Source organism: Cheilinus undulatus, linkage group 1 (assembly GCF_018320785.1).
Source record: "Cheilinus undulatus linkage group 1, ASM1832078v1, whole genome shotgun sequence".
In the NCBI taxonomy this organism is placed as follows: Eukaryota; Metazoa; Chordata; class Actinopteri; order Labriformes; family Labridae; genus Cheilinus; species Cheilinus undulatus.
The window spans coordinates 4,584,995-4,657,083 of record NC_054865.1 but is presented as its reverse complement, the minus strand read 5'-3'; the positions used below and the strand labels follow the sequence as shown (position 1 = coordinate 4,657,083).

The 72,089-nt window shown below is 41.4% G+C and overlaps 3 protein-coding genes and 1 long non-coding RNA gene across 4 annotated transcripts; 1 reads left to right on the top strand and 3 right to left on the bottom strand.

The window, feature by feature from the left end:
• Positions 1 to 27,128: 27,128 nt before the first annotated feature.
• Positions 27,129 to 29,474, bottom strand: LOC121511343 (basic proline-rich protein-like). The gene is made up of 4 exons (XM_041789992.1): positions 29,451 to 29,474; positions 28,487 to 29,251; positions 27,277 to 28,342; positions 27,129 to 27,133 (listed from the first exon to the last, which is right to left on the bottom strand). Exons 1-4 carry the CDS (start codon positions 29,472 to 29,474, stop codon positions 27,129 to 27,131), a joined length of 1,860 nt encoding a protein of 619 aa, XP_041645926.1.
• A 3,266-nt stretch (positions 29,475 to 32,740) lies between these two features.
• LOC121519657 (histone H4-like) lies at positions 32,741 to 33,171 on the top strand. The gene has a single exon (XM_041802500.1). It carries the CDS (start codon positions 32,860 to 32,862, stop codon positions 33,169 to 33,171), a length of 312 nt encoding a protein of 103 aa, XP_041658434.1. The 5' UTR covers positions 32,741 to 32,859.
• An 896-nt stretch (positions 33,172 to 34,067) lies between these two features.
• On the bottom strand, positions 34,068 to 34,436 carry LOC121519261 (histone H2B type 1-O-like). Its single transcript, XM_041802150.1, has one exon. It carries the CDS (start codon positions 34,434 to 34,436, stop codon positions 34,068 to 34,070), a length of 369 nt encoding a protein of 122 aa, XP_041658084.1.
• A 13,457-nt stretch (positions 34,437 to 47,893) lies between these two features.
• Positions 47,894 to 51,418, bottom strand: LOC121520141. The gene is made up of 3 exons (XR_005992767.1): positions 51,304 to 51,418; positions 50,892 to 51,078; positions 47,894 to 48,123 (listed from the first exon to the last, which is right to left on the bottom strand). It is a non-coding gene; the product is annotated as an uncharacterized LOC121520141 (long non-coding RNA).
• Between the last annotated feature and the right edge of the window lie 20,671 nt (positions 51,419 to 72,089).

Below are 72,089 nucleotides of genomic sequence, written 5' to 3'. Positions count from 1 at the left end.
CAACGACATGAGCCACTATTGTTCTTCCGTGTGTTTCTTTCTTCCTTTTTTTTTTTTTTTTAGGGGCTCGGGGCCACGTCACGAGCCAAGAGCCACTATTGTTCTTCCGTCTGTTTCTTCTTTTTAGGGGCTCGGGGCAACGACACGAGCCAAGAGCCACTATTGTTCTTCTGTCTGTTTCTTCTTTTTAGGGGCTCGGGGCAACGTCACGAGCCATGAGCCACTATTGTTCTTCCGCTCGTTTCTTTTTTTTCTTTATCTTACAGACAAAATTTCACCATGCTACTCCTCCTAGGGCTTTGAGAAAACCCCTGCAAATTATACATCAAAACATGTGGTTTGTTCCCGATCGGTGTGCTATGACTTTTCTAAGAGATTCGCCAATTTTTCAAAAAAGTTATTCGCAAAAAACTGCAAAAAAAGCCCCATCTGAAATGAATGGGGAGAGGGACAATGAAGACACAAAAATAGGGTTTTTTACCACCCCTACTGTTTTGCCATACTTTCACCTACAGAGATCATTCAAACTTTAAAACGCAGGTATTTTTGTCCTGTCTTCAGGAATGTCTTTGTTATAATGATGGGGTTTACGGTTTTCCATAGGCAAGTCTTCAAATCTCCTGTGGGTTGAGTGAAAACTATGAAAAATCACCCTGCTAGAGTTGGTGATGTCATCAGCCTAGAGGCTGAGAGAGCCAACACATCAACTGAGACTTTTGAGAACAACTAGTGACTACGGCCACAAATCTAACACCACACACATAAAAAATATATCAAAACGGAGGAAATCTTGTCCCGCTACAGTGGAACCAAGAACCAAAGCCATATCATGTGCAGTTTTGGCGTGAGAGGACCAACTGTCCCAAGTACGCTGACACCTCTCTGATCTCCTGCAATGTTACCAAATCTGATAAATTTGCCTAAAGAGTCTGAAAGTTGCCCATTTTTAGCTTGCCCTCATGGCCTCATTTCTCACACAATCAACACCAAAATTACATCACTGCTAGTTCCAAGCCTGCAGATCCTCATGCCAAAATCCATTTGATGATAGATTTATGGTTTTCACACACGGAGAGGAGAAAGAGACTGTGTTTACAAGCAAAAATCACCCAAAACTACTCTCTGCTGTCTCAGGTGTAACTGATCTGTGATCAGTGATGCATAACCGTGCAGCCATTAATTACCATGGCAACAGCAGCTCTGGTGCTTTGATGATGTCATCATTGACTGACACACATACAGCCCTCAATGGGCTCTGATCACGCACACACATGGAGCTGTTCCAATAAAGCAGCCCATTTAAACAATGCTTTAACAGGATGGTGGGTGGCTTCTCATCCACATACAGTCCCCCATAAAGTCTTTGGCCACGTCAGTCGCCAAAGACAGCCACACATATATCCCATATGAAGTGAATGGGAGAGATTGTGCATTTGTGTGTGTGTTAGCACGCGAAGCGCGCATTGGTGTGTGTTTCTGTGTTCTCTTGACTTTGGTGATGTCAATCAAAATAACAACACACAATCCTTTCTCAGTAAAAATTTTTAATGTGTTCAGATGGAGCTGGAAATAATAAAATTCATCTCTTCTCCACCTGTTCTCATCAACCCCTTGACAGGAACTGCATGTCTGTATAAAATTCAAATAAAGGACTCTATTTCATAGGGAGGGTCAACACCACCAGGTATGTCAAGAAAGCAGCTGAGGCTCAGTTGCCAGGTGATCAGCATCAGCTAATCAGGCCACATGACTAAAACACATGAATAAAGTCTCCTGTCATGTACAGTGTTTCTCAACCATTTCACCGTGTCATTGTCCAGCTACATGCTGCTTCAGCTTGGACTTGGACATGACCTTGTAATGACAAGTCGGGCTATTGTCATAAACGGCCTTGCGATGAAACCGGTACCGCCCCCCGAGCCCCTCTTGCGATTTCTGCTTGAGGAAATTGTCTAGTGTTTATTCTGAATCTTCCGCTTGCTTTTTCGCCACAGTACTTCTCCCGCAAATTTCAACCAATTTTCACCGTTCACACTTCAAAACATTCAGCCTAATTAGGACACGACTGCTATGACTTTTCTAGGACCTATTCCTCATACTTTCAGAGATATTCAGTGATTTCCAAAAAAGTTGGGACCATCTGAAATGAATGGGTAGAATGTTCAGAACGGCTTCAACTGCCACATTTCACACATCTTCTAGCCTCCATTCAAAATCCTATAACTCATTCATACTTTCACTTACAGACTTCATTCAACCTCTAAAATATTCACAAGACATTCAGCTATTTCAGAATCATTCAGCTCCTTCATATCTTTCATCGTTTCTTCACAGCGATCCTTCAAAGTCACTTAACCATTTTTCTCCGGTCACTTCTCACCCCATTCATTTCAATGGGACAGAACTTCTGGCAGTTAATTAAGCTAGAGTGGCACACTCTAACTTTCTAAAGAATTTTCTGTCCCCGAACAACTAGTGACTACAGCCACAAATCTAACACCACACACATAAAATATATATCAAAACAGAGGAAATCTTGTCCTGCTTCTGTTAAACCAAGACCCAAAGCCATATCATGCACAGTTTTGGCGTGAGAGGACCAAATGTGCCACAAAGTCTGGAATCTCGGTCATCTGCTGCAATGTTAAGGAATCTGACATTTTCATTTTCAAACTCAGAAGGATGCCCAAATTACCTTTATGTTCTTTCTCAGATTTTTCAAACTCACCATTAGCAGGTTGGCATTAGCCATTCAAGATAGTATTTAGCTTCTTTCAGGGAATACTGAAATCCCTGCATTAGCATTTTGGCTTTAGCTATTCAATATTACATTGAGCTTCATTCTAAGATTATTCATACCCACCATAAGTAGTTCAGGTTTCAGCCATTCAAGATAACCTTTAGGTTCTTTCTCAGATTTTTCAACCCACCATTAGCAGGTCGGTGTCAGCCATTCAAGAATTTATTTAGCTTCATTCAGGGACCAGTCTACATCAGCATTAACAGTTCGGCGCAGCCATTCAGCAAATCAGCATTCACAGCGCAATTTCTTCTGAAATTGCATTCTCTAGTTCTGAGCTGAGATCCAAAGAAACAACAGACCAGGAAGACCAGACCAGTTGTTGGGTTGAAGTTGAAGTAACTTTCCAAATGTGGATCAGTCATATCCACTTTAGAGCTTCTGAAACCTAGACCATGGTTTACATCAGGAAGGATGTGTAAAAATTCTTCATCATTGTGAGAACGTGGACTGATGGTTCCATTTATTAGGGCTCTGTTTGGTGTAATCAAGCTAAAAACAGCTTGTTTAGAGCAGGGATGGACAACTTTGGTCACCAAGAGGGCCGCATTCATTTTAAAGTCAATGACAAAGAGCCAGATTGTTCCAGATTGTTGGATTTATTATCAATCTAAGCCCTGTGATTCCTAAACATTCAACAACAGGAAGAAGATGTAGCTTTCCTGATGATTTATTATACCAACATTCATGTTTTTAAACTCAAGTGCAAATAGAAATAGTTTTTCCATGAGATAAACACAGAACTAGATCAATTTCCAGCTGCTTTTTCAGTGCAGTGAACATGATCCTGACTTGGTATTTTACTCACACAGTTTCTACAAGTGCATTTAGTGATGCAGATAAAAGCTTTACAGCAACAATTGCAGCCAATGGAATCTATGAAAAAGCAACAAGAAGAAATATTAAAGTCAATCAAATTATTGAAAAATAAAAACAAAATATCAAAAATATAATTAGGATAAAATGAAAATTATAATTCAAAAGAAATATTAAAAAATATGTCAAAATTTGAGGATTTCCAAATATTTAAACAAATAATTACCTAAAAGTAACCAAATAAAACATTAGATAAAAAAGGATTAAATAAATTGTTTTCCTAAGGTTAATTATTTATTGGTTATTGATATTGATTTCAGGGCCACATTTAATGAGGTGGAGGGCCGCCTGTGGCCCCCCAGCCACCAGTTGTCCAACCCTGCTTTAGAGTCAGATTTAGTTTTTGTGTGTAGTTGGAGCTAGAAGTCATCAGCATTACAGTGGTAAAGATATTGTGTGTGTGGATTATTGAAGTTGATGTGAAAATGTAAAGCTGAGAAGAGAACGGGGCTGAGCTTTGAGTTCTGAGGGACTCCACAACTTACTGTAGATTTGCTGGAGAAGAGGTGAAGTAGACCCCCTTTGTCTTTTCTCAACTATTTCCTTGTCTTTGGTCAGATCCTGATGAAGTCCGGTTGGTGGGAGGATCCAGCACCTGCTCTGGTAGACTAGAGTGGAAACACCATGGAGAGTGGAGACCAGTGGTTCATTGGTACTCTTTCTGGTCTCTAAAGGATACATCTGTGATTTGTAGAAGACTCGACTGTGGCTCTGCTGTTTCATCTAGACTGATAGATGAATCCTCTGACAGACCTGTGTGGTGGATTGACCCAGGTTGTGTAGAGTCTAAATCTACATTAAAGGAATGTGTGACAACAGGGGATTGGTCCGACTCTTCTGTGCTGGAAATCACCTGCTCAGGTATCAGTATTAACACATTAGTCTCTGAATGTTTCTGAATGTTGTTCATTCACATCACTATGTGGAGCTGAAACAGCTTTTTTAAGGAAACAAAACACATTTAAAGAAAATTGTTTCGAATTGATTTTAAATAAAGTTGAAAGTTAGGCAGCTTTGAAACAGCTGTTTTTAGGAAACTAAACACATTTTTAAAAAAGAGTTTTTAATTTTTTAGATAAAGCTTGAAATGTAGGCAGCTGTACTCACTAGTACATTTGGATAACTTCCTCCTACCATTTGCTCTGTTGTTATTCTTGTTCAGTGAAGAACAGGATCCTTGTCTGAGCCTGTTACCATCCTCCTACAGCTGAGCTTGGACAGGAACCAGTGAGGAGAAAGGACTGGTTTTAGATTGTGATCAAGTTCTCTGTCTCTCTCCTAAATCTCCACAGACTCTGTCAGACTGGTGAATGGGACTGGTCTGTGTTCAGGCAGACTGGAGGTGAAGTCTGACCAGCGCTGGTCCCCAGTGTGTGAGGAGGACTTGGACCTGCAGGGTGCCCAGGTGGTCTGCAGGGAGCTGGGCTGTGGGGCTCCTTCAGTCTTCAAGGGGGGAATGTTTGGAGAAGTGGAGGCTCCGTTCTGGACCAGAGACTTCCAGTGTGAAGGTAACGAGTCTGCTCTCCTGGACTGTGGAGGATCTGGCTCAGGTAGAAACACCTGCTCACCTGGTAAAGCTGTTGGACTCTCCTGTGAAAGTAAGAGAGCAGACGTAGCTTTGATTTGACTCACTAGTTCACTTCCTTTAATAATTCTGTTCTTGTCTGTTTAGATCCAGATTATATCAGGTTGGTGGGAGAGCCCAGCCGGTGTGCAGGAACACTGGAGATGAAACACAAGGAAGAGTGGAAACCTTTGGAAGAGTGGCGTTCTGTCAGGGACCAGAGTTGTGCAGCTGTAGTGTGTACACTTCTGAAATGTGGTTCTGCTGTTTCAACAAAAGTAGTGAAACATGAGAACAGAAGACCGGTGTGGAGGATCAGAGCTTCCTGTATCCAGACAACGTCTTCTCTGTTGGAGTGTGTAGATCATGGATATGATTACAGCACCGAGGGCCTTGAGGTGATCTGCTCAGGTAATAGTAAACATCACATCTGAATTTGGTATCCTGAGTCCTACTATGAATGAATGATTTCAGTTTCTACAACTGCATAGAAAACAACTTCCTGTTTGATTTTCAGTTCAGTTTTATGTTTTCACCATTAAAAGGAGATGCATAGATAAATATGATGTGCAGGAAGAGCTTCAAATAAATAATGCAAAAATATTATTGAACCACCAAAACACAGAAAAACCCTGAACACATAATCATGTAGATGTAATACAGTTTTTCTCAGTCGCTTTGGTACATTTCTCTGATCAAAACTACTTGTTCAATCTTCACATCATTGTGTCACTTGTGCACATCAAAAAAAGCAGTTTCTCATTTCTTTGAACAAGTTGCAAATACTTTGGTACATCCATGCAAATGTAAATGTACAATTGTCTGCTGTTTTCTACATTATCAGTTGCTTATGTCATGTTGATCAAAATGTATTATAAATGGTCTCTGTTGAATAGTCTCACCCCCCACAACATTTAGGCATTAGATCATCACATAAGTTTTTACATGCAAAATGGTTCAACAAGTTGTCATAATACGTCAAGCATATTTCTACACATTTCCATTAGACTTTTTTCTAAATCTGTCCTGAATTGATAAATTGCTTCCAGGTGAATACCTTTCTCTAACGAAGGGAAATGTGTGAAGCAGAGGCTGGATAAGACACTCTAAAAGATTCTTTCAACACTGCATTGACAGTGAAGATATTCATTGTGATGTGGATAAGAATTTGTGGCCCAACAGACAGGAACATCAGGAGGTGTAGGAAGACTGCACTGTAATTCCTACAGCACTGCATGTACAGTTTTTCCAAAGAAGATTGTCCTATATTCACATTTCTACTTTTGTTTTTTGTGTTTTTTTTCTTTGCGCTATGCAGTGCTGTCTTCTCCTTTCTGTATCACAATGACATGGTCTGTCAACAAATTACAGTTAAAAACAGTAAAAGCGTAAATGTGAATCTTGTCCAGTCTCTTGCAATCAATCTCCCACATACACTAAGGTGTAACTTACAGTTTACAATAATTGTCATCAAAACTTGAGCCATAGTTTACATCAGAACATCCCTCCAGAGTACACATTATATTGACAACATGACTAAGTAATCTGACTGTCTTATCCGTACACAATGACACAAGGACTTGTCATTCTGATGGCACTGACATGTTCATTGACACAGATATTTACTTTTGAGAGATGAACTAAGGATTCTGAGCAAGAGACTGGCTTTTGCAGGTAATCCATGGTGTTTTGCTATTTGTACAAATTGTTTTGAGAAATGCTCGTACTATTTTGCAAATGTCGAGGATGATTTGAGAAATGTATCAAAGTGACTGAAAAAAACTGTAATAAGAAGCAGACATGCAGTATCAAACACAATTAAAGCAGAGTAACAGGAAGAAAAAACCCTCAATGCATGAGGATTATGGCTACCTGTATGTGGATGTTTCAGTGTGCAACACCAACCATCACTTCAGAGCTTCGGCATTCCCATCCAGCATAACTTGTACTGTGACTGTCCATGCAGGGCTGGTTCTGGGTATAGACGATAGGCTATAGGCGGTTGCCTAGGTTGCCACATTGAGGGGGGCACCGTCATGAGCCCTGAACATTTTGAATAGGTACACCAATACAACAGATCATCAACTCCTGTGCTCCTCTAACCTCTGCGCCCCTCTTTTGCGAACAGTCCAGGCTCACTTTGCCTCTATCTCACTCTCTCTCTCTCTCCATGCGCGGCACACGCTCACTGGGAGCCCAGCAGGATGTTTAGAGGAAACACATTTTCTTTTTCCTCGTTCACACAGCGCTTAGTGGCCTGGACTAATTTAGCCCCTGGTTACATTGATGAGAGTAATGTCAGGATCATATTTACAGACTTTATGTACGCATCCTTTGTATTTTAAGCTATAGGTGGAATTTTTTCCTGATCATTGTTTGCAAGTGCCAAAAGCTCAGCGCACTCCAGTCAGCTCTTTCTCTCCCCCTCTCTGTCCCTGTCCTTTTGTCCATAAACGCTTTATGAAAAGAGGCCAGTTTTTATGGATAGAAGGGATTTCCCCTCAAATAACAGAATGTTGGCTCAGTATCTCTGTGCCAGTGTCTCTTCCTGTGCGTCATGACGCGCATCAGAGCAGTGGAGACACTCACAGGTCTGCAGCGCTATGAGGAGCATTAAAGCTTCTGTGCGCATTTAAAGAATTAGACTGTTCCTTGTTTACTAACTTAAACAGTTTTAGTGCAAGCAAAAATTAAATTCAGACCTGATCCCAACGCAGCCCTCTAACTTTGTTCTTTTAGTAAAGCTAACAGGACAATTCTGGTTAAAAACTGCCGCAGCTGCTCTTGAAACATGTCAGTAATTAATTATTTCCTATGTGTTATAACCCTACGTTTCTGACACTGTGCTGATTTGATGTGTAAATCCTGTGTGGTGGGTAAGTTCATCAGTCAGAGGTGGAGCCATGGGGGGGCTTGCAGGGGTCTATGCCCCTAACGTTTTCTCCAAAGCCCTGAATCTTCAACTCTGGTAAATGTACGTAATCTCTGATAATTGATGAATGTAAAAAGAAATATCTTGGATTTTGATAAACAGACTGACCCTGCTGATCACAACATGAATATTTCATTCTTGTTGCCAAACTGAAAAAAAAAAACAAATCTGTTTTTTTTTCTTCTTTAAAAAGCTTAAAAGCACATGCTACAGAATAAATAAAAATATTACTATTAATAGTTCTGCATTTTTTAACAAATATGCATCTTTAACTACACATTTGGGTGGGGGTACTAAATTGTAAGTTCCCCTAGGGCACCAAAATGGCTAGAACCAGCCCTGGGTATGTCTGAAATGTCTGCATTTCTACAAAGGAAAATAACAAAAGTTATTAACTTTTCCGTTTTAAACAACCTGCCAATCATTCAAGTATAAGTTAGATTTCTGACTTGCACTTAAAGGCACCATGACATCTCACAGGCAAAGTGTTTTTATGAGGTCCACCTGACCTCATGCCCATTCCCCTGGGGGTGGTGGGGGGGGGGGTTAACAAGGTGCATCCCCCTTGTTGAAAAAAAAAAAAAACAAATCGCCTACTGTCTGAGAGCATCGGTCTGTGGAGTCTTGGAGCTGTAATAAAGTAACATGTACTCTTATGTCCTCCCATTATGTCCGTTTGTTTCTCCAGATTTGCTTGAAAAGCCAAACATCACCTTCTCCTTCTCCACTGACGGGGTCTCTCAGGCCACGGCACACGGCTTCCAGGCCCTCATTGGCACTAGCTTTAACATCACATGCTCCATCACACCTCAGTATGAAGGAGGAGATTTCCAGCTCATCTTCTCTGACTTCGTCACAACACAGAGCTACACCCTGACAGCTGTCAACCATTCTGCCCATTTCCTGTTTCCTCCTGCAACCCAGAGCCATGGAGGGCAGTACAGCTGTGTTTATCACCTCCATGTTCTCTCCCATAACTTCTCCTCAGAGAGCCAGACTCTCTCTCTCACTGTCGGAGGTAACTTCTCTGATTATCTGGCTCAAACAGTGACTGTCATTCTCCACCGGTACACTGGAGATCAAAATTAGAGAACGATTTATGAACGAGAATAATTTATTCCGAAATAATGTAATCTTCATCGCTCAACATTTGAAGGGTTTTTTGTTGTGGCAATACCATGCTACTGGAACATTGTTTTAAAACAGAGAAAGGAACTTCAACAAAAAAATAATTATTTTGTGGAAAACACAGTGATCAAAATTAAAGAACAGCAATGCCTGTAGAACAAAGAAAGATTATAGCAAAATTTTCTGAAGGTTACAGCAGTCAAAAATTAGTAGGAAGTGTACAGGCCTTTGCTTTGAATGACTTGAGCACATCTACAGCCACAGGACGTCACCAGTCTCTCACACTTTTTTGGTGTGATTTTGGTCCACTCTTCTTCCAGTCTCTTCCACAGTTCAGTGACTGTAGTGGGTTTATTGGCCATAACTTTGTTGCCAAGGATTTTCCAGAGGTTTTCTCTAGCGTTTAGATTAGGACTCTGGGCCGGCCATTTCAATATTTCAGTGTTTTCAGTTTCAAAGAACTGTTTCACACATTTTGCCGGTTGACATTGGGCATTGTCCTGCATGAAAATTACTGTCTGATTAGGTTATGAACGCAGGGAAGGAATCACATGTTGTCACAGAAGGTTCTGATAAACATTTGCATTCATTCAGCCATGTAGCTGTACAAGAGGCCCAACTCCTGCTGCAGAAAACATTCCCCAAACCATGACACTTCCTCCTCAACTTTTCACTGACTTCTTTATTCACTTTGGGTTCAGTCTTTCCCCAGTTTGACGATTTACAGAGTGTTTTCCATTGGATCCAAATAAATTAAACTTGCTTTCATCACTGAAGTAAACTTTGGACCAGTTTTCTTCTGTCCACACAACATATCCCTCAGCAAAGGTTAGTCTAGCTGTTTGATTCTTTCTGCTAATGAGAGGTTTGGTCACTGCTGAGTGGGCTTTCAGTCCAGATGTTCTTAAATGTCAAGACACTGTTTGATGAGACAGAGTCCCTGTTCAGTGATGAACTGGCGAGCAATTCCAGGTGCAGTGTTAAACCAATTGTCCATTGAGGTTCTCCATATTATTCTGTCCTCTCTTTTAGTTGTCTTTTGTGGACGACCGGCCTTCTTGGTGGACTTGAATGAGTTTGTGACTTTCTAAAGATGTAATATTCTGGAAATCACAGATTTAGAACAGCCAACTTCTCTTGCTATGGTTGACAGGGTCATCCCTTTGGCCTTCATCTGGACAACCTGCTGCCGGAGGGTTTCGGTCACTTTAGAATGGCTCACTATCTTGTGAAGTCAGTGAAAACTGGAAGTTAGACTGCAAGTTAAATAGGGTTTGTCAGATCAGTAAGGAAATTAGCACCAGGTGCCAGGCTATCACCGATTACTGGGGGGTATCTGAAAGTGTTCTCTAATTTTGATCAGTGTTCTTTTTAAATATTTCATCTAAGTTTTTTATACTGTGCTTCACATTATATGTAACACATGCAATATGCTTAAAATTCTGCTCTTTTACTCGTGTCTGGATCATTTTAAAACAGGGCAATTCAGAGAACTTGAAATGTAGGAAATTGTGGATTGTTCTCTAATTTTGATCTCCAGTGTATATTCACATTCACTCCTGTCAGACTCTTTTATCTGAGCAGGTGTTCACTCATTTCTGCTCACGTTACTAAATATTTCATCATCAGCTCAGAAAAGAAAGGCTCATTATTATCTTAGTCTCATTAAAACTTCCTCCATACTGCTGACAGGTTAGCCATGGGATTGCTAATGCTGCTACGTTACTGGTGTGTTGACGTTCTGCTCCAGTGTTCCCAGTTAGTGACAGCTGATATAAATGATCGGGGTGGAGAAATCAGCTCAGGTTGCTGATCCTGGATCAGTTAAAATGCCAAAATCAGCTCTGATCTGATACTGAGGTCCTGATCAAGACGTCCCTGATGAAGATGTTTCCTAAATCCCTGTCAGATTTCAGAAATGTTCCTGTTTTCATGACTTCAGGGCCCTGTTCCTCGTACATGGTTTAAATAATCAGAGCTAATGTCCTTTTAGCCTGATTCAATTAACGGGATGATTGAAGGCTGGCTAAGTCCGTTCCTCCACGGTTGAATCGCACTGAATCAGTGACGTTAACCAGACATGAGTGATCAGGATACTTGCGCATGCCCAGTCTACATAAAAAGGGAGCAGTGTAGATCACAGAAATCACAATCGTCTGTCATAATTCATGGCCAATAATAAGGACAGTGCAACATTTTTCACACAAACAGAGCAGCAAACAATCATGGAGGAGTTTGAAAATTACAAAAACATTGTAACTGTGAAATCCAACACCTCGGCTGCAGCGAAGGCGAGACAAGCAGCTTGGCAAAGGATTGTGGTCAAGTCAAATGCACAAGTAAGGAATATGTAGGCCTAGTTATGCATTGCTGTATAAGGCTATAGCCTAGACTATTAATTTAAATGTATGTTTGCCGTAACCTTGTAGCCTAATGACCTAGATTAATTACTTTCTATCATTAATGCACCTTGTGTATTTTCTAAAGGTACTAGTAAGTATACTAATTTGAGACAATATGTTTTATATAGCCTATAGGTCCAGCTATCTGTTTTCATGTTTATATAGTGTGCACTTTTTCTCCTCTTATGGCTTTGTATAGAACAAACCCAAAGTAAAACGCAAGAACATTATTTAGTGTGGTAAGGGAATACCATTTGTTCCATGATGTTGAACTAGAAATGTTCCTTGTACAATCGCTAGAAAAAGTATGTGAATCCTTTGAAATTTCTTGGATTTCTGCATATATTGGTCATCAAATGTTTTCCGATCTTCATCTAATTTACAACAATAGACAAACACAATCTGCTTAAACTAATACTGCACAAAAAATGATATGTTTACATGTTTTTATTGAACACACCATGTAAACATTCACAGTGCAGGGTGGAAAAAGTATGTGAACCCCTAGGCTAATGACTGGTTGACCCTCCTTTGGCAGCAATAACCTCAACCAAACGTTTCCTGTAGTTGCAGATCAGACCTGCACAATGGTCAGGAGGAATTTTGGACCATTCCCCTTTACAAAACTGTTTCAGTTCAGCAATATTATTCAGATGTCTGGTGTGCATCGCTCTCTTGAGGTCATGCCACAGCATCTCAATCAAGTTGAGGTCAGGACTCTGACTGGGCCACTCCAGAAGGCATATTTTCCTCTGTTGAAGCCATTCTGTTGTTGATTTACTTCTATGCTTTGGGTCGTTGTCCTGTTCCATCACCCATCCTCTGTTGAGCTTCAGTTGGCAGACAGATGGTCTCAAGTTTTCCTGTGAAATGCCTTGATAAAATTGGGAATTCATTTTTCCATCAATGACAGCAATCCGTCCAGGCCCTGAGGCAGCAAAGCAGCCCCAAACCATGATGGCCCCTCCACCATATTTCACAGTTGGGATGAGGTTTTGATGTTGGTGTGCTGTGCCTTTTTTTCTCCACACATAGCGTTGTGTGTTCCTTCCAAACAACTCAATTTTGGTTTCATCTATGGACAGAATATTTTGCCAGTAGTGCTGTGGAACATCCAGGTGCTCTTTTGTAAACTTCAAACATGCAGCAATGTGTTTTTTGGACAGCAGTGGCTTCCTCAGTGGTGTCCTCCCATGAACTCCATTCTTGTTTAATGTTTTACTTATTGTAGATTCGTCAACACAAATGTTAGCATGTACCAGAGACTTCTGTAAGTCTTTAGCTGACACTCTAGGATTCTTCTTCACCTCATTGAGCGTTCTGTGCTGTGCTCTTGCAGTCATCTTTACAGGACGACCACGCCTAGGGAGAGTAGCAACAGTGCTGAACTTTCTCCATTTGTAGACAGTCTGTCTTACCATGGACACATGAACATCAAGGCTTTTAGAGATACTTTTGTAACCCTTTCCAGCTTCAGGCAAGTCAACAATTCTTGATCGTAGGTCTTCTGAGAGCTCTTTTGTGCCAGACATGGTTCACATCAGGCAATGCTTCTTGAGAACAGCAAATTCAACACTGGTGTGTGTTTTTTATAGGGCAGGGCAGCTGTAACCAACACATCCAATCTCATCACGTTGATTGGACTCCAGGTTGGCTGATTCCTGGCTCCAGTTAGCTCTTGGAGAAGTCATTAGCCTAGGGGTTCACATACTTTTTCCACCTTGCACTGTGAATGTACCCGTACCCCACCTGTACCCGCAACATGCACATCCAATCCGTCCCGGCACCAAATTGTAAGTTCGCCTAGGGCACCAAAATGGCTAGAAACGGCCCTGGTTGTTACAACTAAATAATGCCTTGGCGACTGAAACAGTAAAACTCATACAAAAAATCATCAGAAAATGATAAAGGATCTTGGCGATCTCGGATCAGTCTTTCTTTATGAAATGCAGCACAGATTGTTATTGCTCCTATCGACTTGGTCACTCAGGAAGAGAGCTTCCTCTTTTTTTTCTTTTGGGGGTGTGTCTTAAGATCCAGCTTCTTGAAATAAACCTGCCCTGGAGCAGATTTAAGTTTATTGATCTGTTGCTATAGTGATTTAGCTTAACCTGCTTCAAGGCATGGAACAAGCCTGACATGACATCAAGTTAGCCTGAAATTATCCAACTAACTGAGTTAGCCAGGTATGAGGAACGGGGCCCAGGGCTGCTGAGATAAATGAAGGGCTCTTCTAGATCTAAAAGCTTCATAAACATTAACTTGACTCTGGTTCAGTGGTCTGAAGGTATTGAGCTGACTTTGTCATGTGATCAAATGTGATGATGTCAAATCTGTTTCAGACCCTCTGAGAGACCTGATCATCAGAAGTGTGGTCCTGCTTTGTGGTCTGCTGATAATCATCACTGCCCTCTACTGCTACTATAAGGTACTGCACACATCTTTATTTAGTGGAGGATTCAGACTGTTTGGCAGGATGTCATTAGGAAAAAGCTCTCAGTGATTTTACTGATTTAAAGAGAGTTTTTTTATTTCTCTCCAGGTTAAAACCAAGCGGCAACCTCCGGTCCTGAACAATGAAATCAACATGGAAATGCAAATAATTGCAACACCGCAAGTGTCACCTTGAGGCTGGCTGCTGAAACAGTCCAGTCTGGACACCTGTTCTGGAGCTCTTTTCAGCATTTATCTGAGTAGCTGAAGAAGAAAACTGTCCTGAAGCAGCTGAAGAGAGGGATATGAGAGCCTGTTACTCCCAGCACAGGCAGCTATGATCACATGTGACTCACAGGCTACACCTGTGACACTTTTATACCTATATTTTACCCATTTTGGCACTTTTTTGCAACTTTTTACCCATTTTTTAAAATCAATTTCATCCCATTATTGCCCTTTTAAGTTTTATCTTCCTATTTTCACCCACCTAATTTACATTTTGTCATTAAATACCACTTTATACCTATTTTTTGCCCATTTTTGCCACTCTTGACTGCTTTTTGCCTATTTTAATCACTTTTGCTACCTGTAACTGATTTTTTTTGTCCCTTCTTACCTATTTTAGCTACTTTCTGACCCTTGTCCTTCCCATTTTCACCCATTTTACTTATAGTTATTGGTACTTCAAGCTGTTTTTGCTGATTTTCACCTCTAAAATTGTGGCTCATGTAAAGGTATTTTTCAACAATTTGGCTCTTTCGTTGAGTAACACTGCTTTTACAGAATGAAGGGACATGTGGGTGGCTTCTCATCCACATACAGTCCCCCATAAAGACAGCCACACATATATCCCATATGAAGTGAATGGGAGAGATTGTGTGTTTGTGCGTGTGTTGGCGTGCATGTGTGTGTGTTCATGCGTGTGTGCAAAAGTTACATGCATGTGTGAATCTGCACAAACTTCTCAGCCTCACGTTCCAGTAACTGTTATTAAACTATGACCAGGCCACGTGAGTAAAAGAGACAGACACACTGTTTCATTCGATTGATTTCATTGTTTCTTTGTATCACAGCCACGTCCATTTGTAGTCATAATGTTACCTCAGCTCATAGGGAGGGCCAACACCACCAGGTATATCAAGAAGACAGCTGAAGCTCAGGCGCCAGGTGATCAGCATCAGCTAATCAGGCCACACATGACTAAAACACATGAATAAAGTCTCCTGTACAGTGTTTCTCAACCATTTCACCATGTCATTGTCCAGCTACATGCTGCTTCAGCCTGGACTTGGACATGACTTTGTAATGACAAGTCAGATCTATTGTCATAAATGACCCTGCAATGAAACCGACACCGCCCCCCAAGCCCCTCTCGTGATTTCCGCTCATGGAAATTGTCTAGTTTTTACTTTGCGGTTCCTCAGAGAGGAACAAGTTTGTGCAGAAATGTCTTCTTCACTATTTTTGTACCGTGTATAAAACATAAATATCTTTAAGTTTTTATTTCTGTTTAGTTCTTTCTCTTGTCTTTAGTCCCAGAAGTTTAACATTCATGTGACATTATTGCAGCACACATATTCTTAAAGCCCAGGTTGTCCTGAAGAAAGGATGTTCAGAGCTTGGCTGTGCACCACAGGGCTGATGTTTTACAAGTTTTTTTAAGACAAAAAGTCCAGGAGAGACCAAACGCTTCAGCGCTCAGAGGGTTAATTATTACCTGGTGATGTAAACAATGATCACCTGCAGTTGTCTTTTAGATTTGAAGGATCTGTAAGCTATGTGCAGCTGCTGTATCTGTTTGGTATTTTCCTCTGTCTTGTGTAATCTTCTGCCTCTTTTATTTGAGATATGTATCATTCATTTAACAATTATTACTGTTCATTTACCGTACTGTTCATTTAAAGAGTAACTAAACCCTCAGACCACTGTAGTCAGATAGAAACATGTATATGGGTAGTAGTGCTGTTGATCAGTTAGGGTCCACATGTTGACTCTTTAGCACAAAGTTTAAATTCTACTTTTGTGTTAAAAATGAGCAAAGAGACTGCCCTCTACAGGCTGAAACACTGCCACTATTTTTGAAACATTTCTACTGGCTGATCTGGTGCCGTCAGTCATCACCACAGAGATCAACGGTAACCGCCCACTTTTCCCCCGACTGCCACTTCACTGATAGAAGCCACAGACAAAATATGAAGCTCCAGCAATCAGAGATGTTACTGTGGCACCGTAGGATTGTGGGTAATGTAGTGCTGTTGCCATGAAACTAGGTTGATAATGTCCCTGCTTTTGTCTTCCAGATAACCTGATATCTGTATTTCCCCATTGAAACCATCTTTAGTTGAAAAAAAAACAAACAAACAAAAAATCCCTTAAATTCATTAGTAGAGGCCGATCTGGACAGATAGTGAAAGTTTGGTGCAAAAAGCCGGCATCAGCCAATCAGAGACGTTTCTGTGACACTGTAGGATTGTGGGAAATGTAGTGGTGTTGACTGGAATTATCTAAAAACATGTTTTTCCTAAAACAGGGTGGATAACATACAAAACTGTGTGGTCTACATCAGTGCTTCTCAACTGTTCGAGCCTCAGGACCCACCATCAACTCCTCAACCAGAAACTTCTGATATTTTTCAACTAATCAGATTTATCTAATAGGAGCTCTGATAGATTAGACCTCATAGAGTACAAAACATGAAAAATAAAAGAGGGAGGTTAAAAAAGCATGTTTTGACCCATTTACACTGATGCAACCTCCTGGTGTATCTTTGAGACCTGATGTGACGTCAGCTCATTGTGGATGATCTCATTGTTCTGAAGACATGTAAACATCAACTGCATCATGATTTGATAAAATCCACATTTAGAAGAAAGATGGATAAAAAAAAAATCTGTTTGGTTTTATCCTCTTTAGGCACCAGAGAAACTGATGGATGGAAATGTTCTTTAAGTTCAGCAGTGAAAAAGGATTGGTCAGCTTATCTTTGTTTTCCCCCTCTCTCCAAATGTCAGTGATGTTTTAAAGGCATTTTTGAAATTTCAGGTTTGATGAATTTCAGCTGAAACTCTGGGGTTTAGTTACTCTTAAATATTGTAAGTTTTTATATATTTTTGTAGATTAAAAGTTAAGTTTTCTTTAATGTGATAGATATGACAAATGCATCAGTATATTCAGTGTAATTTTGTTTATTGTGAGGCCTTCTCTGCTCTGCCACGTCTTCTGCTGCACCTTCATCTGTGACTTTACACATTAGTTTTAAAGTGAATGTGTAAAGTCACCTTTGGAAATAGACCTGGGGCTTCAAACTGATAACAGACATGGACACCAACTAGAAAAACTCCACTGATGGTTCTTGATGTCTGTGGGTGCATGGTGGGACTGGGGTCATAGTTCATCTTGTTGAAAGGTGACTGAGCCTTGGCCACTAAAAATGAGGTGCTGGCTTAAACAGCTGTGATGTGTCATTTAGAGAAAACCTGGGTTGCAGCATTTACCAAAGTAAACCAAACCACCAAAAAGAGGATTTGGCTGAGCAGAGAATGGTCATGGTTTTATCACTTGTGTCCTGATTTTGATCATTTTTAGTTTGGCTTCAGTAAAGATTTAAACTGTAGTGTAACACTGGTGGTTCATTTTCTCACAAGAGTTTTCACATAGAAGGACACCGTATCACCCAGCAGAAGCTGGTCATACCCTATTATAACCAGTTTGGGCCACTGTTCAGTAGAAGGTGATGAATAGGGGAGAGCTGGGGGATTTGTGCCAGGGGGAAGTAGTGCCACCCCTTGTTTAAAGAAAACCATAGAAGAAATTGGTCATGTGACCACATATTTTTGAAGAGCCATCCATTTTACTCATCCTGCATAAAAGAGAGACATGGCATGAGAGGTAAGCACATTTTAGCTCAAAAAACTGTTTTTTGCCTTTCAAAGTAAAATTTCTATGATCAGGGTTTTTCGATTGTTGTGTCTGAACAATTATCGATAAGTTTGAAAACATTTCACACATGTTTTAGTGCTTTAGTAGGCTACACAATGAGTCTATACAGTTGGCATGATGTTAGCTCTGAACTACTGGATCATTCTAGTTTGTCAAAATGGTGGGGCTGGGGTGATTTGTGCCAAAGGGCCTGGGTTAAGTTGTGCCAGTGGCACATCCACAAACCCAGACCCACAGACACACCCAAACCCTGGCACCCCCACAACCAGACCCAAATACCCACAAATCCATTTGTTTAATTTAGCTGACAGTGATTTCAGTTTTGAGTTTGCACTATGTTATTTAAAAGCAGTTTAATTCTGTTTTTAAGTGGCCTAAGTCACAATGGGATGTTCGGAGATTGGCCTAAATCACTTTATTTGTATATGTTGCATAATTGACAGTGTATGTATGTCAACAGTCATCTATTGCCAATGCCTTTTTGCCTGAAATGATTCACAAATATCAATATTGTGTATTTAAGTTTTTTTGTTTTTTCCCCAAAACTAGAAAATATGACTTATGCCATTAGTTTAGTAGGGTGACAATATCTAAATAAACCCTAAATTAGTAATTTTGTATTGAATTTGTCTTGCTTTTATATAGCATTACAGTTTATGAGATTAAAATTTTCTGTTTCACTTCAATAATCTTCAATAATCACTGGCACAATTTACCTCAATGTATTCTCCCCAAAGGCACAACTTGATCTTGCATTATTGCTTTAGAAGTAAGTTGGGCCAAATACTTTTGTAGTCAATATTTGCAATGTGTTTATTTGTAATTTTGTCATACATACACAGATAGCAGATAAAGCGGCTACTGAAGTGAACTGAACTATACTTTAGTTTTAAAACAGAAAACTGCTGAATTGTGTTCTGTGTTTAACTAAACAGCACTTCAGTAAAGCACAAACTGCCATCCTAATTTCTGCATGCCTCACAAGGATCACAGTCTGTTTGTGCTCCTTGCACACAGGCCTGGTGCTCTGTGAACACCACATCCCAGTGCACCAGGCACATCGAAATACATGCACCTATATAGTTTAACTGGATGACTTGTGTAAGATAGCTTAGCTAAATACTTGAGTATATAGATTAGCTGTTTGGCTGAAATAGTTTAGCTAATCTATCACTTAACTAAGATAGATTAGCACACCGATCAGCTAAAATAGCTTAGCTAACTACAGTACTTTTCTAAGCAGCCAAGCAATCAACATACTAAGTAGATAGCTAACTACAACCATTAGCAACTAAATTAAAATTAGCTAACTAAAATGGATTAACTAACTATCTGACTAAAGTAGCTTAGCTTGCCACTTTACAAAGGTTATCAACTAAATAATAAAATAAAATTAAATATAAATAAAATGGATTATGTCAACAGTAAGCTAGCTAACTAAGCAACTAAATTAAAATTAGCTAACTAAAATGGATTAACTAACTATCTGACTAAAGTAGCTTAGCTTGCCACTTTACAAAGGTTATCAACTAAATAATAAAATAAAATTAAATATAAATAAAATGGATTATGTCAACAGTAAGCTAGCTAACTAGCTAAGAGTTATTACTGTCACTCTCTGACAAGGAATGTATTCTCTCTCTCAAGGTAACCTAAAATTAACCACATTATTTACAGTAATCTTTCAGAATTGTCATTTTATTTTTTCAGGGGTAAGGTTGTAACAATTGTAAACAACAACAACAAAAAACGAATACCGTAAAATACCAAATAATCGCCGGGTCCCAAATAACCGCCGGGTGTGGCAGTATATTTTGACAAATAGACGCCTGTTCCAAATAAATGCCGGGTGTAATTTATTTACTGCTCCGATATGTGACTGAGATGAGATGAGAACCGTATAGAATCAACTCACAACTCCTCCTCCCTTCCTGTTCTTCTCCCTGTTTGAGCTCCGTAGCTCCGCCCCTCTCTTTACATACCTCCTCGCAGATGAGAATGTCCGCTGAATTGAATAAGCACGGTGGCAAAGCGCTCGTGGAGTGATTTTGCTCTGCTTTTCCACTGAAAACACTTCTTCTCATCATGAACAAATTCTACACAGGATCGAACACCGCTGTAACTCCGCCATTGAATTAACGTCTCACTGAGCTGAGATACGGAAGCTACAACGGCCAATAAAAACGGTCCCACTGACCTGAGCCTGATTGGCTGCGAGTACTAGCCTCCTCATTGGTTGGGGCATCCCCGTCCCTTGCTCGTTTTCTCAAGTGAGATAGCAGCGCCATGCCCTGGTGCAGCCAAAAAATAAAAAGTATGACATTAACTTTAAACTGTCTGTCGTCAACTTTGTGTTTGTTTAGTTCCTTACCAGTATTTAAAGTGTTTAGAGAGTGTTGAGTTGACAGAAGGAGACAAAAGTATAACTATGGTACTGTAATCTTATCTTAAAAATGTAAAAGTGATATTCATACTGGTGTAAATAAATAGTTTGATTAAATTTACCATATTTTTCCAATTTTTGCTGAGCAAGATTTTTGTGAGAAAGGAATTAAACACCTGTTCAATAGTTGCCTGGCCCAAATAAACCCCTGGTCTGCTCAGTAGGGCTGACAGCTTCAAGTCGATTGGTCGATTAATTGATCGGAAAGCTTTAAGTCGACCAAGATCACCCTGGTCGGCGAATCGCCCCCCCGCCCCTAGACGCTGGTCTGGGGGCAAAAGCGTCTGAGCAGCTGAGAGAGAGACCTGCTGCTGGGAACAGGAGCAATGCAGCTCCTGGAATTACAGGTAGAGAAGGACACAAAGCTAGCAGAGTGAGATATTTTCTGATATTTTACAGCATTAACGCTCAGAAACAACACATCAACTCGTCACAAAGTTGCAGGCTGTTTGTACTGAAGTGGCGCTGCTGAGTCTAATGTTGTTATAATATCTCCTTAAAGTGTTCATGTTAGCTTTAGCTTCTCTTACAATCACACAGAAAGGAGAGGTGATAAAAGGCGATGTCAGCTGGTCATTAAGTCCCGACAAGTGAACTTTTTTCCTCTTACCTACATAAATAAATGCTGCCTGCTGCCTGCTTTATGCTCGTAAATGACACAGCGCGGGCTGGATCAAGTGAACCTGTTATTAGTTACCGTTACAAACGAATGAAAAACGATGATCTGAGGTTATTTTGTAGGCCGAATGAGTTTAAAGAGTTACCGCCGGGATCACGGAGATCAAAGGCAGGTGCGCGCTGATCGTCTCTCAATTAATTATATTATATAGTGAGACGTGATGAGCTGAAAAGATATATTAATGCTTCCAAAGGCTTGTTACGTTCATTTTAGGATCATTTAGAGTACCAAGCAGGTGCAGTGAGGAGCCTGGATGGACTGAATTAGTCCCCAACAAAGTAACTTTTTATAATGACTTTTACCTGAACGACCAATCGATTAATTGGTGCCTGGGTGCGATTTTGGTCGACCAAGTTTTTCTTTGATTGACTACAGCCTTACTGCTCAGGGATTGAGACAACTAAACGGCCGGGCTATTAGTTGGTATTTTACGGTACATCTACCAGATGTGTAAGGGCAGCTGTGTTGAGCTGTGAGGTGTCTGAAACATATTACAGTATCCCACAAAGTACTTTAATGTGTGCGGGTCATTTCTGACCCATGTGTGTAAACTTGATGTAGAAATGCAAAAGGTCTGATTGTTCATAAACTGAGGAAAGAAAAATAAAAATGATTATTTGTACATGACAAAAACAAGATATTTACTGCCTAATTGGAATAGTTATTGATAAATAAAAAAAAAATCTTTAAAGAAATATCGTAGAAATTCTCAGCCATATACATGAAATAACACAGGAAATGGATACGGGTCATTTTTGACCCATGTTGCGCGTTAGAGGGGTAGTGATGAAAGAAGTGGTTTAACTCAAAAAGAAAGGAAATTAAAAATTAAATAAGTATGCTTGATGATTAAAAACAAGTTAATTGAATAATACCTGGAGGACTGAATGATGAAATATAGAAGATATATATATACAAAGATATAGAAAATAGAAACTCATCCAGGTCACTTTGACCCATGTTGCGCATCAAAGGGTTGAAATAATGTCAACAACATTTAATATAATCCACATAGCACCATAATAGGGGTACACCTTATCTGCATTTCCTAAAAATCACCACTAGATGGCAGAATGTGTCAATGGTTTGAAGTGGACCAGGCTCCTCAGGAGGAGAAGCTGCTCCTGGAGGCTCCAACCTCAACTCAGCTCTTAAAAAAAAGTAAAAATGTTTAACAAAAATCCAGTTTATAATCCATAAATCACAATAATCCAGTTGAATAGCATTTGATCCTGCATTTCTTAGGTTTGAAGCTTCTAGTATTAGAGTGATTTAGTTTCTTTTAACCTTAGATAATGTGTTCATCCCTTCTTTGGGTTACTGTAAATATTGTTTTACAAGTGATTAACTCTGAAAATATTTCCTGGACTGTGCCAATTCAAGATCCTGCCTTAGAGCATGCAATATGTACAATTTTTGTCTGAAATTCATGTAAAATGGTTAAATTTGAACTCAGCGCGTAATTTCCCTCACAGTCATGCATTAATCCTGGGATTTGATCTGTGCTGTGGCTGAGATTTCACTGCGATTTTAGAAAAAGAGAGGTAAGTAGAAAGAAGTGAGGGAGGAGGGGGATGGGTGAAGAAGGAGGGCGACTCCAGTGCTGCAGTTTTACTACATCAGAGAACCAGGTGTTAGTCTGGCTCTAAAGCAGGAAGTGGACTCTGGACACATTAAGGCTTAGATGTGGATGTTACACAGTGGAAGTGAAAAGAGCTCAGAGTTAGTTTATGACTCACAGGGGTCTCTCATTTCCTGTTCTCACTGATCACAAGGGGAAAGAGGATATGAGCACGAAAAAGTCTGACCTCTTGGTAAAAGGGAGGACTAAAATGAGTTTCTAATGAGCACAACGTGGACCCCATTTAGTTCACAGTAACCACAGTGAGTGAACCAAACATTTGGTAGCATCTCTTTTCAACTAACAAAACCAGAGAACACAGGGTGTACCTTTTCCAGACTTATAAACTCATTTCATTTAAATCCTTTTAAGTCCTGGACACCCAATACTGGACATTTTTTTCATTTTTAATTAACAGAAATCACAGGAAATATAGTTTTAATTGTTCAAAAGTATTTCCCTTTATTGAAGTTATCCACATTTTTTTAACTTCTAAAAAACTTGTTTTGAAAGGATCAAATCTACATTATTTTAACAATCAGTGGCATAAATAAGTATTGAAATGTAATGCTCGTCCACATATTTTTGACCATCACAGACGGCATTGTCTAAATTGCACAAAAATTTGACAATATTTGGAAAAATGCATGGAAGTGGATAAGAGTGAGGAAAGTCTTGCCAAATATTTACAACATACAGCTGAAAGTGAAAGTTTAAAAGACTGTATAAAAGACACATAACCCTTTATCTCCCAGTCTGACATTAAATCAGACTCATCTTTCCCTGTTTTAGGCCACTTAGGATTACTAAAATTATATTGATTTGCTAAATGCCAGAATATTAAGAGAGAGATGTTTAGATATTCTTATTCCTGACTTCACAGTAAGAAGTTTACATGCATTTCTTCAGTATTTGGTAGCATTGCCTTTAAACTGTCTGACTTGGGTCAAACTTTTGGGTTTCCTTCCACAATCTGTCCCATTCCTTCTGACAGAACTGCTGTAACTGAGTCTGGTTTGGAGGCCGCCTTGCTCGCGCTTGTGTCTTCAGCTCTACCCACAAATGTTCTAAAGGACTGAGATCAGGGCTTTGTGAGGGTCCCAGGAAAATAGCTGAATTGTTAAAGAGAAGACGTGTGCTGGGTGAGCAGAGGAAGAATCAAATATCAGCATTATGTTTTAACATCTATAGTGTCATGTTTGAACACAAGCTATGTCTTGACCATTTACTCTTATTGTAACTTACAACAAATGGTACTTTGTGTTGAATGTATCCATGGTATTCATGAATATATACTGTATAACTCTCTGATTGCATTGATGAGTGAGAAGCAACAAGCCAAACATGCAAACAACCATCTGATGAGGCTATAATAATTAGAAAATTGAAAGAACATGTATAACATATAAAATTAAATATATTTTAAAAAAATTAAAGTCTTCTGAGCTGGTTTATAATGGTGGCCAGGGAGGAGCAAATAAGCCACCATTATAAACGGCCCCAAATATGGGAATTTTAAAGAAACTAGGGGCAGGAGCTCTGCCCCTCTGAGAGGTGGGCCTAGGAGACCCAAAGAGTATAAAAGGCGATGCACAAAGACAATTCTTCAGTTGGATGGTGCCTCCACTCAGAGTTTATTGCTTGTACTCACCTGAGACTTTAATAAACTCTTTTGCATCAGAAACCCTTGCCTGCTGAGCAGTTCTTTGCCTGATTTTTGACTCCAACATTTTTGGACAACTTTTCTACTGAATCCAGCCTGGCCTACCTGATTAATTCACCACACTTAGAAACTAATTCAGCGGTGTGCTTAGCGTCATTGTCCATTTGGAAGACCCATGTGTGCCCAAGCTTTAACTTCCTGGCTGATGTTTTGAGATGCTGCTTCAATATTTCTACATATCGTTCTTTCCTCATGATGCCAACTATGTTGTGAAGTGCACCAGTCCCTCCTGCAGCAAAACACCCCTACAACATGATGCTGCCTCCCTCATACTTCACAGTTGGGATGGTGTTCTCAGGCTCCCAAGCTTCCCCCTTTTTCCTCCAAATGTAACGATGGTCATTATGGTAAAACTGTTCAGTTTTAGTTTCATCAAACCACCAGACATGCCTCCAGAAATTAAGCTCTTTGTCCCTCTGTGCATTTGCAAACTGTGATCTGGCTTTTTTATGTTGCTTTAATGGCTTCTTCCTTCCTGAGTGGCCTTTCAGCCCATGTGGGTCCAGGACTGGTTTCTCTGTGGATAATGACTCTCTCTGACCAGCTTCAGCCAACATCTTCACAAGCTTTTTAGTTGTCAGTTAACCTATCAGAAGCTTCCAACGCCATGACATCATCATCTGGGCTTTCATGGTAATCTTAGTATGTAACCCTCTGACTCCCAACAGTGAGAAAAAAAGGTTCCAACTTTATTTGTGCAATTTTTAGTGTGTTTTGGAGTTAAAAACAATAAATTTTCCTGTATTTTGTCCAGAAATATATTGATATATCTTAAAAACTTGATGTTTGCCCAACCCTGTCTTTAATAGTTATAGCTTGAGGCCCCTTTGAGCACGATCCCCTTTGCCTATTGCCTAATGGTAAAAGCACCAACCCTCTATGTCCTCTCTGGGTCAAAATGTTCAGAGTGATGTGTTCAGATCTCCTGAACTGGCACGGCCGGCTCTAAGCCACTGACAAATAACAGGAGGAGGAACTGAGTCGTTTGAAAACAAAACATAAATTTATTACAACAAATAAATCAATATGACAATATTTAATTCACCCGCCAGACCACACCCCCTGGTTCCTGAAAACAAAAACCACACCACAGCCAGCAAACAGGCAACCAGTAGGATCGTCACATGAACCAACAAAATCTTTTTGGCTCAGGCGGATAAAAAGGCTGTTACATAATCTAGGCATGAGGATATAAACGTATGTCAAAGTGTTTCTGTGTCTTTAGAATTTTAGAATTTAGAATTTTTTATAAATATCTTACATGATAGAAAAGATTGCACAAGTATCTATCAAACACTATCAAACAACACTCCTAGATTTTTTCAACAGGCTTCATGTTATTATAAAGGGAACCAGCAGATGGCGGCAGGATCTCTGTGATGAGCTGGGACCCACTGACATGTATGTCTGTTAAGTCATCATAGAAAGTGACCTGACACCCAGCTCTTCACATCATCCAAACAACTTTTCAGGGAGCTCAGTTTACCCAGGTCTGAAGGACTTACAGCAGTGTTTACCTTAGTATCATCTGCAAAGAAGAGAAAGGAAATGTCTTCAATAAACTTCCTTAAACCTTCTAAAATGAAGGTTAGTAATAGACTTGCTTGTGTCTTCATACCTTTGTTACCCAATTTAAACCATATTTTAGTCAGAAACCACCATTAAATTCACTGTGAGCAGCAGTACTGGGTTGTCTATGGAAGTTTCAGAAAGAGTTTCAGAGAGAGAGAGAGAGAGAGAGAGAGAGAGAGAGAGAGAGAGAGAGAGAGAGAGAGAGAGAGAGAGAGAGAGAGAGAGAGAGAGAGAGAGAGAGAGAGAGAGAGAGAAACGCTCCAGTAAAAGGGTTCTCTGGAAGAAAAAGGGCAGGTGCTCAAGCCCCTTTTTGACGTCTATGTGTGCACTGTCACGGGTTACGGGGAAAAAACTCAAAAGGGAGGACCCAAATGCAGATAACACAAAAGATTGATTTAATGAAACAAACAAAAGAACTACTTACAACTTAAAACACCGGAATCAAAATCAAAGAAACAAAACAAAATCCAAAGGAGCACGAGGAAGCACGAGGAGCTGACACGAGGAAGACATTTGCAATAAACCGACACAGACACAGGGAGACACAGAGCTTAAATACACAGGGAGTGATTAACAATGGCAGACAGGTGTGGACAATCAGACACAGGTGAAACTGGTGAAGGATAATCAAAGTGGAGGGAAACTCAGGCAGGAAGCAAAACTGGAATAACACACAAGGGAAGGCAACTACAAAATAAAACAGGAAACATGGGACCTAACACAAGAAGCACACAAGGACTGAAAACTGAACACAAGAAGCAAAACTACAGAAACACTGAAAACACAGGAGGATACAAAGAACCAAGGAGTGAACTCAAACACAGGGAGTAAAACTAAACATGAGACATAGGAATTAACCAAACATGAAACACAGGGAATAACTAGACATAAAATACAAGGAGTAACTAAACATAAAACACAGGGAGTAACTAAATACTAGAAACAGGAAAATACTACACAAGAAACACGAGGGCTAAAGAAAACTCCTAATAAACTCCAAACCTAAAACAAGATCAAACTAGAAAACAAGAATTCACAAAGATAACCATATGAAAACTCAGAAACATAATAAATCAAAACCTGGATCATGACAGAGCCCCTCCCTCAAGGAACGGATTCCAGACGTCCCAAACCAAAAAAAATCCAAAAACAGTTCAAGACCAGCAGGGTGGGTGGGAGGGGGGCCTGGAGGAGGGCCAAAGAGTCCATGTGGGCTGTCAGGGGGCAGCCCAGACGGGCACGAGAGTTCAGGTGGGCGGCCCAGAGGCGGCCCAGAGGGGCACGAGAGATCAGGTGGGCGGCCCGGAGGCGGCCCAGAGGGGCACAAGAGATCAGGTGGGCGGCCTGGAGGCGGCCCAGAGAGGCACGAGAGTTCTGGTGGGCGGCCGGGGGGCAGCCCAGGAGGACACGACGATTCAGGAGGGCGACCCAGGGGCAGCCCAGAGGGACACGAGGATTCAGGAGGGCGGCCAGGGGGCAGCCCAGGAGGACACGAGGACTCAGGAGGGCGGCCAGGGGGCAGCCCAGGAGGACACGAGGACTCAGGAGGGCGGCCAGGGGGCAGCCCAGGAGGACACGAGGATTCAGGAGGGCGGCCAGGGGGCAGCCCAGGAGGACACGAGGATTCAGGAGGGCGGCCAGGGGGCAGCCCAGGAGGACACGAGGATTCAGGAGGGCGGCCCAGGGGCATCCCAGGAACACAGTTGGGGGTCAGAACCACCGACGGGGAGCCAGGAGCCGAGGGCTCTGTCAGGACCTCCGACAGGGAGCCAGGAACAGAGGTCTCCCTCAGGACCTCTGACAGGGAGCCAGGAACAGAGGTCTGGACAGCCACAGATGAGGAATAAGGAGCTTGGGTCTGGACGGCCACCGACGAGGAACCAGGAGTCCGGTTCTGGACGGCCACAGACAAGGAACCAGGAGCTTTGGTCTGGACGGCCACAGACGAGGAACCAGGAGCTTTGGTCTGGATGGCGACAGACGAGGAACCAGGAGCTCTGGTCTGGATGGCCCCCGGCAAAGAGTCAGGATCTGGGGTCCGGACGGCCTCTGGCAGGTAGTCAGGATCTGGGGTCTGGATGGCCGCCAGCAGAGAATCAGGATCTGCGGTCCGGACCGCCTCCAGGGAAGAGTCAGGATCTGGGGTCTGGACGGCTTCCAGGGAAGAGTCAGGATCTGGGGTCTGGACAGCCTCCAGGGAAGAGTCAGGATTTGGGGTCTGGACGGCCTCCAGCGAAGAATCAGGATCTGGGGTCTGGACGGCCTCCAGGGAAGAGTCAGGATCTGGGGTCTGGACGGCCTCCAGCGAAGAATCAGGATCTGGGGTCTGGACGGCCTCCAGCGAAGAATCAGGATCTGGGGTCCGGATGGCCTCCAGCAAAGAGTCAGGGGTCTGGACGGCCTCGGACAACGGGGTACCAGGCACAGGCCTCCAGACCGCCTCGGACAACGGGGAACCAGGAACAGGGCTCTGGACAGCCTCAGACGACAGGGAACCAGGAACTGGGGCCGGGATGGCCTCAGGCAGGACAGGAAGCAGACAACACTCAGCCGGGAATAGTGGCTGACGGCGCTCTGCCGAAACAGGAACCAGAAGGCGCTTGGCAGGAACAGGAGGCAGACGGCGCTCAGCCGGGACTGGTGGCTGACGGCGCTCTGCCAGAACAGGAGCCAGATGGCGCTTAGCAGGAACAAGAGGCAGACGATGCTCAGCAGGCTCAGGAACCAGACGACGCTCAGCAGGCTCAGGAACCAGACGACGCTCAGCAGGCTCAGGAACCAGACGACGCTCAGCAGGCTCAGGAACCAGACGACGCTCAGCGGGCTCAGGAACCAGACGACGCTCAGCGGGCTCAGGAACCAGACGACGCTCAGCGGGCTCAGGAACCAGACGACGCTCAGCGGGCACAGGAACCAGACGACGCTCAGCGGGAACAGGAAACAGACGGCGCCCAACCAGAACAGGTGGCTGAGGCTCTGCGGCTCTGGAGCCACGTGGCTGAGGCTCTGCGGCTCTGGAGACACGTGGCTGAGGCTCTGCGGCTCTGGAGACACGTGGCTGAGGCTCTGGGGCACTGGAAGCTGGAATCTCAGGGGTACTGGAAGCTGGACTCTCTGGGGCACTGGAAGCTGGACTCTCTGGGGCACTGGAAGCTGGACTCTCTGGGGCACTGGAAGCTGGACTCTCTGGGGCACTGGAAGCTGGACTCTCTGGGGCACTGGAAGCTGGACTCTCTGGGGCACTGGAAGCTGGACTCTCTGGGGCACTGGAAGCTGGCTGAGGCTCAGGGAGTGGTGGCTCTGGCTCAGAGGAGTTTATAAAAGCCAGCAGCCACCCAGGCAGCGAAAACTTTAGCCATGGTTTTACAGCTTTCTTTTGGCTATCTTTAAAGCTGCCTCTCTAACAGAAGCATGAGCTGCTTTGTCCTTCCAAAGTCCATAGAAGGGAACTAAAATGTCAATTAGTTCAAAAAGCTCATCTTCAAGGTGAGGATCTGCTGGGTCCATTTCTGGTCGGTTTATTCTGTCACGGGTTACGGGGAAAAAACTCAAAAGGGAGGACCCAAATGCAGATAACACAAAAGATTGATTTAATGAAACAAACAAAAGAACTACTTACAACTTAAAACACCGGAATCAAAATCAAAGAAACAAAACAAAATCCAAAGGAGCACGAGGAAGCACGAGGAGCTGACACGAGGAAGACATTTGCAATAAACCGACACAGACACAGGGAGACACAGAGCTTAAATACACAGGGAGTGATTAACAATGGCAGACAGGTGTGGACAATCAGACACAGGTGAAACTGGTAAAGGATAATCAAAGTGGAGGGAAACTCAGGCAGGAAGCAAAACTGGAATAACACACAAGGGAAGGCAACTACAAAATAAAACAGGAAACATGGGACCTAACACAAGAAGCACACAAGGACTGAAAACTGAACACAAGAAGCAAAACTACAGAAACACTGAAAACACAGGAGGATACAAAGAACCAAGGAGTGAACTCAAACACAGGGAGTAAAACTAAACATGAGACATAGGAATTAACCAAACATGAAACACAGGGAATAACTAGACATAAAATACAAGGAGTAACTAAACATAAAACACAGGGAGTAACTAAATACTAGAAACAGGAAAATACTACACAAGAAACACGAGGGCTAAAGAAAACTCCTAATAAACTCCAAACCTAAAACAAGATCAAACTAGAAAACAAGAATTCACAAAGATAACCATATGAAAACTCAGAAACATAATAAATCAAAACCTGGATCATGACATGCACGTGCCTGGACCTCACGTAGGTGGGGTACAAATACCTAACGAGGTGAGGAGGTGGGGGGTTTCTGGAAACACAACACATTTCTACTAATAATGGCAGGCGTCCATTATTTTCCACTATATATGAAAGCTCTAATTCACTAAAAATGTGAATTTTCAACTAAGAAAATGATGTTGATGAAGTCAAAAAGGTTTGAACCCTTTCAGGCTGTTCAGAGAAGTCACTGATTGTGCTGCCTGCATACAGCAACCTTCAGACACGTTATTTACTGCAAAAGCTCATTTTCAAAAATCCCAGATAAAAGTACGATGATAAACGATGTAGCCAAAGTCTTAGAGTTTGGTTAGGTCAGGGAACAGAAAAGCCCTGCAGCGAGAACCAGTACGCTCCTGTCCTGAGGGTGAGAGGTCAGGCTGGGGGAGTTTTGTGTACATAAGAAGAGCTAAGTTGTCCAAGATTTGCTTTTGAACAACAAGAGGGGAGAAAGGAAACGTAGATGCTCACATTGGATGAGTTTTAGGCTCTATTACCGGTGCGTTAAGAAGACCAAAGTTGTGTCAGCAGAGAGGATGATGGAGATAACGTCGACTACAGTATGGATAGCTAAGACTAAGAAACTGTTAGTAGCATCACACAAGTAAAGGCAGAGGGAAAGGAGGCAAAAGGATCGTCAGTAATGGGCTGCAGGGGCCAGAAGAACAGGAAAGATCACATTTTATTGTTACTCTCAGCTGTGCTGTGACGTCAGAATAATTCATTCGAAGATTGACGAGTTTAATGGTGAAAAAGTGACTTAAGTGATCCTACTACGTCTGTAGGTAGATGTATTGTTGTTCAAAGATTTAAATATGATGTCAATATTTGGGCTGAATGAGTGTAGATGTGGAGCTGTCCTTGGTGCTGAAGACTGATCCTGACAGCAGTCAGAGAGAGAGGCAGAGATAGGCTCACTGTGATCAGCTGATTCTGAGCTAACCTCCTGTATGTTCTGACTGATTGTTGACTTGATATTCTATTTCTTTGGACAGTTGTTGTAAGGTTTTCTGTGGATAAAACTTAAGCAGAAAAGAAAAGAATGGAGCTATTTTTCTTGTATGTGTAATGTTGCCGTGCTGTAATAAACACGTTGTTTGGTTGATCTGTTGCTCATTCATCCACCAACTCAGTCTCCAAGGTTTCAGTCAAAAGTTTACAGTCTGAAAATGATTCTATCTATCTATCTATCTATCTATCTATCTATCTATTCCATTGATGACGTTAAGGACTTGACATAATGTTAAAACTAATGAACATATAAGTTTCACAAAGAAGTAAATACCCGTTGGACAGGAGAACAATTAATGTAAGGATACAAAGTAGAATAAGAAAAATAAATATAAATATATAATAAATATTACAGTAGTATTAAATGTGATAATATTAAAGGTGCCATGAAGGAGCTGTATAGATGTTTGAGAGCTGGTAAAGATTGAGTCAAAACATCTGAAATAATAAAATAAAATAAAAATATGGAGTGTAAACAGGATAAACCCATGTCATCGAGAAACAAAAATGAGTTTCTATCATACCTCCTAGAGAGGAAAACACAGTTATTCCTGTTCCTGAGCTTTAAAGCTGTCATGGATCAACATGTTTGACTGATTTCAGCTCTCAGCAGCTAAACCACCAGCAGAGGGCGCTACAGCTCTGTGAATGGCAGCCTTGGTCAGAGTCTTTGTCCATGCTGCTAACAACTAACCTTGCAAAGCAGATGGATACGCCCATTTCCTTGTTTTTCACTGGTGAATCCATCTTGTTAAGCACCCATCTGAAACGTTTGGGCCCGATTAGAAAGTGACAGGACCAATCAACGACAAGGGGCAGCACTTTCAGGCGCAGCAGAGTCGTGACGTTAACAAGCAGCAGCAAGAGCTGGTGCAGTTATGGAGGGAGAGATTAGCGTGGATGCTGCGAAAGCGCCAGTTTTATCAGAACTTGACCACATTTCTTCGTTAAAAGAAGAACAAAGAACAGCAGTGGGTTGTTTTCTTTTCAAAAACGACAAAAGTCGAGTACTTAGATGTCTTTAGTCCCCATGTTTCCCGTTATTCCTTAGTGGCTGCGCACCCGCAGCTCGATAACTGCTACGTCACATGTTTGTTGCTCTTAATGGCCCGTAGAGATGTGATAGAACATTCATCCAATCACACTCCGAGTTTTTTTTCAAAGCCTCTGCCTTTTCTCAAACGTTTCCTATTGAAGCGTGTGCGTGTCAGGTTAGCTAACAACGGTCCCCATGCAGGATCAGAGGACTACAGTAGATGGAGCTAGAGCACCAAGAGGGTTGGAGGAAAGTTACAATCCACAGAAGAAGAACATGCCAGTCTTCAGCCTCCAACACGTCCTCAAACACTCTTCATAATGACGTGATCTGAGACGCTGAGGTACTTCGGTTATTCCATCTGAATAGTGAAAATGTCTGGAAGAGGAAAGGGAGGAAAAGGACTCGGTAAAGGAGGCGCCAAGCGTCACCGTAAAGTTCTCCGTGATAACATCCAGGGAATCACCAAGCCCGCTATCCGCCGTCTGGCTCGCCGCGGTGGAGTCAAGCGGATCTCCGGTCTCATCTACGAGGAGACCCACGGTGTGTTGAAGGTCTTCCTGGAGAACGTCATCCATGATGCCGTCACCTACACTGAGCACGCCAAGAGGAAGACTGTCACCGCCATGGATGTGGTCTACGCTCTCAGGAGACAGGGACGCACTCTCTACGGATTCGGAGGTTAAACTCACATCCTCACAACTAAACAACCCAACGGCTCTTCTAAGAGCCACACACGTCAACTTGAGAGCATATTCCCGTGTTTTGCTGATAATTCAAATGTGTGTGTATGTCGGAGACCATAATATGCTCCATATAGAGTGGTAACAATCTAACTCACGTCACACACTGCTCCAAACATGGATCAGCTTACACTCAACCGGTTCACCCTTTCTGTCAACAAGGCCTCTAATTCCATGCTAAAACACCTGGATGTTGGACTCAAAGTCAACAGCTTAAGGACAACGCTAGCAGACACAACAATCAGCTGATCAAGGAGGAGCTGTCATTACTCTGTGCTGCTCACATCACTCATTGTTAATACACACAAAGCAGCACGTGCACACTTGAGAAAAAAAGTGACGATTTAGAGATCCTTGTAGATTCTTCTTTGTGTCAGAATGACGTCTCTTAGTGTGCTGTGCAAGTGTATTTACCCAACAATCATCAGTACATGAGAAGATGAACAAAAAACACAGCAAACAAAGAAAAACTTTGAATGGAGTTATTCTCGGTGGTTTGGATTTATTTGTCAAAGTCAGCATTGGCAGAGATTATTTGCTGCGTTTGAGGCCATTTCTCCCAGATTATTCCCACTCACTTTTAGAAGTGAAGAATCTTGAAATAAAACACTCTATCCCCTTAATGTTGGTGAAGTGTTCTTTCCATCTGAAATAGGAATGCGCTAAAAATAAAAACACCGAACTACAATACTGGTAAAAGAAAAAAAAAAAAAAAAAAGAAAATAATATTAATAATTAACATCCTTCATCAGCTAATGCAGTTAGAGGGATTGAGCTCTTGTAAATGGTGGGTGGTCCTGAAAAGGACCTTTGGTTCGGTTTCCAGACTAAGAGCAGGTTTACTTGGAGCTGGTGTACTTGGTGACGGCCTTGGTGCCCTCAGACACGGCGTGCTTGGCCAGCTCTCCGGGCAACAGCAGGCGGACGGCGGTCTGGATCTCCCTGGAGGTGATGGTGGAGCGCTTGTTGTAGTGAGCCAGACGGGAGGCCTCCCCGGCGATGCGCTCAAAGATGTCACTCACAAACGAGTTCATGATGCCCATGGCCTTAGAGGAGATCCCGGTGTCAGGGTGGACCTGCTTCAGGACCTTGTACACGTAGATGGCGTGGCTCTCCTTCCTCTTAGTCTTCCTCTTTTTGCCACTCTTGGTGGCCTTAGAGACGGCTTTCTTGGAGCCCTTCTTCGGTGCTTTCACTGTATCAGGCATGGTGCTGGTCTAACAGATGGATGAGTTCCACCTGATGCAGTGATGTCCGCTGAATAATTCCAGCTTCAGGCGGAAACGTGGCACTCCGCTCTGCACGCAGGTTCGTCTTTTAGCCTTACATCCTCAAAGGAAATCGGCACTAATGCTATGATATTTTCCAAGGTATAACACTATTTCCTCTGTCTCTGTTTAAATGAGCCGGCTGTTTTCTACTGGCATCTAGCTCGCTTCCTGTTGACATGCCCCAAAGGACCCTGGGATCTGGAGTCCAGTCTAACCAGGGGGTCTCTGTTTTTAGCTGCTGCTGCACTATCCTTGGTAAACTATTTCAGTTTTTCTTCACTCTAAAAAATGAGTATAAAAATTAAAAGAAAAGCAAATGATAACATGATGATGAAATCAAATGATAAATTATTAATAATCAATCCAGGCTCAGGGCCAGGATTAAATCTTTGGATAGGCCCACCAGTTCTGGATTGATCTGTTGATTTAAATCTTAAACTGCCCCCCTTTCTGATAGAAAAGTCCTATAACCTACTATTGAGAAATTGATGGAGATATTGAATCATTTAACCTATGATAGAGACAGCGATCTCATGTGACATCTAAAGAATCATTATTGGTGCAAGTAAGCAGGTAGTTTTGTAACCTATATATTTCATTTTTCTGCTAAGCTAAAGGCATAACTAAAATTGTCAGATGACTGTTCTCTGACTTCTCTGTTAGAAAAATTCTGCTTTTTGATGATTAAGAGACTAAAAACAAAACAAAACAAAAACAAAACAAAAAAAGCAGGGTCTTAAAACCTTAGGACATTTTCTGACTTTAATCTGCTAGACTTAAATTCCTCTCCTTTACATGCTTGTCTCTCTGCCCCTAATGGATCATCTGATGATCTGAGACATGCGTGCGCATGAGCGCACAGTTTTTCAGTCCTGCTATGTTTAGTTATGGCTTCACACCTGACATCATAAATCTGCAGGCTTTAAAAAGAAACTGTTTAGGTTTAAATGGCATTAATGTTTGTATTAGATAAGGTATAAACAAGCAAAGCATATCATTTTCAAAACTAAAGTGGGCCAATGAACAAGTGGGTGATCACAAGCCCATAAGGCCCACCCATAACACCGCAGCTGAATGAAAGAATGAAAGTAATGTCAAGGCTCAAATTAGTAGCTTTCAGTCATTGAAAGCATTTAGATGATTTGAGGTATAAAAAATTAAAATATACTATAAATAAATTAAAATTAATAGAATAAATAAGTAAATAGATATTAATAAATTAATAATAATAAATAATATATTTGAAATAAATAGAATTAAAATAATTCCAGCATGACTGATGTTGAATGTTAAAAGACCAATCAATGACAATGAGAGCATAATCATATGAATGTTATTATATCATCAAACTAAATGGTAAATGCTGAATTACCCCTGCATGTATATTGTGTCAACCCCCATTTTCAGTGTGCTTGTAGCTACCAGTGTCCAGAGAAGTAAAACTAGTATTCCTTAAACCGATTCATATATTCAAGCTCTAAAATCTCCATCAACCTACTAAATATGATCATACACCCGTTGATGGCTCAGTGCAAAGGTGATCAGGTTTATCTGTTTTATCAGATCATTAAAAGATAACTGGGATCAGCAGTAATGATGTGATCACGGCAAACAAGTATAATTCCCAAAGAAATTGTACCGTGAAGGCTGCAAGCTGAATGAGATGGTGCTTTACTAATCGTTAGTCAAAGTTAAAAGTAAATTATCATGACAGATGAGTAGAATTCATAAGAATGAGGTCTTATTAGATTCAGGTTAAAGACAAAGCAAGAACATTCACAGAGTAGAATTGGGTTAAATGTGAGTCTGTTGTTTAAAAACACAAAAACTGCCTGGTGCGCTGACAAGGCTAACTAAAATAAGAGTGAAGACAGGATGTCCTTGGTTCTAGTCTTGACACAACCATGCTGACTGGCACCTACACAAAGTCTGGGGAGTGTGGGATTGTCTGATCTGGTTGGTTGGGATTTTGCATAGTGGTGGTTTTATGCCTGCAGTTGTATCCAAATATCATCCCCGGGTAAATGGAGTGATGGGTGAAGAGTGGCCTGATTTAATGTTCAAAGACGAGTGACACTCACTCAGCCCTGACATTTATCCATAAGGAGCTGGGACTAGCACTAAAGCTAATAAGAGATAAACTAAAACAAAACATTTTGGAAAATAAAGACTTGGCTAGAAAACCAGCGGAAAAAACTAATGGAAGCTGGACTGAGGTCAATCACGGAGGGTGAAGACGAAATGGAGAATGGGAACTAATGAAAAATCCAAAACTATTATAACCTTGGTAAAAGCTCACTATAATCTGTTATGCCAGAGTCAATCCGCTCAAATAATCTTCAGAAATGCTGATCATATGATAGAAATGGTGTAGCTAATGGGTACCGCTAATTCTGAAGGAAGAAGGTAACGACTGAGACGGTGCTTCCAGGGTGTGGGCCGTGGGAGTCCTTGTGCTTTATAAACCCATTGATATAATTTTGCAAAATAGAATTAGGTTTAAATTATCTTAAGATACCTAACATGTCAAATGCTTCTTTAAAGTCATTTAAGTTACAAACAAGCAAGTATAATTAACTTGCATGTCCCATTTGAATATTGTCCAGGATGGGCTCATGGTTTAACTGGTGCTGAACTAACTGGTGACACCCTGGGGCATTAAACCTTGCCGCATTAATCACTACTAGGAAGGGGTTTTTATTATCAAACTACATTTTAAAGATACATTTAAGAGTATATGTGACTTGCAGATGCCTGTCTAAGTATAGCAGGTATTCAGTTCCACTTGAGATGTTTAAAACCAGCAGTATGTAACCTGTACAGGAACCCCTCCATTCATATTCTGTTCAATGGTCTTAAAAAGGAGCGCCCAGACAGCAAGGATAAGCGCCTTCCATTTATTTTATCATTAGTTAACAAGCTGGTGTCTCACCTAAGACAAGGGTGTTTTGGGGCATATGTAGATCTTTTACTTGAAACAGTTTTCCTCACAGCTTTTTACAGGTTTCTTAGGTGTGGTGAATACACATCCAGCTCCGAACGCTTTCCCCTTTGCACGACTTCACTGTTTCTGATATTTCTGTAGATCATCACTCTTACTCAGTTTATCTTAAACATTCTAAAAAAGATAGAGATCATAAAGGTTCAATTATCGTCATCTCAGAAACTAATACTCTCTTCTGTTCCCTATCATCCATGACCTGGTACCTGCAATGCCGTCCATCTGCAAAACCAGACGAGCCCTTATTCATGGCCAACAAAAGAAAAGTCATGTGAAGATCCTGGTTCACCTCACGACTCCATCTGCTCTGCCAAAGATGTGGTCTCCCTCCTCAGCTCTACACCCCACACTCTTTCTGCACTGGAGCAGCTACCACCGCTGCAGAACTGGTTCCTGCTTCTACTTTGAAAATTCTGGGATGCTGGTTTCATCAACTTATGGGTGTAAAGGAGATCATTATGGCTAAAGAAAGCAATGAGCAAAAAGTCACGATTTGACACGTTCAATGCACTAAAATCCTTGAATCAGGAGAGGTTGGCTGGGTTTGTTCAGTAGTTTCACCAAGAACCTTAGGATGCACACCTGCATCTTAGTCACAAAAGGTGTACAGCATGCTTGTGTATCACAATTTTTTTTATATTTCACTTAACTCTAGTATGACCCAGTTAGGATGCATGCTTGCATCATTATTTCTCTCTGGCGTCAACAGCATACTGCTGTATCACATAGAAGTTTTATTTACATATCATATAACAGTAGTATGACCCGTTTAGGATGCATGCTTGCATCATTATTTCTTTTGGGTCTACAGCATGCTTGCTGTATCACATAGTTTTATTTACATTTCACTTAATTCTAGTATGACCCATTTAGAATGCATGCTTGTATCATAATATCTTTTTGGGTCTACAGCATGCTTGCTGTGTCACATAGTTTTATTTACATTTCACTTAACTCTAGTGCGACCCGTTTAGGACGCATGCTTGCATCATTATTTCTTTCTGGGTCTACAGCATGCTTGCTGTAACACATAGGAGTTTTATTCATATCACCTAGCTCTAGTGTGACCCGTCTAGGATACATGCTTGCATCATAGGTTCTTTCAGGGGTCGACAGCATGCTGCTGTATCACATAGAAGTTTTATTTACATTTCACTTAATTCTCGTATGACCCGTTTAGGATGCATGCTTGCATCATTATTTCTTTCTGGGTCTTCAGCATGCTTGCTGTAACACATAGGAGTTTTATTCACATATTGCTTAACTCTAGTATGACCCGTCTAGGATTCATGCTTGCATGATAGGATATTTCAGAGGTCTACAGCATGCTTGCTGTAACACAGAAGTTATTCACATATCAGATAACTCTAGTATGACCCATTGAGGATGCATGCTTGCATCATTATTTTTTTCTGGGTCTTCAGCATGCTTGCTGTCACACATAGGAGTTTTATTCACATATCACTTTACTCTAGTGCGACCTGTCTAGGATGCATGCTTGCATCATAGGATCTTTCTGAGGTCTTCAGCATGCTTGCTGTAACACATAAGTATTCACATATCAGATAACTCTAGTATGACCCGTTGAGGATGCATGCTTGCATCATAGGATTTTTGGGGGTCTACAGCATGCTTACTGCAACACAGGTTTTTAAGTTATACATCACTTAATTTGGCATGACCCCTTTAGGATGCATGCTGGCATCTTAGTTTATGCAGCAGTCTGCGGCAGTAACGCTATAACGCCAACTCTAACTGTATTCCATTTGGCAATAAATGGTTCAAATCTATGACGAGGGTGTTCCTGACTGAAATGAAGTTTACGTAAGTTCATGCAGGACACAGAAGTCATACGCCCAGCTGACAGGCTGATGCTCGAATCACTATTCCCAACCCCACTCAACCAATCACAGCGCGTGTTTAGCAATAAGGCAGTGTATTTAAATTACGTCTCCACTCTCACTTATCCCTGCCACTCCTATGCTACCCCGTCGCTGCTGTCTGAAATATTGCCTCCTCCACCCCAGCCTCCTCCATTAAGTCTGCAAGTTGTATCCTATCAAATTTCTATGTATGTATTTACCCAAATGGGGGATTTTGCATGCATTCCCTGGAAAGCCTAAGCAGGCTGCTTGGCTAACCCAGGGAGTACTCTGAAAAGCAGAGCTATAACGCCAACTCTAACTGTATTCCATTTGGCAATAAATGGTTTAAATCTATGACGAGTGTTCCTGACTGAACTGTATTTTCTCCTATGAACACAGGTATGGAGATATTTTTTTTCTGTGTGATTTAATATGAAGTTTAGCTGCTTCGTTTCCTGTGTGGTTACTAAACAAGTGCAGAACACAACGCAGAGGACGAGCACTCACGCATGGGTTACATTGGTGCCGTGACCCTTCAGGATTCTGCAAGCATCGATGTCGTCTCGATCACCGAGGGGTGCTCATCTGGACTATCCTTTATTTCAAGTTGGTTACTTTAAGGGCATGTCATAAAAAAAGTGAACACCTTGATTGTCACTTAAGTCACTCAAAGTGACAAGAGCACTTAACTATTTCTGCATACTGTGTGAACGTAGGTTGCTTGTATAAATTTTTTCTCTCTGTTTTATTGTGTTGCATGATGGAGCCTTTACCCAGTTTTGATGTTTCTGAGGGGGGGCTAATCCTAATTTGGGATTTGGGAGGGGTTGGTTCCTCAAAGGTGATGTTCAAACTCCCAGAGTGGTTGGGTTGAGAACACCTAGGTTTCGCTCTACTCATATGCAGGTTCCTTCTTGTGAATTGGGATCTCCTCAGACTGCACCACGTAACGAGATGAGTACTCTCATCTCAGAGTTGACCAATCAGATTGGTCAGTCTATAGTTTCACAGCTGAGGAATGACAAAAAGATAGTGAGTCCATTTCTGCAGAATCTCTTAAATCAGAGCAGAAACCTTCTGAGTTTAACTTATCTGGTGTTAAACTTGTCATGCAATCAGATGTTAAAGAACCACCAAGTTTTAGAGGTGATGGTGGTGACATGTGCTCACTTCATGAGTGGGTAGAAATGATGGAGTTGTATCTAGTGAAAAGGAACATACCAACTCACCAGCAGTCACAGGAGATATTAGCTAGGCTTATGGGGAGAACTAAGGATGTAGTTAAGGTATCATTACGCCACAACCCTTCAGTTGACCACATTCAGACTCCTGACCTGGTCTTTGACATCTTGAAACAACACTTCAGTGAGCTGACTTACTCTTCCATGCTGATGGCTGACTTCTATAACACTAAGCTACAGCAGAATGAGGGTGTGATGGAATACTGGATAAGACTGAACAATGCTATCGACTTTGCAGATGAGTGTTTACGAAGGCAGGGACACAGTGTTGAAGATCCAGGACGAGAAAAGTGTCAATGATGTTCATCAAGTATTGTCCAGACCCTGTTCTCTACAACAGGCTTAGCTTTAAAGCAGCTAAGGAGTGGACTACCAGTGAGGTGCAGGAACACATCGACAGCTTCCAGCGCAAGTTCAAAATATGCTCTTGGACCCCACAGAGGCATGTGGCTTGCCACACCCAGGCAACTTCAGGGAATGGTGAGGAGGCATCACTGCTGCCCCAGGTCAGTTCTACCCCACAGTGCCCCTTATCCCAAGGTGTTTATTCACAGCCTTCACCTGTAACTACCTTTAGCCCAGTTCCAGCTCCTGTTGTCCCTTCTGGGTTGCTGACACCAACAGCCCAGTTTGTTCCAGCTCCGGTCTCTACTGTTACTCCACACCGTTCTGAGGTATCAGTGTCCCCCCATCCCGACCCAATACTCGCCTCCCAACCCCTGCAGTCTCCAGTGTCTCTCCCGGCTGTCCAGTCTCGTTCTTTTGGCAGCCAACCTGTCCCAACCCCTAACCCAGCCATTGATGTCGGTAGCATGCACGCTTTGATCAGTCTTTTGGATCGCATGATGGCACATCAGAATGTGCAGCACGCAGCACCTGCACCAACACCAGCGAAGCGGTTTGCTTCAGGCCCTTCTCAGAGGAGAAGCTGCCAAGTCTGTGGTGATACGAGCCATTCTACACTTATGCACTGCAGGAGGAATAATCTGTGTCTCTCATGTTTCACCACTGGCCATTGGAAAAGGGACTGCACTAAAACTAGCCAGACAAGCAAAGGTAAGACTGATCCTGGCCACAGCCAACCTTGGGGAAACTAGCACACCCACACTCAGAGAGGGTCCGTGTGGGTGGTGAACGAAAAGCCCTCAGTGATGACGCATCAGATCTTAAGCTCCTTTATGTCAACACCTGTTCAGCCTTACCAGAGGGTTACCAAGTTGTGGTTTAAGGAACGACAGAGGTGCCAGCTTTCAGTGAACTGTTCTACACAAAGGTTGCAGTGAATGACAAGGTTGCACTGAAGGACATGATTGATTCAGGGTCCATGGCTTGCACTCTAAGTGAGGAAGCAGAATGTCTGCTCAGAGCAGCTGGAGCCCTTGAAGGAGAATCTCAATCAGCGGAGAAGGTTGTGCTCGTTGGCTGTGGAGGTAAACAGACACACCCCAAATTTATATATGACCTGAAATTGACCGTCTATGGAGTGAAATGCATTGTCCCTGTCTTAGTGGTTTCAGGCCAGCGTGATGACATCATAATCGGCTCTAATGTCCTAAAGCTTCTGATGCGCTGCATGAAAACTGATGGTGACTACTGGAAGCTTGTGTCAGCTGGGTGTGAGCATTCGCTTTCTGAATATGAACATTTCTTGGATATGATCTCATGCACCACCAGATGGAGGGGAGATGAAGTGCCTGACAAAATTGGCACCGTCAAGCTACCCAATGCGGTTACATTACAACCTCAGTGTGAACATCTGGTGTGAGGAAGGCTGCCCAGCTGTGTGCCAGTTTCTCCAGGCAGCACCATCATCGTGGAGCCTTGCACCTCAAAGTCCAGACCAAGGGACGTTCTTGTCGGGTGAGTTGTCACGCCAATGTGGGGAGATCGGTGGGTACCCTTGAAAATCACCAACCTCTCGTCCAAACCTGTCACTCTGAAACGAAACTCCAAGGTTGCAGATGTTTCACCCTGTATTGCAGTGGAAGACTTGGCTTTTCAGCAGGGCTCCTGTAAGCTGGGGGGCAGAGAGAAGAAGGAAGTGGTCAATACACTTGACTCTGATGTTGATCTCAAAGAGAGGCTCTCAAATCTGGATTTGGGCGACCTTGATGTTGAGTCATGTTATGCCAGTCCCCGCCCAAAGAGAGAGCTTGCTGAGCTTGTTGAGGAATATGAAGATATTTTCACCAGACATTCACTTGACTGTGGTGAGGCCATAGGGTTCGAGCACCGTATTCACCTGACAGATGACCGACCGTTCCGCATGCCCTACAGGAGAGTGCCTCCTGCTCACTACCAGAAGCTCAGGCAGGTGCTCACTGACATGGAAGAAAAGGGGATTATTCGAAGGTCCATCAGTGAGTACGCCTCTCCCCGGTATTGGTTTGGAAAAAGGATGGCGGACTGAGGATCTGTACGGACTTCGGATGGCTGAATGCGCGAACCCTGAAGGATGCTCATCCACTTCCTCACCAAGCAGACTGTCTTGCAGCACTTGGCGGCAATGCTCTCTTTAGCACTATGAACCTAACCTCCGGGTTTTACAACATCCCCATGTGTGAAGAGGACAAGAAGTACACTGCCTTCACGACACCTGTTGGCCTGTACGAGTACAACAGAATGCCGCAAGGGCTCTGCAACAGTCCAGCTTCATTCATGCGCATGATGTTGAACATATTTGGAGACCTCAACTTCACAAGTCTGCTCTGTTATTTGGACGACCTTTTCGTTTTCGCTCCAACTGAAGAGGAAGCTCTAAGCAGACTCAGGGTGATTTTCCAGAAGCTGAGGAACAACAATCTCAAGCTGAGTCCCAAGAAATGTTACTTCTTACGGCGATCAGTTAAGTTTTTGGGTCATGTCATTGACAGGAATGGTGTTGCAGTGGATCCAGCTAAGGTTGATGTGATCTCAAAGTTGCCAAAAGAAGCCCTGATTGCTCAGCTGTTGCCAAGCCTCTGTTCGCTCTGACAGCCGGTCAGAAGAGAAGAGGTCAGACTGGCAGGGCTGGTAAAGGTACCGGCATGTTCAGGAAGTTAACTGCTGCAGACTGGACCCCTGCATGTGATGAAGCCTTCTTACGGTTTAAGACTGAGCTTCTGAACTGTGCTGTTTTGGCTCATCCTGATTTTTCAAGACCCTTTCTCTTATCTGTTGATGCGTCTTTGGACGGTCTGGGCGCAGTGCTATCTCAACTGCCAACTGGAGAACAGAAGGAACGCTCCATTGCCTTCGCTAGTAAAGCCCTCAGCAAGTCACAACAGAAATATCCTGCCCATCGTCTTGAGTTCTTGGCTTTGAAGTGGAGCATCTCGGAGAAGTTTTGTCACTGGTTGAAAGGACATGAGTTTACAGTGTGGACCGACAACAATCCGCTCACTCACATACTGACCAAACCCAGGCTTGATGCTTACGAACAAAGATGGATGGCCAAGTTGTCGTCCTTCAACTTTGACCTGAAGTACATACCAGGTCCAAAGAATGTTGTAGCAGATGCCCTCAGTCGTGTCCCCTTTACTTCTCCCATCAGCATGCGCCTCATTCAAGAGCCCTACAGCACTTTAGTGCATGAGGCAGAAGGTGCTGAGGCTGACGAGGTGCAAGATGCTTTGAGACTCAGTGCCCAAAATCTTCAGGTGGTCCAGTGTTCTGAGTCGACCCTGGCACACACAGGTTCCTGCAGCCCTTCTGAAGTGCGAGCCTCTTTGTTGTATCACAGCAACTGGGAGAGCAGTACTGAGGTCAGGGCTGTCCACCTAGCCCATCATGTTCAACAGCTGCAGACAGTTGGTCAAGACACCTTACCTTCGCTTACCTTGCATGAGCTGGAGGATCACCAGCTGCAAGATCTTTCAATCTCTGGTGTGCTGCCATTTGTTGTCCACAAGAGACGTCCCTCCAGACGAGAGAGACATGGCATGACGGCTGGGTCATTGGCCTTGCTGAAGCATTGGGACAAGCTTAAGATTCAGGATGGAATTCTGCACAGAGAAAAAAAAGACCCTGTGAGCAAAGCAAAGAGGTTGCAGATGGTGTTGCCGGTGAGTTTGAGAGACATGGCATTGGAAGGAGTGCATGATTTGGCCGGACATCGGGGTCAGGTCAGAACGCTCCACCTGGCAAGGCAACGTTTTTTCTGGTCCAGTATGGAGAGAGATGTGAGGGAGTACGTTAGGTGTTGTGAGAGGTGCGTGTTAGCCAAAACTCCAGAGCCTGCTGCACGAGCCCCATTAGAGAGCATCAAGACCTCAGCTCCCATGGAGCTCGTCTGCATTGACTTTTGGTCAGCAGAAGACAAGAACAAAAAAATCTGTTGATGTCCTTGTGGCAACCGACCACAAAAATGGCTTATGCCTTTCCATGCCGGAACCAGACCACTAAGCAGGTTGCAAGGAAGCTGTGGGACTGTGTTTTTGTGTATATGGTTTCCCTGAGTGTATACACTCTGATCAGGGCCCGAGCTTTGAGAGTGAGCTGCTGTCTGAGTTGCTGCAGCTGTCGGGTGTTGCCAGGTCTCATACAACCGCCTATCACCCCATGGGCAACGGTGGCACAGAACATTTCAATCGCACTCTTGGCGACATGCTACGTGCCCTTCCCCTGAGATCCAAATAAGACTGGCCACAACAGATTCAGACATTGTCCTTCGCCTACAATGCAACTGTTCATGAGACCACTGGCTACGCACCGTTTCACCTGATGTTTGGCCGTGTCCCCAGGCTTCCAGTAGACAATGTTTTCAAGTCTGTCCTGCATGATCCAATTGTAACAGATTTCAGCAGTTATTCCAGGACCCTTGTAACCTGTAGTCTGAAGCAGCCAAGGTCGCTCAGCAGCATGCCACAAAGGAGCAGGAGCACCAGGCTCGCCAGTATAACAAGAGGGTCAGAGGTGTCTCTTTGCATGTTGGAGATCGCATGCTCCTGGCTAACAAAGGTGAGCGAGGCAAGAAGAAACTGGCTGACAAATGGGAACCTGTGGTATACGTTGTTGAAAAGAACCCTAAGACTCATATCTACAGGATCAGCGATGCCTCAGGCCAGTGCAAAGTTGTGCACAGGAACCTTCTTCTGGATGTTAACTTTCTCTCCTTCAAGGATAAGCTGGAGAGTCAGACCTTGGATAGCTTTTCTGATGTTGAAGATTCCAGTGATTGTGGAGAGTTAGATGGACTCAGTAGCCTTGGAGTGGAACCTTCTCAGGTACGGACATCTTTATGGGTCCAGTCTGACTCAGATGATGCTGATGGGTCCAGTGCAGCTGCTGGACTTGTTTCAGGGCTTTCTGAAGTGGCTGGCTCCCAGTATGAGACTGTTACCAGGATGAACACTGACCATGTTTCCCCTGACTCTTTTGCTGACTTTGGAGTGACTCAGACTGATGTGCTGCATGTCTCTGCTGTCACCCCTGTTGACTCTGCTGAGACTTTGACCAACACATGTCCAGTTCCAGCTGACTCCCCTGTTTTCCCTACAGAGACTGGGATGCTCAGTGTTTCAGTTCCTGTCAGTTTTCCTGCCAACTCCTCTGTAGAGCAGATTGTTGCTGATCCCCACATGGACCTTGACTTACCTCCTCTGTTGACATCCAAGCACAACCTCATTCATTTTCCTCCGGGAATGCAGACCGGGTCACAGCTAGTGGGAGGGTTGTCAAGTCAGTTAACAGGCTCATAAAGAGTATGGTACAGAGACCTGTCACTTGGGGTCTGTTACTGCCGCATAAAGCTCGCTCTGTTGCTTAAGTTGATATGTATTTTTTTTAATGTATTTTTTTGAGTGTGTGTGTACTCTGTGAATGTGTTTGTCACTTTGAACACTGGGTTGGAATAGGGTACCCAGGTAGACCAGATTTTGTGAGGTGTAGGCCGCACCTCTTCATTCCTTAAGGGTTGGAGGCCTGATCAACCTTCCTGACTCCTTTTGATCTGTTCACGGATAGTTTTGAACTGAATCCCAAGGATGTATTCTTTGTGTAATGGTTTAGTGTGGTGACTGTACTCAGCGTTATTGTTCTTTTATGGTTTTGGATGATGATTTTGGTGAAATTCAGGGGAGGTGAATGTAGCAGATGATAAGGTTGCAACCAGTGAATTTCACCAAAACACTCATTTCTGGTCCTATTTTATGTTCAGAGTCTTTTCCTCCCCTCTCCTGCCTGTGTTTTTGGAGCCTCAGTGTGCGTGTGAATACGTAGCAACATTGGTACATGCGTGCACAGCACCCGCTCTGATCAAAGCTTTTACCAGCATGGTCAGAGGTAGGTCGATTCTCAGCAAAACTCAACCGATAAACTGTTTTAAAAGTTGTTATTTGTCATTTACTTACCTTAAAACTGCTGCGTTGAGTTTCATATGAAATCCAGTTTGTTCTGTGTCCACTTTGTTGTTTTTGTGAGGTTGCTAACTTGAGTTGAAGCGAGTTTTGTTGTGAGGGTGGGAGCCGAAGCTGGTGGGATGCAGCATTCATGCTAGGTTGGGAATCCCCCCAGGTTTGACGCGTGTGTGTGTTTTTTATCAGAGAGAGATGTGCGCTGCAGCCAGAATCACACTGAGGATTTCTGTATTTTTCTCCTATGAACACAGGTATGGAGATATTTTTTTTCTGTGTGATTTAATATGAAGTTAAGCTGTTAAAATGTGGAATTTCGGTTGAGGCAGCTGCACTTTTATGTTGTTTTTAGAGCTGCTTAAAATAGGTTTAAATGCATATAAATGCTTATGTTGTTCAGATGTTATTTCAATGTTTGCCAAATAAGGAATGTTCTGATAAAAAGCTTTTACCAACATGGTCAGAGAGAGAGATGTGCGCTGCAGCCAGAATCACACTGAGGATTTCTGTATTTTTCTCCTATGAACACAGAGCTGCCAAAAGTAAAGATCCAGAAAACATGCTTCGTTTCCCGTGTGGTTACTAAACAAGCGCAGAACACAACACAGTGGACGAGCACTCATGCATGGGTTGTGTCGGCTCTTTGAATGTAGTTTTTACCTAGGACAGAGATTCTCTCTTGTATTGTCATCAGGCCGGAGAGTTGATGGGCGTATTGGTAGTTGGTGTAAGTGGGGAGTCTGTAGCACATTTTTATTGCCAGGTTTTGGATTCTTTGCAGTTTTTGGAGTTGTGTTGTTCCCATATTGCACCATGCAGGTATGGCGTACTCAAAAAGGAATCTGATGTATGAGGTATATACTTTTTTTTTTTTAGTACTTTATTTATATTTATGAATTAAAACAAAAAAAACTACAACAGCAACAGTTGATTATAGACAGTTCAGACAGGATTAAGCCCTCCTCCTCCCACCTACCCACACACATTCATCGGGTGAACGAAACAAGACAAGAACATACACACAAATAAAGTTAAAATGAAATGAAATAAAATGAAATAATAACAATAAAGGACAATGGTGAGGCTTTCGATGAGTCTCCTCCAGGGCAGTAAAACTACATCAAGTCCGGGTCTTCCTGTTGCAAATTGAGAGTGTCCATGTGATCAATGTATGGCTTCCATATCCTGAAAAATTGTTTGTGTTTATTCCTTAGACTGTAAGTTATCCTCTCCAATGGGATACATTTATTCATTTCTGAAAACCATTTTGACAGAGATAAAGTACCGTAATTTCCGGACTATAAGCCGCTACTTTTTTCACATGCTTTGAACCCTGCGGCCTATACAATGATGCAGCTAATTTATAGATTTTTATGGGCTAACTGACTCTTCATTTTTACGCAGTGACGGTGGCGCAACAATCCCTGTCTTTAAGCAAGCAACTATGAACTGCGCCATTTATGATATCACGCGCAGTTTTGAGGATATTTTTAACATCAAAATGTTGTAGTTTGACGACCATAGCTGATAACAAGTTGTTAAAGGGCTGCACTGAGCCGTGCGCATTTTTCTCTGCTCCACAGGAGTCGTAATCCGTAAAAATGTCACACACTCAGACCCTTCTCACTGAGTCAGATGCATTTGTATTTGCCTTCACTGCGAAAATTCATAGAATGTGTCAAATAGTTTCTGACTGCCATCCTGTGTCTCTGCCACTCCTTTAAAATCCCACTGGATCCATCTTGACACAGAGCTTTATACAGCACACGCTCATGCGTCATAGCGCAGAGACAAGTTGGAGAGATAGAGAACAACTTTTTAATTCTGTCTCTGTTATGACCTGTGAGTAGGCTACAAACATATGCCTTTATCTGTTATATTTTCATGGTTGATATCCACATAATACACCCGCAAACTACGGTGTTTAAAGTCAGGTTTCACAGAGAGAAAGAGCGAGAGAGAGAGAGAGAGAGAAGGGTCAGGCGGTGGTGAGCAAGAGAGAATAAAGCAACAGGCACTGATCTGAATCATCATTCCCCCATGTATCTGTTTTATTTCCATGGGTGATATCCACATGATAAATGAGCAAACTTTGGTGTTTAAAGTGAAGTTTCAGTGGTGAGCAAACGAGGTGGAAGCAGTGGGAACTGTTTTGAATCATCATTCATCTTGGACACATATGAAATTTCGCATAAAATCAAGCCTGTTTCGACAAAAACGGGAATTAAAATTACAATTTCGGCATTAGTTTGCAGCCATGATTACAACAAGATGAAACGGGCTCATTATGCAAAGGCCTTAACACTTTGCATGCCGACCTGTGTACTGAGACACTTGCAGGCTGCAGCAGCCTCCCAGTGCTGTCAGCACGGAGACCGACGTGCTTTCACACAATGTCATGCCAGTGAGAGAGCCCACTGCTACAAGATTTTTAATAGATTAAATAAACTCCTTGATAGTGCATGTGTGCTAAATGGAAAAGGTGCATCTGTCTGTGTGTGCATGCTGAAATGCAGGCTCATCCTCATCATTCCAGCCCATCAAAATGACGGACAGCCTTCAAAATTCTCCGTCATCCTTCAAAAAAATCCGTCAATGAAGGAGAATATTTGGTTAACATGACCTCTGCTCATGTTACAATGTGGACACCTGCGGCTTATAGACAACCGCAGCCTATATGTACACATATTTTTTTCTTTTTAAATTTTTTTGGTGCGGCTTATATTCAGGTGCGCTCTATAGTCCGGAAATTATGGTACAGTCGGATTTCCAGGTTAATGCTACACATTTTCTTGCAACTGCAAGTGCAACCTTACTAAACTTTGCAGAATTACTATTAAGGTTGAGATGGGTGAAATTACAGAGCAAGCATATCTCAGGATCAAGTGGAAAAGGAACCCCTATGATAGAAGACATAGTATCACACAAATCCTTCCAAAACTTTTAAGTTTAATACATAGCCATGTAGCCTGTAGAAAAGTACCTTCTGTGATGCCACATCTAAAATATTTTTCAGATACTAAGCTGTTGCATTTATGTAGCTTCTGAGGAGTGTAGTAGAGCTGGTGAAGGTAATAGTAATGAGTTGTTCTGAACCTTGAATTAATGGTTGCACAGACACTATCTTTGCTTAGGTCTTGCCACACCAACTCATCTATTTTTATGTTTACATCTGTTTCCCATCTCTCTTTGGATTTATCTATGTGTGATGTATGGGAATTCTGCATCAACATTGAATAAACTCTGGTAATGAATTTTGAGGTGCGCTGATTGTCGTGGAGCAGTTGTTCAACCGAAAAAGGGTCGGGCAAGGACATTTGATCCCCAAGAGTACTTCTGAGAAGGTTTCTTAATTGGAGATATGCGAAAAAATATTCATTAGAGAGTTTATAGGTATCCTTAAGTTGCTCATATGACATCAGTGTGTTCCCTGTGTAACAGTTCTCTAAATGTGTTATTCCTTTTTCATACCAGAGTTTAAAAATGTTATTGTTACAGAACATTGGAAAGAGCATGTTCTGCCAAAGAGGGGACTTGCATGACCGATCTGCACTGTAAAATCCAATAGCTGCCCTGACATGCAAACATTAGTTAACTTTACTAGGTTATCAACAATATGCACTTATGACTGGTATTTATGAAGTAACAGTCACTTGCACGGTGAAAAACGCAAAATATTTAGTGTTTAGAGTGAAGGTTACTTTATTTATAGTTAAGTAACTATAACAGGATATAGTGAGGTAGGAATATACGAGCCAGGGTTTTTTTTTTTTTAATTTGTTTTGAGCCACAGTGTAAGAGATCAGAGCCAAATAAAATCTGTACCAAAAGGTGGCAGTAATGCACCGAAGAGACGGATGCCAACCGCTGTTAAAAAAGAAAAAGAAGAAGAAGAAGAAAAAGAAGCACGTGCAGTAACAACATACAGGCTGTGTTCGAAACCGCATACTTACCTACTACTCATACTAACTATTTGAGTATGCAGTGTGTCTACACTGGCAGGATGCGATTTTTGAGTATGCGAGAAGTTCCCGGATGCATACTGCATTCGCCAGAAATGTTGAGTATGCATCATGAGCTTACTATGCATACCCAAATTACCCAAGATGCAGTGCGACGTGACCGATGGTCACTTCCTTGCTGCAAACAGGACAGGAAAAAAACAAATTGAGTAAGAGCTAAAAGCTGAGTAAGGTTATATATATAATTATAGATATAGTTATAGATATAATTATAGATATAGTTATAGATATAGTTATAGATATAATTTTTTTCTACAATTTTTATGCTAGGAGGCATGTTATATTAGCGATTTCTCATTGGATTTACATTGGTTAAAAAATAAAATAAATACAAGTAACTTACATCTGACAACAAGCCCGAGTCGATAGCGACCATGATGTACTGAAGACGGCGGGCCGATCTTCGTCTCATAGCCAACAACACTCTCTGCATAAGGCATCATGACTGGTCAAATTACGTTAACGGGACAAGATCAGTCCAAACGGCGGTGTCAAGCAAGATATATTGCGGGTAGGTTTGCTTCTCTGTTTTTCAAAGTAAAAGCACTGATTTATCATTATGGGGTTTACGTATGAGAAAGGGAAAGGGGTGTTTTATTTTTTGAAAATAACCGGAAGTGCATTGCTCACTACAGCTAGCTTAAATTTCGCCGAATTCGTCCGAACAAAATTTTAAACGATTGGTATTTGGACAAACAAACGACACACTCGGGATCTAAACGGCCACTTTCTCGCCTGATTTTTTAAAAAATCACGATAAAGTGGTATATTTAAAGAGTTTAGAGCTAAAGTGACATCAGCTTCAGCCTGTCGATTTCGGCTCAGGTAGGAGTGCAATGCATTGTGGTTTATCATGTAGTATGCTGTAGTGTAAATGCTTTGCATACTGTCTGATCGATTGAGTATGGAGTATGGAGTATGGATAGTATAAGTATGGAAGTATGTAATAGGTAGTATGCGGTTTCGAAAACAGCCACATTCTCCCGCTCAGCTACCAATGCACCAGTCCAGCACACAGGCCGAGGCACTGAGGGCAGCCTGCTGACTTGAATTTTGCGTCGTCCTGTTTATTCTTTTGAAGAAAGTTAAGGTAAGTTATCCAGCATTTTTTGCCTGTTAATATGTTTTAATTACTGCTACGACTGTTAGCGTTAGTGAGCTAATGTTAGCAGCATAACGTTAGCCTAACCGCTAGTACCACTAGCGGGTGATAGCATCCGTACTTCGATTGTCCAAGTTGTCCTGAACAAAGAGATGTTTATCACTTGATTTTGCAAGGGTTGAGATTATAACGTTAGCATTTATACACAGAAGGACATGGTGGACAAAATAGCAATAAATGGCTTGGGGTTCTAAGGGTTAATCTGCAGGAGGTTTCTGTACGACCAAACATTTGTTTCAGTGTCAGGTGTTGGTAACTTGTTTGACTTGTGTACATTGCTCAGGAAGCAGGGCAGGAGCCAACTAGCTGGGAAATGCTTACTATCCAAATCTTGCATCCTTCTATGGGTTCCCATGTTCATGTTGTAACTTCTCTTGATTTGAAGGTGACTCGAATATAAACACAGATTATCCCAACATGAAGTTGAAGAAAATATGTTCATTGTCAGAGTTCAATGTGCGATGATAGTTATGAATTAGCACTTTTTTGGGGTCTAAGTTGTTTTTCAATGTGCAACTGCCTGTGCTACTGTCAAAAGAATTTTTAAAATATGACCTCCACCTCTGATATTAAAAAAGAAATTAGACATCTTTTTAACCTGAATTTTAAGTGAGGTTGCCTCCATTATTTATTTATTTATTTATTTATTTATTTATATCATGCTATCTTTTGTGCCCTTGCTCACCTGTGCTTTGTTTTTGTTGCACTGTCTTTCTATCATGTGCTGCGCACTGGGTGTAGAAATGTGCTATATAAATTAAGATTAATTACATGACCACCTTTAAAGAGAAACTGCAGGATTTTTTTTTTCCCGTGGCTATGCTACATTGATTTTTACCTTAATTAAAAAGCTCCAGAGTAATTGTGATAGTTAACTACATGACTTGTGACTTGTTATGAGTGAGAATGGAGGCTCTCTGCCTTCCACCTGGCGTCTCATTGCTGGAAACCAACCTTGTAACTTCAGTGTAGTACTCGGCCGCCGCTGCCATTTAATTTAATAAAATTAAACTAATGGTTGTGAATGTATTTTTCCACACTGGCCCAACCCTATTTACTCACCATGCTTTTTGCTGTGTGTTGCAGGTGTATGCAGAGTTCAACAGGGTAGCCACCAAGAACCTACAGGGGGACTTTTTTGAGGCCCTCGACTGCCACACACCACGCTTTGTCGAGATCTTCAAGGCAAAGAAAGGAAGTGTGGGGCAGACCCTGACAGAGTTGGTGCAACAAGTTGATGCCGGGGTAAGTCTATGAAAGGCTCTGTCTGTCTTTATTTCTCATGGTAAGGTGACTTCAAATAGTGATTGCTGTTTTGCTGCTTTTTTTTTGTTTGTTTTTTTTTGCAAAAATTGTGTTAAGCTGTAGTTTTTGAATGCTGCATTATCTTGAGCTTAATTTGTTCCACTTCTAGAATCCAGATGTGATGGTAATGAACACCATTGTACTCCGAGGCCTCCCTGTTCTACTTGGTGATGATCCCAGTGACTTCTACAACACCTGCTTTGTAAGTTATAATATGAGCATCCTAAAGAGCACACACGGTTATGGGGAAATGAGGAGAGCGGAAGAGAAGAGAAAGAGGAGGAGAGGAAAAGAGAAGGAGAGAGGCAGAGCAGAGTAGAAGGAGATGGGGAGATGAGGAGGAGATGAGAAGAGGAGATGAAAGAGAGGAGAAGGAGATGGGGAGAGGAGAGGAGAAGAGAAGAGAGGGGGAGAAGAGGAGAAGGAGAGAAGAAGAGAAAGAGAGGGGGAGAGGGCTGCCTGAACCAGCCCTGACTAAAAGCTCTGTCATAGAGGAAGGTTTTAAGCCTAGACTTAAAGTGGACATGAAACACTAAATGGAGTTATCATAATTTACAAAAGGGTCTCTCACCCTAACCAAAAAATGTAGTTTAAACACCGACAGTCGAAATAAATTCTAAAATCCTGTATTCAAAAATTCACTTTCAAAACAAGGCTTATGCCATATTTGTTGTGACGCCGCGTGTGACGTCATCGGATTGGTTGGTGCATATTCTCTTGCTAGGAACAACACTAAAAGTGAGCCAAAAACAGAGCAAAGGGGGCATGTTTTGTATTGCCCCTCGCTGCTCCAATGAATTTTATAGAGTGAAAGACCAGGAGAGGACCGTTCATTGTCATCATTTACCGATGTAGCGGCCAGTGATCCTATGCCGATGGCTAGCAACAATAAAAAGGAAGGACCCCCCACTTAGCAGATATGCTAGGGTTTGTAGTGAGAGCTTCATAGCTCAAGACTTTGTTATGGAAAGTGTTTTTAATGACGCAGGCGTATTAGTGAGTCGTTGCTCAAAAGATTTAAATCAGTGGGATCTCCCTCTTTATTTTACTTTTCTCTATATGACACTGAGTCTACAGACCGTCCCATCCAATCTCATGCCAAAGAGGTGGGTGTGCACCGAAAGAAAAGAGCCGAACGGCGTGCCGAACTGGCAGAACAGAGAGAGATAATCATGCAGCTAGCAAATGCTCTACAACCCATTTTCTTACCATGGCAGGGCGGGAACTCCTACTATTCACCCAAATCTCTCACATGTTCGTCTCTGGGTTAACACAACACAACTCTTAGTCCTGACAGTAAAACGTCACTACATCACCCGTCTCATCCTTTCTGGCGAGCAACAGGTCACCGGGAGGTCAGTGGGTCACAGACTGAGTCTGAGCGATTGAGGAAAAGTTAACTTTTTGGGTGGAAAACCACAGAATTTTAAATAAAACCACAAAATCTTAATTCTAAAAAAATAGATACGTTTAACTTCGTAATTTACTCACCCATAACAGAAACAACAGAAAACGTGCAATCATGTCCCAACGGCATTCAATCCCAGGAAAGCAAAATAATCCGCTCCTGATATACTATTCCCGTGTGATTTCATAGTTCTCTCTTTGTCTTATTTTAACTAAGTGTATCAAAGTTATTAATCAACTTCAAGTCAATTAAAAGTCCAGGCCTACTGTACCCATCATATTTTTTTTCTCACCATTGTTCTCAGTTTGCCATTTAACAACGCAAAATGGTAACCTATTTTCTGACATTGTACTTTGCATTAATATTCACCATAAAATTTAGAAAAAAATAAAATAATGTATTCTACAGTGGCTGGTGCATAAAATTAAAGGACATCTTTAAGTGTACTTTCACAAGAATAACATACCACTAATTATAATTACTTTATTTGTATAGCACTTTTAGAGACAAGGGTTTTTTAAGTTCTTTGACATACAGGAAATAAAGCATCAGAACCCAAGCAAGAGATAAAGACAAAACATCAGATACCCTACATCAAGAGAACACTAATGGAACCTAAACAAAATCAACACTCAATCTACATATTAAACCCAAACAACATTATTACCCAGACATCATGAGATGTTATTAGTACTAATACATCCAAGATGTAATAAGAACTAAGACATCCTAAGACATAACTGTACTTACATGCTCCAGGAAATTTATCTATTCACTGTACCTCAAATGCTGCAAAAAGGTTTTCTGTGGTAAAAAGCATCACTTCACACTCATACTTGGACTGATTAATCTACTTACCATACTAATAGCTAACTTAATCTATTAACCGTACTGAAATACTGGTTAATTTATTCACTGAAACTCTAATGATGTAATATCCTAATATCTAAGATTTCGTGAGTTATCAGAACCCATGAGTACCCGGCCAACAACCCAGCTACAAAACCTGAGACCACGGGTACCAACTTTTTTAGAAGTCACTAAAAGAGAGGCAATAAGAACTTGAGGGCAAAAATGACTGAGGAAACATAAAAGTAAAAGCATGAAGTAGAAAAACACAATAAACCACAATAAACTGGGTTTATTTTAAAATAAATATTTCAATGGCTTCCAAAAACAGCATGAAATTAAAATAAATCTAAATATTAAATCATCAAGGTGGCGACAGGCAGCTCTCCCTCTGTGGCAGTTGTCTTCATGGCAGGACCTGCATTATTGCGACTCAGTCTGGAGAGATGTCTGTCCAGGTTCGCAGAGTATGGTGTGCAGATCTCTGTTATTGCCACTGACTGCCACCCATCTGTGCAGAAGGTCCTGCGACAGAAACACAAAAAAATCCAACATGAATACGTTACGAATGTGGTACATTGTCAAAACTGTAAGAAAAAAAATACTGCCGACCCACAATGAGGAGCTGTTTGAGCTGCTTCTCCACTTTTTAAATCATTACATAATCATAACAGTTAAACAATACCACAATAAATGGGAAATTGATCATTTTGGCCACAATTATAGTGATATTACATTTTGCTAATGTTTCATATCCATCTGCACTGGGCAGCTTGAGAGTGTACACTCCTTGTACACAAAATATGCCATCAAGAGGAAAAAGTTTCTTAGGGAGAGCGTTAAAGCCAGGCTGAAGGTAGCTGCACTGGACCATAATCTTAATGTCAAGAGAGCGACTGGAAAAACAAGGAAGGGACAGGATCAACTCAAACACCAGTACTCTAAAGGTGCAGGAGCCTTTGTGATAACACCAAGGAAGGTTGAGAAGTACTATACCTTCAGGAAAGACATTGTATGCGCAGGGCCAAGGCTGTGTCCATCCATGCAGCACTTGAACAGCAGAAAACAGAGAAAACACCCACCCTGGTCCAACACAAAGGGGTTGAGAAACCTGAGGATGCTCAATCTGTGGCAAAAAAAAGCTCAGACGCTTTGCTTCACTGCCCCAAGAAGCTCTCTGAAACAAACAAACAAACAAACAAACAAACATGTACCACACCATTACACTTGGGGTGTAAATCTTTAATCATATCACAATTCTATTTTATTCTGATTTGGTTGAGGTCTAATTAGATAAAGCATATTACTTTTGAACCAAAACTACTTTCTAGTTAACAAAAAATTAAATGAATTGAAAAAGGGGGCTATTTTAGCATATTCCAGTCCTGTCTGTAGGAGAATGAGAGAATGACAGGAGGTGCAGTGATGTGCTGTGTAGTTGCAGTAGAGAGCAGCAATTTTAGTAGGCACATTACCTAACCTAATGTCTCTCCATGATCTTTGCAAGTAAACAAAACCATCAGATCATCATATAGATTATTTTTGTATTTGTTTTGGATTGCTTGTCATCTCTGCCACAGAACCAGTGTCAGATACACTCATAGACATATGTGGAATATCCAGCACTTATTGATAATGCTCCCAGATATTAAAAATAAAATTATAGGCTATTTCAAACCTTGAATCTGAGCCTGAAGACTTTCAGAGATGAGTCCAGGTCAAGTTTCAAGCTGTGCAGAAGGAGGAGAAAGCCTATATCAAAAGATTGAGCTCTAAATTATATGTATCGTACATATAATACATATCAAAAACATATGATCTAAAGAATCCATTTTTGAACCCAGTCCTATCCATCAGTCTCAAAGATGTTGTAAAAAGTTTACAATATACTTACTATTAGGCCATGCAGGTTGGACTTCCAATACTTCCATGTAAGTGAGGCTGACCTCCCTAAAAAACGGGATTAGTGGGAATGGAGGGAAATGGTTGTCTGTGATGGGGTACCTGTAAGCAGGGTAAAAAAAAAACAAAAAAAACATTCCCATTTTAATACTGGCACATTGTCATCAACGCCAAATGGCTGCCACTATCAGGAGAGAATACAATAGAAACAGATGACATTAAATAATATTTACTATGAAAAAAAATCACATTTTTATGATACCCTGATCATTTGACAGAAGACAAAACTACTATCCCTCAATAACTCTTCATTATTAAAACAAATGAGAGCATAGACTTGTCTCTGTTCATCTGAATTCTATATATCTCTATATATATGTATATATGTCTCCCATATCTGTCGGGCTCTAATAGAAACACAGCTGGCTATGACTTGTTGTGCTAAACAAGATATATGACATTACATAGTAAAAACAGACCTTATTCATACTGTTTATCTCAGCCCATACAACACCTATGCATTTCTTCGTTCAGCTATTACCAATTACTGTATATAACATAATGTAAATACTACCTGTCCTGATATGCTATGTTCCATTTCCAGGTTTGAGAATATTCCTTGTTATGGCGCTGATTTTGTTCCACAAAGTTGAACAAGCGTTGCTATTTATGTGTTATCGACCCAATGTACCGCAGAAGTGCTAGCTACTGAACATGCTAACACTAATTTTACGAACGTCGACATGCTAACGTTAATTTTACGACCTGCTAGCATGCTAACGCTAACTTTACGACCCGCTAGCATGCTAACGTTACACAAGCAAAACCGTGTGGTCAACGCAAACGTTACTGGCGTTGGATTTAAAAGTGATATATCAGCGACTGCTGATACTGATTACAACAAATAGCATCAACTTTACCGTGACTTAGGCTAACCCACCTGCTGTTTATAGGTGGCTCCAATGTCCCAGCACGTACGCAGGGATGGCATAGCCACTTCCAAGACCTCCCTCTCACAGCAGAGCATCTGGTATGTGTGGGACAGGGTTATGCAGGTTAGTAGGTTAGTTAGGTTAGTTAGGTTAGTTAGTAGTTCCCCTAAAACACCATCTATATTTGCTTCTTGGCAACAGATAGACTCCCTGGTGGTTGGCATTGCGGAGCAGTGGCCACACATACACCAAGTCATGTGGCTGACTCTCTCCCGTTCTGTAGCCCGAAGAACGGCCGCCTCCTCCGCGACAAAAACAGGCTTTTCCTCCCTCCTCTTTTTCACCATTGGCTCAAAAGCATAAGCGATTGGGTTTGATGGGAATTCATCCAAACAACTCTCTGCTTTGTCCTCTGACATTTTTATGTTAAATAAACCGCGTGTAAGTGAACTAGAACTAGTAGTACCACCACTACTATTACTATCGCTAGTACTTCTTATTGGCAGTAGCAGGAGGCAACCAATCCGGTGACGTAGGCGATGACGTAAGACAAAGATGGCGGCAAGCACACACACAAACCATGTCGTATATGAATATTAAAAACAGATTTTCTCTGAAACGGCTGTCTTTTAAAACAAAAATTTTTTTTGAGTGTGTGTCATAATAATCCCCACATTGCTATGGGGTGGTTCGTTTTGTTGTTTCATGTCCTCTTTAATGCACAAGGCTGGAAGCCAGTGTCAGCAGGACAGTTGAAATGGTGACAATTTTGAATTGACAATTTACAACATTACCCTGTTGTAATGTAATGTTTTTGTTTGGTTTCATCACAGGATTGTGACACTGATGAGACCTGGGCACAAGTATCTGTCGGGGTGCTGACTGTTGTCTGTGAAGATGAGCAACTCGTTCCAAATCAGCTCCACCTTCATCCAATATCTACTGGCATCATTGTTGAGGGAGGTATTGTAATGAATGATGTCCAGAACCTACCTGAGGCACTTTGCCTTTTGTTTGGATTGTCATACGCTTTACATTTAGACTACCCAAAAGCCATGAAAAACACTTTCGGCTTCATTCAAAGAGTGATGCTTGACCTGGGAGAGTAAACTCCCGCCAAAATTGCAAAGTCTTACAAATCTCTTGTTGAGTTAGAATGCAAATGTACGTGTGGATTCAGTTGTTTTTTATTGTTCACTATATTAAGACACTCCACTAAAATTGTCAGCCCACGGGTTCATCAGCAAGTTAGAGGCAGTAGATGTATGTACATTCATTCACACAGGTGAGAGCCATTGCCAGTCATTACCCTCTCAGGTTTTTGCACTCATTGAATGAAGGCACTTTGCACTTGACATATTTTTTTGTTTGTTTGTTTGTTTTTAATACTTTTTATTAAGGAGAAGAATACTATTTCTAAAATACTTAAAAAAAAAAAAAATTTAATTATTTTTGAGTAACATTATTCAGGAATATAGAAGTGCACTTGTCAGCATGTTGGTTTTTGTGGTCTATAAACTGTTAGTTATTACAGTTTTAAAGCTGTGTTTACTGTATTATTGATTGTACAGTATTAAAGCTGTGTTTGTGGATGTCATTAAAGGCAATCTTTAAAAAGTTGATATAAATGGAAGAAAAATAAAAAACAATTGATATATTTGAACTTTCAACTGTGTTATTACCTTGATTTATTATGTTTAATTGTAATTCAGATTATTTTAGGAGATTGGAACCTGTTTTTCATTTGAACCACTTCGATTGCTGAAGTCAAGTTTGCATGGTTTTAGCAAGTAAGTCAGATTGCTGTTCAAGTAAATATATAACTTAGAAATGCTAAGTTAGTCCAACTTAGATAAGTGTGTTATATGGACTGAACAGAGTAAATTTAACATGCAATCATTTAGTAAATTAAAATAGTAATTCTGAGTAGTCTTAGTAGTAGTATTCTAAAGTAAGTTATCAAGTACACTCTACTTGATTGTTTTAGTTGCTTAAACTCATTTGTATGTGTACTCTATGAAGGAAGTGCTAGTTAGTACAACTTAAAATAACTAGTTCTCTTTATTTGTTTTTATAAGTGCAATCGGTTTGCATGCTTTTTCTTAAGTAATGATAACTAATTGGATTTTACAGTGTGTGTGGTGACTAAAAGATTTTTTGAATTTCATACCAGATTTTTACCAAGTGTATTGTAACGGGGTTCTTTGTTTAACAGAAATAGTTTTAAGGTTCCATTTGTAAATCATGTTGCTTGCCAGGGTCTCACCCAGATCATGTATTTCTATCTGAATCCATGAGGGGGCTGCTTTTGTTTGGAACAGGGAGAAAACAAACTGAGTTTGTGATGCCTAATAATACATTTTGAAATTTGGGAGACGCAGGCCTCCAAGTTTATAGTCCCATGTTAATTTTTTTAATCCCATTCTTGGAGTTTTGTTGTTCCAGATGAATTTTCTTACTATTTTATCCAGGTGCTTGAAAAAGGATTTAGATAGGGGTATAGGCAGAGATTGAAAAAGATACATTAATCTTGGAAGGACATTGATTTTGATACAATTTGTGACCGAAGCCAGATAAAGTTCCTGCAAGTTGGCATTCCAGTTGTTGAGAAAAATGGATACAAAGTCGTTTTCTTCAAAATGATCATTTTTCGTTTTTTTCTCATTTTATGCAAATCCGACATTTAAACTACTCATTCGATGAAAAAAAGTAACACAAATGTGATATTTAAAAGCGTTAATTTTGTGTTTAAAAATGCCCTCTTTTCGTAGTTTCAGCGGGGAGTTTGAGGGGAGGGGAAAGCGAAACTGCTGGGTGATAATTGGCCACTCAGCCTGCCATTCTCCCCAGTTTCGCCCATTGAGATGGACAATAACAAACACCGCATGGCTCAAACTCCAACCCCCGTCAGCACGTAACTACAGCTGTTTCTAGTTATCACCTTTTTCAGCAAACCTCAAGATGCGCCCTGCAGCAAAGAAAAGTAGAAGAGACGAAGAAGCAGCAAGAATTATCAACAGACTTGAGAAAACTTCAGGATCACTCGACAGTGAAAGTTTGATGAAGGCAGATTTCCTATGGGAATATTTTGGTGAGCGTCACCAGTCGATTCAGGAGCTTGGTTTGGGTGGACTTTATGTAAATGTGGCTCTATTGTTCACGCCCATCACCCGGCCTGCCTGAAGGTAGGAGAAGTCCTGAAACTTTGAACCTGGTTTTCTCAGAACAAACAGGAACTAGAAGTTAACATTCAAATGAGCATATCTTTGTGAAATATCCTCAGATTAAGGTGTGTGATACACCATTTGAAAGCTTGGAATCTACGTTTTCATAAAGTGTAAAAAACTCAAAAATGACCCCGGACGACTTGCAGGAGTTTTTACCAGCTTTGGTCACATTTATTCTTCCAAGTAATGATAGTGGGAGGTCAGTCCATCGACTTAAGTCACTCTCTAGTTTCTGAGTTAAAGCTGGATAATTTAGTTTATAGAGGTTTTTCAAATTGTTGTCTAGTGTGACTCCTAAATATTTGAATCTTTGGGGAGACCATTTAAAGGGGGTGGTCTGTTCCAATTTTTTATAATCTAGGTTGTTTAAAGGCAATATTTCACTTTTTTCCACGTTAACCTTGTATCCTGAAAATGAACTGTATTTATCCAGCAGTATAAGAAGTTTTCTTAGTGAAAGTTCTGGATATGACAAAAGTAAACAGATATCATCTGCGAATAAGTTTATTGTGTGTGTTTCCTGACCCACCTTAATGCCTCATATGTCAGAGTCTGTTCTAATGGCCTCTGTTAGGGGCTCTATGGACAAAACAAAGAGCAGAGGACTCAGGGGGCAACCTTGTCTACTACCTTGAGAGAGTGGAAAAACTGATGATACAACACCATTGCAGCTGATCTTAGCCTGGGGCTTAAAGTACAGTGTCCTAACCCAGTTAATGAAAGAAGATCCAAAATTAAGATTGGAGAGAACTTGAAAAAGATAGGGCCATTCAAGCCGATCGAAGGCCTTCTCAGCATCAAGTGATATTGCAATATTAAGGTCATTTCTTGTATTTGCTAGATGTATCGTATTAAATAATCTGTGAAGGTTATTAGTAGAAGACTGATTTAGTACGAAACCGGTTTGATCCTTATGAATGAGAAGGGGCAGGTATTGTGAAAGCCTGATAGACATTGCTTTTGAAATGATTTTAAAATCCGAATTAAGACGGGAGATTGGTCTGTTTGATGAGCATTGCAAGGGATCTTTTTTTTTTTTTTTTTTTTTTTGTAGATTACATTGATTATAGCTGTGGAAAATGAGTCAGGCAGGGCTTGGGTTATTGAGACCAGATTTAAAACCTTCATAAGGAGAGGTAAAAGCACATCTCTAAATTCTTTATAGAACTTGGGCAGAAATCTGTCCTCCCCTGGCGATTTATTTGACATAAGAGAGGATACAGCCTTATTTATTTCAGCTGCTGTAAATGGTAAATCTAAATATTCACAGGTATGATTCGTTAATTTAGGTAAGTTTAGAGTGGAAAAAAAAAGTATCCATCGTTGAATCCTCATTTGATATTTCAGATGTGTAGAGCTGAGAATAATATTGTTTGAACATGTTTATTTCTTCAGGGTTGGAGGTTATTTTCTTATTGTTTAGCTGGAGTGCATGTATTATTCTTGAACTTTACTCTTTTTTAAGCTGCCAGGGAAGGACTTTATCTGCTTTGTCTACAAGCTCATAATATTTCTGATTAGACTTGATGATGGCTCTTTCTGCTCTGTAGGTGTTCAGAGTGTTATATTCAAGTTTTTTGTTAACTAGAGAGTGATATATTTCTTTGCACCTTGATTTTTTATGTCCCTGTTCTAAAAGAGCAATTTCTTTATCCAGTTTGGACAACTGGGTCATGTACTTCTTTTATAAGTTAGCCATGCAGGATATGATTTGGCCCCACAGGTAAGCTTTCAGGGTATCCCATAATATGAAATCATTTGGAGCATTTTGAGAATTTGTTTCACAGAATAGATTGATTGGATCTCTTATGTATTGGCAGGATCCAGTCTGTTTCAAGAGAGTTGGATTCAAGCGCCATCTATAGGCTTTTTTGGCTCCATCTGAGATTAATACAGAAAGACACAAAGCAGAATGATCTGAAACTAGTCTTGGCTGATATTCAACCTCCACAACTCTATGAGTAACTTGTGCAGCAATTAGAAAATAATCAATTCGTGTATAGGTGTTGTGAGGACAAGAATGAAATGAATAATCCCTATCTTGGGGATGGAGCAGTCTCCAAATATCTGACAAATTAAAATCTTTCATAAATGCTAAAGTGCATTTAGCTGCTTTTGCCAGGGATGTTATAGAGGTTGAGGATCTATCTAAAATGGGATCCAGGCAAAAATTAAAATCACCTACAATTAATAGTGTTCCTGAACTTTCTGCCACCCTCAGAAAAATGTCTTGAGTAAATGTATAATCGTCATAATTAGGTACATACATATTAAGTAAAGTCCAAGGTTCAGAATACATATTGCCATGTATCTCCCCAGTGGATCATTTACTGTTTTGGTCACGCAGAATGAGAAGTTTCTATTAATAAGAATTGCTGTACCTCTCGCTTTGGAGTTAAATGAGGAGTAGTACACCTGCCCCACCCACTCCCTTTTTAATTTTTGGTGTTCCTCTACTGTCAAATGAGTTTCTTGGATGAACGCAATGTCGGTTTTTAGTTTTCTTAAATACTGGAGCACTTTCTTACGTTTAACAGGACTGTTGAGACCGTTTACATTGACCGATATAAGTTTAGCTGCCCTGGCCATTTGTAACACATGACAAAACTCTTAGATATACCCATGGATGAGAAACAATAATATAGTCTCTTAACAGCAGGGTAACAGTGAATATTACAAAAAACAACAACAGCAAAAACAAACAAACAGTGATTCCACCCCCTCACACCCCATCCCACCCCCGACCCCAACGCCATGACATCTTCATAGCAAAACCCCAATATTGAAGGTGAAACATTTTCTGTGATGCTAGAAATAAGAGTCCTTTGGCCAAAGATCTACGCCTTCTGTGCTGCCATATCTGCTCCTACAGGGCCTTTTATTTAGCAGAGTAATTAGTGCAGAGTAAAAATGAATTACCTTTCACATTGGCTAGCTAATAATGGTATCTAAATAAGGGGAAAAACCTCAAAGATTGAATAATAAGCCTAGTTCCAAAGCTAGGGGAGTTAAATTTGACAAATTAAACCTAAGTACTGTCATATCAGACCATCAGATTTTTAAATAGGGTATAAACAGAAAGAAGGATCTGAATGTACAGTAAGTACATAACTGAGAGTGACCCTTTTTGGGGAAAAAAGGATTAAATCAAACCATGTACCAAAATGACAGCTTGCCAAAAAAAAAAAAGGACTTAAGTTATATATCCCCTTAGCTGCAAGAAGCAGCGGTATGTAGAGAGAAAAGAAAAAGAAGAAGAAAAAAGAGGAAGAAGAAGTAGCTAGTTTCTGCTCTCACTTCAGGTGTTTATGGACTGTCTACATTATTTCTTTATTATAGGAGACAGTAAATAACACTATATGTAAACTTAAATTGATATGATAATAAAGGGAGTTTCAATCTTACAATCAGTCTCCAGTCTTTGTGGATGGCACGATGTTCTTCATAACGTAAGTCAGAGCCTGATCGGGATCCAAGAACTCCTTTTCCTCTTCTCTATAGGTAATCCAAAGTCGGGCTGGAAACATTATGCCATACCACACTCCTGGTATGTCTCGAAGAAGCTTCCTGACATCCGTGAAAGCAGCTCAGGCATTAGCAACACTTGAATTTAGATCAGGAAAGATGGTAATGGGCTCTCCGTTGAAGCGAAGTGGTCCACGGGTGCGAGCATGGCACAGTACCTCCATACAGTCTTGAAAGTAGTGAAACTTGGCAACGATGGCCAGAGGTCTCCCACCGGGCTTTCTTGGAGCGAGGCTTCGATGTGAGAAATTAATCAGCGGCTCTTTGTCCATCTGCAACACCTCAGCCGGAAATTTGGAAATAAATGTAGTAGAATTGGAGCCAGGCATTTCAGGGACACCGATTATTCTAATGTTGCATCTCCTCATTCTTCCTTCCATATTGTCACATTTCTCCTTCAGGCCTGTTATTTCTTTTTTCAGGTCACTCACTGTGTTTTGGAGAGTCACCACTTCATCCGACCATGTTGATAGGCCACTCTCCACCTCTTTTACATTAGCCTTTACCTGGTCAATTTCTGATTTAAACACCGCTGTGTTGTTAACTATTTCGGTCTTTACTGCTTGTATTTCCCGCTTTAGAAAGTCAAAGTCCTCTGTGAGTGCGTCTTCCAGTTCTGATTTTATAACAGCTGAAATGTCTGCTTTTAATGAAAGGAGAATTTCCGACCTGAAGTCTGAAACATCCATGCCTTGTAAAACAGGTGGGGGTGATGACGGTCGGTCCAGGTTCTCCATATCACTCTGCTCCCCTGGCGTGTTGGATCTCGTGTACGGGGGTCCAGTGTATTTATAGATCCGCAGATTCAAAGCCATCTGTGCACTCTAACAGATTTCTTTGCTTTCTGGTTGGATTTGAGAAAAGTTTGCAGCGGTTCTAAGGAAGCTGCACTGAATAAAGCTTAGTTAAGTAGGAGGCCTAGTAGGAGCTCACGCGACGCACACCTCACTCACTCCATTGCCGGAAGTGATCAAGGTATATACTCTTAAAGCTGTTTCTGGCGTTGCACCTCCCTGTCTTCTGCAGATGACCTTTAAATGGTTGAGCCTCCTCCTTGCTTCTTTTCCATTAAATCTGTGTGAACGGTCCATTTCATATTTTGTTGAAATGTTACACCTAGGAATTTTGCAGTGGGGGTGGCTACAGGTTCTCCATAGAGTGTCAGATGAAGTGTGTGGTTATTTCGGGGGGGTTTTGAGAAGATGATACACAGTGTTTTTTCAGGGTTTAGTTTGACTCGCCACATATTGGCCCAGGCTTCCATGTCATTGATGCTCCTTTGCAGTTTTTTGGCAGCGTATCGTGGGTTTTTAGATGATGCCCAGTAACAAAGGTCATCAGCAAACTGGGAGACTTGTCCTTCCCCTCTGGGTGGGTAATAAATATCACTGATGTAGATTAAAAACAGTAGGGGACTTAGAGCTGAGCCCTGAGGTACTCCAGCTTCAGGCGTAAATCTGTCTGATATTGATTTTCCCACTCTTACGGCGATCTCTCTGTTATTTAAAAAACTGTTTAAAAGCACTATGGTCTGTTTGGGGAGTTGGAGGTTACGATCTAAAAGCCTGTACATAAAACCTTGGTGCCACATTTTATCAAAAGCCTTCTCAATATCAAAAAACACTGCTGCTGTGATTTCTTTTTTATTGAAACCTCTCTGGACATCCTCTGCCAGCCTCAGGATGTTGTCTGTTGTACTTCTCTCTTTTCTAAATCCAGCCTGTTGGACCCCCAAAACTCCAATTTTATCGAAGTGCTGTTGAAGTTGATCAGCTAAGACTCTCTCCAATAGTTTTCCAAGATTACTAAGAAGGCTGATGGGTCTGTAGTTGATTGGCTGGTGGGGATCTTTATTGGGTTTGGGGATCATTGATACAAGGGCTGATTTCCAGGGTTTGGGGAAGTAACCGGTGTGGATGCAGAGGGTGTACAGTCTGGATAGTTGTGCTAGAAATTCTACTGAGTCTTCTTTGATTAATCTGTTGTCGACTGTGTCTTCACCGGGGGCTTTGGTCTTTAGTTTTTTGAAATGTTGTTGGAGTTCAATTATTGTGACAGATTTTGTTAGTGGGTGTCTGGTTTCTGTGTTTTCTATTGGTAGATATGGAGGTAAATTGATCTGGCGTTCAACAATTACTTTCCATTCCTGGTCAAAACGGGGGTCTTCAGGGGCAGAGTGGACTTTCTGTAGGTGTTCTTTAAAGATGTTTGCTTTGTCCTGTTCCTCCTCCACAATCTGTCTGTTGTGTCTAAAGACTGTTATTTTTGAGTTGTTTTTCTTTCCATTGATTTTGTTCATCTATGGCCAGAAGGTTTTGGGATTTGGGTTGTTATTGAGATCAGTGTAGAATTGTCCCATGTTTTTTCACACTCTGTCCTGATGGCTTTCCGTATTTGTGTTTGTACTTGATTGACTTTTTGTTTGATTTCCGCAGATCTGGTTTTCATGAATTCCCTCCTTAGTTTTCGTTTGGTTTTAATGAGATGTACTAGAGAAACTGGGAGGGTCTTTGGGTCTTTGGATTGTCCTCTGGTGTCCATGGAGTTCTCTCTGGCTGTCAGAAGTATTTGTGGATGGATCTTTGGTCTATGGTGGATGTTCTGGGTTACACGGAGGGAGATGGGCACTTTGATTGGCTTTGGAGAGTTTGTAGTTTTCCCAGTCTGCTGTTTTGTAATTGTACCTTGTTTGTGTTTTTTCATACTGAATGTCTAGGTTTAGTGAGGTGAGGATGGGTAAGTGGTCACTGCCGACGTCCCCGCAGACAGAGAATGATGTTGCTTTACCAGCCAATGATGGAGAGCAGAAACAGAGGTCAGGATATCAACAGAGTCATGTGCTGCACTGTAGTGAGTTGGTTCGTCATTGTTTAAGAGAACAAGGTCTGTCTGCTCAATGATAGCATTTAGTGCATTTCCAGCCTGGTTGGAAGTTTTGTTTTTGAAAGTTGAGTGTTTTGCATTGAAGTGTCCCATTATTAGGATGTTGTTTTCTTGTTTGAGTATTTCTTGAAAAAGGGCAGGGGAAGGACTGATGCCTGGAGGACAGTAGATTGATGCGAAGAGGATGTTAACTGTTGCGTAGGGTTTGATCTTTGCAGCAATGAGTTCGTTGTTTTGTATGTGTTGTGGGTTGTCCGTGATTATTTTTTCGCTGTATGGAATTGATGCTTTTATGAGTATGGCGACCCCTCCACCTTTTCTCTGTGATCTGTCGTGTCTTAGGATGTTGAAGCCAGGTAGGGAGAAGTCTTTGTCTGGGGTGAGGAATGTTTCATTTATTGATGCAATGTGGACATCCTTTTCTTTTAGAATATGTTGTAGTTCTTCTTGGTTCTGTCTGATTCCTCTTATATTTATGTGTAGAATGTTGAATTTGTTGGGTTGGGCCATGTTTGTATTGATGTGGATTTTCTTTACTGTAGGTGTTTCTCCAGGCATTTCCAGATGGCTTGGTACTGTGTGTTGTCCTGGCAGAAATTCTTGATGTCATCTTGGCGAGCAGAGCTGGGTCAAAGGTTTTGGATGTTGTCTGGTTGGAAGGTTGTGAGGAGTTCTGGTGTCTTGATGGTTGGGTCACGGACAGGTAGGTGGGGCACTGTTTGGATGCTGCAGAGTGGTTTCCATTGCAGTTGGCACATTTGGATTCGTGTTTTGGTTTGTCACAGCGTTTGTGTGAGTGGCCTTCTCCACATCTGACACGTTCGGTGGGGTTTCTGCTCTGGTGGGTTGTGTGGTTGAAGCCCTGGCAGTTGAAGCACTGTTTTATGTGTGTTGTGTGATGAGCCTTTTCTACTCTATAATGGAAGAGGTCCATGTAGAAGCCTTCACTGATGAGTTTGGTGGAATGGTCCGCGTTGGAGAGATGGACTCTGATGAAAGTGGTGGGTGTTTCTGTTTTCCTGCTGATAATACGATTGACTCTGATGGTTGGGATGCCTTTTTGGTGGAGTTCCTCTTTTATTTCCTCTGTGGTGATGTTGAGAGATGGAGCTTTGATGATGACTTGTTTAGTTATTTGACGTTGTGTTCCTGGTTGACGGTTTGCTAGTTTGATGGTGAGGTTGGTGCTCTGAAAGGAGTTCTCGGGCCATGGAGTCAGGAGCTCATTGAGCTTGGATCTTTAGTGAAAACCAGTAACTCAGCGTCTCAGATCACGTCATTATGAAGAGTGTTTGAGGACGTGTTGGAGGCTGAAGACTGGCATGTTCTTCTTCTGTGGATTGTAACTTTCCTCAAACCCTCTTGGTGCTCTAGCTCCATCTACTGTAGTCCTCTCTGCTCTGATCCTGCATGAGGACCGTTGTTAGCAGCATGGACAAAGACTCTGACCAAGGCTGCCATTCACAGAGCTGTAGCGCCCTCTGCTGGTGGTTTATCTGCTGAGAGCTGAAATCAGTGAAACATGTTGACCCATGACAGCTTTAAAGCTCAGAAACAAGATCACCTGCATTGTCCTCCCTAGGAGGTGTGATAGAAACTCATTTTTGTTACTTGATGACATGGGTTTATCCTGTTTACACTCCATATATATTTTTTTATCTTATTTTATTATTTCATATGTTTTGACTCAAATTTTACCAGCTCTCAAACATCTATACAGCTTCTTCACTGCACCTTTAGTATTTTGTGTCACATTTAATATTACTGTATTTTTTTTTCTTATTCTACTTTGTATCCTTACATTAATTGTTCTGCTGTCCAATAGGGATTTACTTCTTTGTGAAACTTATATGTTCATTAGTTTTAACATCATGTCAAGTCCTTAACGTCATCAATGGGATAGATAGATAGATAGATAGATAGATAGATAGATAGATAGATAGATAGATAGATAGTCATTTTTAGACTGTAAACTTTGGACTGAAACCTTTGAGACTGAGTTGGTCGATGAATGAGCAACAGATCAACCAAACAACGTGTTTATTGCAGCACGGCAACATCACACATACAGAGAAGATCAGTCTTCAGCACCAAGGACAGCTCCACATCTACACTCATTCAGCCCAAATATTTACATCAAATCTAAAACTTTGAACAACAATACATCTACCTACAGACGTAGTAGGATCACTCTAAGTCACTTTTTTTCCATTAAACTCGTCAATCTTCTGATGAATTATTCTGACGTCACAGCACAGCTGAGAGTAACAATAAAATGTGAGCTTTCCTGTTCTTCTGGCCCCTGCAGCCCATTACTGATGATCCTTTTGCCTCCTTTCCCTCTGCCTTTACTTGTGTGATGCTACTAACAGTTTCTTAGTCTTAGCCATCCATACTGTAGTCGACATTATCTCCATCATCCTCTCTGCTGACACAACTTTGGTCTTCTTGATGCACTGGTAATAGAGCCTAAAACTCATCCAATGTGAACATCTACGTTTCCCTTCTCCCCTCTTGTTGTTCAAAAGCAAATCTTGGACGTTAACAACTTAGCTCTTCTTCTTATGTGCACAAAACTCCCCCAGCCTGACCTCTCACCCTCAGGACAGGAGCATACTGGTTCTCAACTGCGTTGAGAAGCCCATCAGCAACTACAGGATACTCATTTTAATGCTGAGCAGAGTAGGAACCCCCTTCCCCATATCAAGGAGGAGCTTTCAACTCTTTTAAACCGAGCTAAGGACTGTGGATGATAAACACCCATGGATATGATAATATCCCTATTATGAATGAGTGTTTGCTGATTTTATTAGTAATTTATTATTGATTGGACCAGCTGCTCTACAGACATTTACAAAATGTTAAATAATGCAGTAAATGGCGGCTAAGCTGCATACACACATGTTTGTCATGGTTTGTTTTAGTTTCAAAGGTAGGCGTTGACCAAAATGAGGCCTTTTCTACATTTACAGCAGCAGTAAAAAGTTTGGACACACCTCGCTATTTGAAAGTTTTCTTTATTTTCTACAGTGTAGAGCAGGGGTGTCAAACTCAATCACAGCAGGGGCCGGATTCTGGATTCAGGTCTAACCTGAGGGGCTAACAGGGTCACTTTTTAAACCAAAAACTCTCAACCTCATTTCACCAATAATAAAATATGAAAACACAAACTTAGCACTGATGATAAATGATTTTGACATTTAAAATGTTAAAAAGAAAGTTTAAAGGCTCACAATCTGACAAGGGTAAATTTATTAGTTTAAAAAGGTCAAAACATGAAAATGAAAAATGTTTTCTGAAGGCAAATATATTAGAAAGAAATCATGAGTTAAAAAATATGAAGTAAAATTTGTAATCATGAAATTAAAAGTCGAAATATGATTCAAAATTTTAAATTGTGAATCTAAAAGAAACTATGGGATTATGAAGTCAAGTTTGGAGTTTAAAATATGAGATGATTACAACATAATTGGTTAAAATTTAAAAATTAGATTAAAAATAGATTAAAAATTAGAATTCAAACCTTAAAACTCAAAATATTATATGAGAAGTCAAAATTATGAGTTGAAATCCTCAAAGTATGAAATAAAAAGTCAAAATCCTAAGTTTGAGTCCTAATTGTGAGTTGAAAATATGAAATTAAAACACAAACTAAATTCTTTTCCCACATTCCTGACTTCTTATCTAAATATTTTTACTGCTTTTTCAGATTTTATGACTTAACAAGGATATCTTAAATTATCAAGGATAAGTTCACATTTTTATGCTGGAGGAAATCTGCAGACCTCAGACTGATGGACTAGTTATAACAGAAATATGAGATCAAAGTCAGTCTTGAGCCTGGAGGGACAGTTCAGGGCCTGTGCCCTTTTCTGTCCATGTTAGGGTTGAGATGTTGGCTGTAGAAGAGGGAGGCAGAGGACCCAGGAGGATGAG

Excerpts from the sequence above, each read along its gene's own strand:
- LOC121511343 (XM_041789992.1), bottom strand. The coding sequence starts at position 29,474 with ATGGCTAAAGTTTTCGCTGCCTGG. Across the intron at positions 29,252-29,450 it reads CTAAAGTTTTCGCTGCCTGG|AGTCCAGCTTCCAGTGCCCC; the intron begins GTGGCTGCTGGC and ends AGTGCCCCAGAG. Across the intron at positions 28,343-28,486 it reads CCCCTGACTCTTTGCTGGAG|GCCGTCCAGACCCCAAATCC; the intron begins GCCATCCGGACC and ends TCTTCGCTGGAG.
- LOC121519657 (XM_041802500.1), top strand. The coding sequence starts at position 32,860 with ATGTCTGGAAGAGGAAAGGGAGGAAAAGGACTCGGTAAAGGAGGCGCC.
- LOC121519261 (XM_041802150.1), bottom strand. The coding sequence starts at position 34,436 with ATGCCTGATACAGTGAAAGCACCGAAGAAGGGCTCCAAGAAAGCCGTC.